This window comes from Neomonachus schauinslandi, chromosome 12 (genome assembly GCF_002201575.2).
Source record: "Neomonachus schauinslandi chromosome 12, ASM220157v2, whole genome shotgun sequence".
Taxonomy (NCBI): Eukaryota; Metazoa; Chordata; class Mammalia; order Carnivora; family Phocidae; genus Neomonachus; species Neomonachus schauinslandi.
Genome location: NC_058414.1, coordinates 17,180,903 through 17,252,991, shown reverse-complemented (window position 1 = coordinate 17,252,991; position 72,089 = coordinate 17,180,903). Strand labels below are relative to the sequence as shown.

At 43.2% G+C, this 72,089-nt stretch overlaps 1 protein-coding gene across 1 annotated transcript; it reads left to right on the top strand.

Moving 5' to 3' along the window:
- Positions 1-23,864: 23,864 nt before the first annotated feature.
- Positions 23,865-53,365, top strand: PIK3CG (phosphatidylinositol-4,5-bisphosphate 3-kinase catalytic subunit gamma). The gene is made up of 10 exons (XM_021682902.1): positions 23,865-25,859; positions 28,788-28,853; positions 28,960-29,185; positions 30,635-30,738; positions 34,351-34,497; positions 36,259-36,349; positions 37,569-37,699; positions 38,684-38,795; positions 40,001-40,158; positions 53,087-53,365. Exons 1-10 carry the CDS (start codon positions 23,865-23,867, stop codon positions 53,363-53,365), a joined length of 3,309 nt encoding a protein of 1,102 aa, XP_021538577.1.
- Positions 53,366-72,089: the final 18,724 nt, after the last annotated feature.

The following is a 72,089-nucleotide window of genomic DNA, read 5'->3' as shown; positions in this document are numbered from 1 at the left end:
GAATTTTCGTTCTCAGGGCCCCTGGGTGGCTCAGTCGGTTAAGCGCCTGCCTTTGACTCAGATCATGATCTCAGGGTCCAGGGATTGAGCCCCGCATTGGGTTCCCTGCTCAGCAGGGAGTCTGCTTCTCCCCCTCTCTCTCTCCCTCTCTCTCTCTCTCTGCCCCTCCCCCCACTCACACACACACTCTTTCAAATAAATAAAATCTTAAAAAAAAATAAAGAATTTTTGTTCTCTTGTCTTCTATATCCCTTCCCTGAAGCAATGGGCACAAAACAAAAAATCCATAATAATATGCTCTATGATGTCATAATTCATCCATAATATGACTGCCATGAACTCCAGTCCTCCACCTAGCCCCCATTTTCAAACAAGGATAGGTTAATTGTGGCAGCCTCCTAGGAGGGGCTGAGGAATGACATGGAAGTAAGAGCAAGGCTGAATGGGAAGATGGTAGGCAACCCCAGATCAGAGAGCAGGAGGGAAAGTTGACTTCCACCAACAAACCTGGAAATTTCTGCCATCACCATTGTATTCCCAGAAGTCCTAGCCAGGAACAGGACTCAGAATGGCCCCCACTGATAGGTCAGCTGTAGTGAACTGCTACCATCAGGATGTATAGGCAGGCCCATGGAATTCCTGATGAGCTAGCCATGCAGACTTACCCCAGGTATTTTACTAGTCATGAAATAACCCAACCCCACAGTCTGTTACTGATGTTTTTAGCTCCTGCTTTTCCTATTCTTTGTGGATATTCACTGTAGATATTACTGATCCTGCCTCACTGGGGAAAGGGAAAGGAAAGATACAGGAATAAAATAAATATATATATATATTTATCTCAAGTAATATCCTACTGCAAAGAATGTAGGGGGTCAAGTAGCATTAGGTCACTCAGCTACTACATGGATGTATACCGAGCATTACTTTGGAGTTAGACTCAGCAGAACCTGAGGTTGGTTGGATACAGTTTATGAGAAGCAGGAAGTGTCAAAAGAACCCCCAGGTTTCTGGCTTGTGCATCTGGGCAGATGGTGGTGTCATTTAGTGAAATAGGGAGCACAGGAAAAGAGGGGGTTTCAGCTGGGAGAGTGATATGTTCCACTTTGGACCATTGGTTTTGAGATACCTGTGGGCCATCTTAGCAGATTTCGAGGACACAGCGGCAAATCAGAAGAGGAAGCAGCCAGCTGTGTCCGGAGTGGCAAACGGGGCCATCCTGTGTTCTCTGCAACCAGGGGGAGGCCTCTTAAAGACAGGCCTGGCTGATTGGTAATTAAGTACATCAGAGTGAAGGCATACATCTCCATTAGAGTGGCTGCAGGCCATTAACACCCTCTGCAGCACTCTTAATGCTGCTCTCAAACAAATAGCACATCTGGCAAGTTAATGCCAATTCCATGGCCATTAGTGTCTGCAAATCAAAACTTGTCTCTCAGTAACATGCAGAGTGAAACAAAATGGCATTCAAAGGGACTAAGTGATTATTCCATGCTAAGTGATGCTATTCATGAACCTCATAAAGTGTCTGCTTGTCATTGTTCTTTAACCAACCCACCTTGCTCAATCCATAATCTGAAACCCTGGGTGAGGTTTGCTAGTGTCACATTCCAGGGGAAATCACAGAAACAAGTTAGCAGGATGCTGATTAATAAACTCTTGGCAACATATTGTCTATCACATCAACAGCAATTGCCCCCAGGTGACACAGGGCTTGACCAAAAAAATCTTCTTCCCGAAATTGAAACCCAGCGTAAGCTGAAAAATATTTTGATCCCCTTTATAAGACAGGGATACCAGTCTGTCTGTGTTGCAAACTAACCTAAGCTCATTTGATCATTCAACAGATTGTCAGATTAGAAGTAAGTAAGGCTGTCACTCTACAAACTCACTACCAGGTGGATGATACAACAGAAATCTCAAACCCAATGTTGCCACACATATGAATTTAGGAGCAAATCAGGAGCAAAACCTGGTTACCCTAAGAGATCCTGGGATCGAGCCCTGCATCGGCCTCCCTGCTCAGTGGGGAGTCTGCTTCTCCCTCTGTCCCTCCCCCTGCTTGTGCTCTCTCACTCTCTCTCTCAAATAAATAAATAAAATCTTTTTAAATTTTTTAAAAAATAAAACACTAGTGCTAACCTTCTTGGAATGTGGATTCCCAGTTAGAGGGCTCAAAGTGTTAATTAAGCAATCTTACCCAAAATGTGTATTCTTGATTAAAGCATCTCAAAATGTTAGTTTAAGGCCCTAGGATTTAGATTAATGTTAACTTACACCCATATATATATCATATACTGAAATTTTTTGAGAGAGAGAGAGTGCAAGCGAGGAGGGGCAGGGGGAGTGGGAGAGAGAGAGAGAACCCCAAGCAGGCTCCATGCCCAGCATGGAACCCAATGTAGGGCTCGATCCCATGACCCTGAGACCATGACCCAAGCAGAAATCAAGAGTCTGACACCCAACCGACTGAGCCACCCAGGCGCCCCTCACATACTGAAATATTTTAAAGTGAAAATCAAACATAGACAATATGACATTTGGGTTTTTATTTTTATCCTTGCTTTGATGTTAAAAATAAAATCAAAACTCATAGCATGGGCTATGTTCCAATTATCTTTTACTATGTAACAAACCATCTCAAAACTTAATAGAATCTACCATCGAGCATCGTGATTACAGTTAATAATACTGTATTACATACTTGAAAGTCACTAAGGGAGTAGATCTTAAATGTTTTCACCACAAAAAAAGTAATGGTAATCATGCAGTGTGATAAATGTGTTAGCTAACAGCTCCGGTCGTGACCATTTTGCAACACCTCAGTGTACCAAATCAACATGTTGTGCGCTATAACCTTACACAATATCATATATCAGTTATATCTCAGGGGGGAAAAACTTTAATAAAGTAAAACAACACTAATCGTCATCTATTTTGTTCACAAATCTACAATTTGGTCATGGCCAGTTGGAGGCAGTCCACAGGAACAACAGGAAGGGGAGTCAGGTCTAGAACCACAGGAAGGCTTCTTGACTCACCTATCTGGTACCTGGGCTGGGAAGACTCAAACATGGGCTCAGCTGGTGCCTTCAGCCTGAGGATCTATAAGTGGCCTCTCCACTTATCAATGTTTTGGGCTTCTGACAGAATGGTGGCGGGGTTTCCAGAGGGAGCATCCCCAGAGTGAGTGTTACAAGAGAACCAGAGAACACGGCCTTTTCAGACCTCTGCTCAGAAATCACACAGCCTCACTTCCACAATGTTCTGTGGTGACAAGCCACCCCAGACTCAAGGGAGCAGAATGAGACCTCACCTCTAGAAGGGCAGTGGTTGATCACACTGCAGAAGAGCATGGGGGTGGGAGATGGTGGTGCGGCCAACCATCCGAAAAAGCAATCTGCCACAGGCTAGGACTAAAAAATGAATAATATGTGGTCCCTGGGTCTTTATCCTGAAAGAACTCATAATTTAATTGTGGAAACAGAAATATAAACTAATAATTACAATACAAGATGGCGGTAGATCAGGGATCAGCAAACTGTAACTTGCCTCCTGTTTTGTAAATAAATTTTCTTGGAACATAGCCATGCTTATTCATTTACATATTGTCTATGGCTGCTTTCATGCTACAATGACAGAGCCGAGTAGTTATGACAGACACCATATGGCCCACAAAGCCTAAAATATTTACTTTCCAGTCCATTAGAGAAAAAGCTTGCTAACCCCTACAATAGAGTCTAGTAAAAAAAAAAAAAAAAAAAGGCTTTGGCAGTGTTGAAGAGAGGAAAATTAACTTTTTATAGGAATTTCAAAGATATGGAAAAGGTAAAATTTAGACTGAATTTTATTCAATGACTTATTCCTATTTGCCTTGTCTGAGAGAAGATTTAGGGTGGTTGACAAGGATGTGGAAAGGATAACTAGGCGTTCTCCCAGCAGTGGTGTTGGAGAAGGGACCTTCCAGGCGAAAGGAGCGACACACATACAACATGTCTAAGGAAATAAAAGGGTGGTCTGTTCAGAGAACTATAAAGAATCCAGTGCAGTGGACCATGTGGTGGACACTCCAGGGCCAGAAAGGAGTGAGAGGTCATGTGAGACCAAGAAATATGAAGTCTGGAGCCCGAAAACTCTCAGGAGACCATGATGAAGACTGGACCCAGACAGAGCCAGTAGGAACACAGAAGCAGGGTTATGTCCAGACACTCATGGGGATCATTCCCTCACTTACTCAGCTGTCTCTTCATTTGTGACCTCATCAGAGATGTCTTCTCTAATCAATGTATCTAAAATGGCAACTCCCTTCTATTAACCTGTGTTCCCTTACCTTACTTTATTTTTTTTCCTAGCAATTAATACCAGCTACCATTATGCACTTATTTGTCTGTTGCCTATTTTCCCCCAACCAATATAAGTTTCAAGAGCATAGTCTTTATCTGTTTTTTTTGTTGCCATTACCCCAGTGTCAGGCAGCAATAGACTAATTTGTTGAATGAGACTAATTTGTTGAATGAATGAATGAACAAATGAACGAACGACCAAACAACTAGGAAAATATCAAAGAGCAGAGTGACCACAATTCAGAAACAAACTGGATGTGGGAGGTGGGAAGTGGGAAGGGGAAAACATGAGGGTCACTCCAAGATTTCTAGTTCAGTTAGCTAGGTAGATGTTGATGCCATCAACTAAGGGAAGTAGGACAGGTGTCAGGGGGAATGAGGCATTGGGTGAGGAGACTGCAAGTTTGGTTTTAGACCATTGAGGTTAAAGTGCCTCATAAAACCATTCAGAGTAACTATTCAGTTGGCAGCTGGGAATATGGGTATTAAGTTTAGGAGAAAGGAACCGAGCGTGAAGATCTGAGATCACCTGAGTATAGGTGATAGGTGATACCATGGCAGGATATGAGATTTAAAAAAAAAAAAAAGGCAAAAAGAAGAAGAGAGCTGGTGACTGTATTTGGGAAGAGAAAACATCCTTTAAGAGGTTGTTGGAGAGGGGCGCCTGGGTGGCTCAGTCGGTTAAGCATCTGCCTTTGGCTCAGGTCATGATCCCAGGGTCCTAGGATCGAGCCCCATATTGGGCTCCCTGCTCCCTCCTTCTCTCTCTCCCTCTGCTGTTCCTCCTGCTTGTTCTCTCTCTCTCTCTCTCTGTCAAATAGATAAATAAAATCTTAAAAAAAAAAAAGAGTTTGGTGGAGAAAAAGGAACCAAGGAGACTTAGGGGACAGTCAAAGAAGAAGAGAACCAGAGGAGTTAGTACCAGGTGAGCCAAGAGAGCACGTTTTCAAGAAAGAGAATGGCCAACAAATTCAGATGCAACAGAAGGCTTGTGATAGAAGGACCAGTGAGGGGATCCCCAAGGAGATCCAAAATGTTCCCATGGTGACTCTTCCTGTTGGGCGTTTTTCTCATTTAGAGATTAAATTTCTCCTACTACCCTCAGAGAAATAAGATTCATCAATCTAGAGACCAAAATTCTACTTTTGGTCTGCAGTTGACAGCCCATGTTGTCTCTGTGACCAGGTACATAAATCCCTGGTAAAGGGAATGTTAATCCAAATCATGTTAATAATACCACAACTCCAACTACATGGGCTAATCATCAGGGTGTCCACTCACTGGCTAATGAACTCCTGTCTTGGGTAATTAAAAAAACAATATGGAGTCATCATTTTGAGTATGAATCACAGCCACGAATAGATTTGCTTCAGTCATTAAGTGAAGTAAACAAGGCATTGCAAGGGAGCCAGCAGTGAATTCTTGGCGAAAGGTGGTAATTTCCTCTCTGAATCTCAACCTATGTTTTTATTTACTTTCCTCTTGCTCTTTCAGATCCACTCTCACCTCAATATGACATCTATTCTCCCCACCCCCCAAAACTGTGTTCTCCACATCATGACCAAACACTTCCTGATGAAGTCCAATGATCTGTCCAGCACCTTCATCTGCTGCTTCTTACCTGGTTGGTCACCAGCCACTTTTACCCTCTCTTGGAAGGCTCTCATCCTTTGGTTTCTCTGCTATCAGGTTCTCCTGGTTCTTCTATTTCTCTATGTATTTCTTCTTATTTCTTTGAATGGCTGGATTTCCTCCTTCTGCCCCTAAACCGTAGTTGTCTCCTAAAATCCAGTCTTCATTCTTCCGGCCTTCTACTACACTCATCCCTGTCTCCTCCAATTCTCTGTCCTCCTTCTGCTTTCTAGCTGGTCATATAGTTTATATTTCCTGTGATTGTCATCAATACATGGAACATCAGCATATGTAGTTATATACAAAATATTACCTACAATGTATTGGTAAGAGTGCTGCCTGTTTAAGACAGTGGCCAGTTTAGGTCATCTTTTTTTTTTTTTTTAAGATTTTATTTATTTTTTTGAGAGAGAGTGAGAGAGAGCATGAGCTGGGGGAGAGGCAGATGGAGAGGGAGAAGCAGGCTCCCCACTAAGCAAGGAACCCTATGTGGGGCTTGATCCCAAGGACCCTGAGATCATGACCTGAGCTGAAGGCAGACACTTAACTGACTGAGCCACCCAGGCGCCCCTGAGGTCATCTTTTTATATTAAAGTCATAGATGATATTTTGACTTATGATATAAACAAAGCATTTTGAGACAGAATATCCTCTCATCTGAGGATGAGATTGGGCAGAGTTTAATTCAAACTGGGGACTAGACTAGTTCAATTAAGAAAACACTGACTCAGAGGGAAAATTATATTAAAATTAAATAACTTTATGTGCAGAATAACAAAAGATGTCATACAAGTTTGCTGTCATGAATTATTGTTTCCTGGACAGTGTGTTTCAAAGGCTCTCTATTGCCTGTCATATAAAAACCAAACTAAGAATCTGGGCTTCAGTTTCTTCAATTATGAAATGGCCATGCTGGTCTTGAAGAGTGGTTTTCAAAATTTTGAGCAGTCCAAAACATAAACCAGATTAAAGTAGAGCCATCAGATGAAAGCATTCACAAGAACCAGATCCTACCAACTCCCACCATGCCCCTTCCCCCTGCCCAGCAGCCTCCACAGATAAATCACTGACGTGGAAGATCTCCAAGTTTCTTCCTTGCTGCTTGGATTCTCTCCTGAACTTAGACTTCAATGTCCTCGATTAAATGGTCTTGCCTTCCTTTACCAAACTCAGTTTTCTCCATTCCCTCTCAGGGTTCAGGATACTGACCCAAATGCCCATGGACAAGGTGGAAATTGAGGCAATCCAGAAGTCCATCCCTCATCTAAAGGGCTTACCAGTCCAGAGTTGCCAGATCTTCCCATTTGTCTGAAGAATCTAGAAATCTGACTCTTCCTTTTAAAATCTAGAGATTTTTAAAATGTTGGTAGCTATGATGGTTAATATATGTGTCAACTTGCTAGGTTATGGTGCCCCATTGTTTAGTCAAACAGTAGTCTAGGTTTTGCCGTTAAGCTATTTTGTACATGTGGTTAACATCCACAATCAGTTGATTTGAAGCAAAGGAGATTACCTTCTATAATATGGGAGGGCCTCACTCAATCACTTGAAGGCCTTAACAGCAAAAAAACTGAGATTTTCTGGAGAAGAGTGAGGGATCCTATCTCAAAAATGTAAATAGAAATCCTATTTGAATTTCCAGTCAGCCAGCCAGCTCCAGAGATTTCAGACTTCACACACACACACACACACACACACACACACACACGCTTGGTTCTGTTTCTCTGAAGAACCTTGACAGATAAAGTAGCTAACTCAAACTTTGTGAATCTCTGTAGGCCAAACAAAAGACATGCACGAACCCAGACTGTACTGACAAACCACCAGTATGTGGCCTCAGTGCCATGCCATCCAGCCCATTTTCTTGGGAGCCCCTATTTTTATGCACACCTGGTCATGGTTACCACTGAGCCCTTTCCCCACCAGGAAAGCCTTCCCCATTTTACATTCCCAGTCAAATCCAATGCTACCCAAAGGCACTACGCTCAAGGCTCTTCTCTTTCAGGAAGATTCTATAATAATTTGATGCCATGATGATCTTTATGCATTACTTTTAATTCCATCTACATTTAATGTTCATAGATAGAATGTGCTATGTGATGCCATCTTTGCGACTTTTTAAATTGCTCTCAAAACATTATTCACCTTGTCTCTCAAGGACTAATAAAGGTCTCACCTTTAGTGATTGTTTCCCATCATTCAACAACTTGTACCAAAATCAAATTGCTCTAGAAATTAGAAAACATGATGAGCTCCAGTCTCAGCTCCATCACAAGTTAAGGGCATTATTTTGGAAAGGTCTCCAGGCATCTCTGTGAAGCAGGATAAAGCTAATTAATGGCTAAAATTTACCCACTGCTCACCATAATCCAGTACTATGAGCTTTAAGTGCTTTGATCCATTTAATCCTTAAAATTATATGAGGTAGGTACTATTGTATAGAATAAACTAAGACACAGAAATATAAAGCAATTTGCCCAAGGCTAGCTTGCAAGCAATGGAACCAGCATTTGGACACAAGCAGCCTGGTTCCTTAGCCCACATTCCTAACCCCTACACTAAGGAGACTCAAAATACATATTGCATAATTCCCAGCAGCTCTAAAATTCTATGATTTTACTTCTAAGATCATCTTCACTCAGTATGCTCTTTATTATAAGACACAATAAGGACTCACTAAATGTTTGTTAAAATGAGTCAACTACTTTTCAGTTAATTTCAGTTTTATTATCATGATGGCGGGTCAGGTTGTATGAGTGTGGGGGACTAGGTTCAACTGAGCTCATAAGTCACCAGTAATAGGTTCTGATCATAAGGACTGATTTGGCCATCAAATGCCCCATCTACACTTCATCCTATTCTTAAGACTTATAAGTCCCATGAGGTTAGATTATACTGAACATCATTTGTTTCCTGCAAAGCAAGATGAACAGATATCTCCAGAATTAGTTTGTAAGGCAAGCCCTTACCCAAAGAAAATGAAAACACTAATTCAAAAAGATGTATGCACTTCTATGTTCACTGCAGAATTATTTACAATAGTCAAGATATGGAAATAAGCCAAGTCTCCATAGATAGGTAAATGGATAAAGAAGATGTGGTGTACTGGAATATTACTCAGCCATAAAAAAAGGATGAGATCTTGCCATTTGCAACAACGTGGATGGATCTAGAGGGTATAATGCTAAGGGAAATAAGTCAGGCAAAGGCAAATACAATATGATATCACCCATGTATGGAATTTAAGAAACAAAGAAAAAGGAAGAAAACAAACCAGACTCTTAAATATGGAGAACAAACTGGTAGTTGCCAGAGGGGAGGTGGGTAAGGGGATGGGTGATAGATAAGGGAAATTAAGAGTACACTTACCATGCTGAGCACTGAGTAATGTACAGAATTATTGAATCATTATACTGTATACCTGAAACTAATATAACACTGCATGTTAATAATAGTTAATAATACTTCAATTTTTTAAAATAAGTAAATAAATTTTTTTTAAATCTTCAATCAGTGGCACACCTGGGTGGCTCAGTCAGTTGGGCATCTGATTCTCGATTTCAGCTCAGGTCATAATCTCAGGGTCATGAGGTCAAGTCCTGCATCTGGCTCTGTGCTCAGCCTGGAATCTGCTTGAGATTCTCTCTCTCTCTCCCTCTGCCCCCACCACTCACACTCTCTAAATAAAGAAACAAACAAACAAATAAAATCTTTAAAAAAATAAATAAATAGGAGTGCCTGGGTGGCTCAGTCGGTGAAGCATCTGCCTTCGGCTCAGGTCATGATCTCAGCGTCCTGGGATCGAGTCCTGCATCAGGCTCCCTGCTCCGCGGGGCATCTGCTTCTCCCTCTGCCCCTCCCCCCGCTCATGCTCTCTCGCTCTCTCACTCTCAAATAAATAAAAATCTGTTAAATAAATATATAAATAAAAATCTTCAATCAGCCAAAAAAAAAAAAAGTACATCACATGCTATGACTGATCATAGAGTTGAGGTCAAAATAGGCAGTTCCAGCTGGTGGCACAACCACAGAATAAGAGTTAACTATTTGCCAACAGGGCCAGAAACAATGACCTTAAACAATGGGAGTTAAGCTGGTTATAGCAGATGCTGTCAATAATCCACTCATGTTCCCTTGGCCCAACACCACCTGCCCCAACCAGGTCTTCAGGAAATGGTTCCCACAATGCCAACAGCTTCCAGCCTCAAGCACCTGTGTCTCTCTGCCGAAGGACATGCTCGGGCCAAGCCTAACAAGGACCAGAAGTGTGGAAGGATTTATGTGGCCAGGAGCAGCCCCCGACCAATGAAGGGTAAGTAATCAACTTTCTCACCCGTCAGTAGGATGTTCCTGGGGCTGCTACACAATTTTTTTTTTTTTTTGGAGCATCCCAAAGTGATTGAGCCCCTGTGCCCACAGTGGTTATCAAAATAGCCTTTGTTGATCTTCCCCCACTCTCTATCTCTCCATCTAATTCTATCACTATGCTTCCCGGGATCATTTCCCAAATAAACTCCTGGCACCCAAATCCTTGTCTGTTTGGAGGCTGTTGTTGTGGAGGAACATAAACTAAGACACCAAATCTTCCATTCCCAGTTTGTTCACTCCTACATCTCAGTTTCTAAAGCTGCGATCTTCAAATCAACATGGCAGCATACTTCCCAGAGCAGCCATGTAATGGTCAGTGCCTTGAGTTTGCCATTTGGGAAAAACCACAAAACTGTGCATGATGATGCTTTGTAAGACCGTGTAAGTATACATGTATACACATACACAGAGAGAAGCAGCAAAATAATGTGGGTCAGCATTTCCCAAAACATATTCCAGGGAACGGTATTTTAATAAATTTTGCTAGAAAAATCATCTTAATGTCAAATTAAATTTTTTAATGTCAAATTAAAGGATAGAGAGGTATATTGTACGTATCATGATTCTGTTGTGCAACACAAAAATGTGTCTATTTGCTATAACTGAATCCTCTTGTCCTTGAGCTTCTACTTTCACCAACAGGGAAAAATCAAACTTGCCAATTAAAAGTCTGTCAGTCTTGTCAATTCTAGAAAGTCACTTTTGGGGGCGCCTGGGTGGCACAGTAGGTTAAGCGGCCAACTCCTGGTTTTGGCTCAGGTCGTGATCTCAGGGTTGTGAGATCAAGCCCCATGTTGGGATCCCCGCTCAGCGCAGAGTCTGCTTGAGATTCTCTCTACTTCTGCGCCTCCCCTCCACGCTCTCTCTCTCTCTTTAAAGAAAACAAAACAAAAGAAAAAAGTCTCTTTGGGGTACATATTTAGTTAACTCAAAGTTCAAACTTTCTATCAGAAGTTTCTCTCCCTCCAAGGATCTCACCATCTCACATCCTAAGGTGATTTAGGGGCTCAGAGGCACGTGCACAAACCTCATGGCCAGGAAAGGATGGAGAAAACACACTGCCCTCTGGGGGGTCCCCTATGGCCTTGGCCGAGCTGGACCCAGCTGCCCACCAGAATTAACTGGAGAGATTATTAAAAATGCAGATTCCCAAGTCCTCTCTCTGGATGTTTTGATTCAGGGAGAATGGAGTGAAACCAAGAAGCTATGTTTTTGACAAGTTTCCCAGAGGGTTCTGACATAGCCAGAGCAAAGCCTGGCATTTGGGAAATGCTAGGGTAGCCTGTCCCATTGCCCACCGAGTTTTGAGCTTCCTGCCATACTATAAAATAGGAAAGACTTACAACCTGTTGTCTCACACTGATGTGTATGATTTAGCACTGTCATCATCTTTATTCATCATGAGGCATGTTGGGGCAGAGGATATAAGCTTTCCATGTGCATGTTGGCACTGGTGGTAAACATACTGATACTGTAATTTAAATATGGTAATCATAGCATTTTAAAAGCAGAACTGAGGAAATGAAAGGAGAAAAAGATCCTTTGGTATGAATTCCAGTTATTTCAATACCATTAAGAAGGAATAAGTTCTGGGTTGTCTAAGTGGCTCAGTCAGTTAAATGTCTTTGCTCTTGTGTTTGGTTCCGGTCACGATCTCAGGGACCAGATATAGAGCCCGGGCTCTGTGCTCAGCTGGGAGTCTGCTTGGCAATTTCTCTCTCCCTCTGCCCCTCTCCCCGCTGCTCACATGCAGGCTTACACGCATGTGCACACACTCACTCTCTCTCTCTCCCTAAGATCAATTTTTAAATCTTTTTTAAAAAAGTCATCAGTTCTAAGAAAAGCCACACAAAATCCCTGAGGGGAAAGAGAGACAGTTTTATGAACAAAGACCAAAAAAAACTATGTATAATTTACTTAATAAAATCTACATCTAAAACTGAAAATTACATCTCATTTAAAAACTGCTGGAAAAAGAAGTTAGATGTTATTTTTCTATAATTGTGTACTTTAAAAACATCAGATAAAGTGCTGTTTCTGTGGTATTCTTTATGATAAAGAAGTTTATAGCATTACTTTTGAAGTATTTTTAAGTTGGGTATTGTATCTTAATGAATACATAGGATTGGTTTATACCACCTAAAGTTGATATCAACAAAATCTTTCACCCAAAACAGCTTTGCATTTCAAATTCCCTAGAGTGAAATTTAACCTTCCAAAATCTGATCCAGAATATTATGTCAGCCGGCTTTTTCAAGGAGAATCTTTCCCTGACATAGCAGTCAAAACATGCTAGGTTGGATTTTGGTTATAAACAACTGCAAGATCTCAGTAGGTTCACCCACCAAAGTGCATTTCCTGCCCATATGAGCGCTCATCGTGAGTGAACTAGGTAGCTCTGCTGGTCCCAGCCTTTGAAGGGCCGTGTTGACAAGGCTGCATCTCAACACGTACTCATGTGCTTCCAAGTTTTCCACAGCAAAGGGGAGGAAACATGACATCCTGTGACACAATTCTGCTCACCTTTCATTGGTCAAAGCAAATCACTGATCATCTTAACTTCAAAGAGGGTGGGAGAATATTGTCTGACCACCCGCCTTCTAGGAGAACTGGAGAATTTGTCACTAGCCCTACTGACTATCACCACAGCTTTGCTTCTTACTCCTCTGGACATTGGCACCAGATAACAATCCACACTATCTATCCCTCTGTTTTGGACTCATATTATCAATCCAACGAACTTACATTATCAATCCAACGACAACAAAATATTTCATCCTTTTAGACCCATCATATTAAAAGCAAAATCTCCTTTTTTCTTAAAACCAGCATCCCTAGTATATCACAATTGGGTAGAGCCACAGTACGTAGGTACATTTTAAAAAAAGAGAAGTTGGTAGCCCCGCTGTGGCAGAGATGACTAGTTGTTCACCAAAGATGATGACCTTCCCCATCACTACCAGTGGGTGGTCACTGGTGAGTTGCAACAGAGGCTATATTTCTCAGACCCCTGCAATAGGCGTAGTTACATGACTCAGTTCTGGTCAATGAAATGTAGATGGAAGTGTCATTTCCCACTTTCAGGCCCAGCCCATAAAAATCTCCTGCGCCATATGCCTTTCTCAACTTCTGGCTGGATGCTGATGCCTGCGGCAATCTAGAAAGCCACATGTTGAAGATGGTAGAGCCTCCATCATCCTGGTCTCCAAAGGACCACGTGACCCAGACCTTCCATCAATCCCCTACCCTGCTGATGATACATATAAACATTTTACTATAAATAGTTTTATTTTTTAAGTTTATAAAAATAAACTTGGATTATGATAGATAAACTTTAAGATGGGGTAGTATAATAATTGACAAAATACTCTAAAAGTGTGATTTAAGAAATGGTTTGGTTGGCCTCGACAAGGACAAGATCAACTAATGTAATTCCTTAGCTATTTAGGAATCTCTCTCCATTCTCGGATGCATATTCTCTGGATAACTGCACCGCCTGATTAGAAGAGAACTTTCCAGCAAATGCAGGAAGAACTGCACTATTCTCCACGGTCCGGAGAAGGCTACAGAGGGAGCAGCCAGCTTTATAAAGGTTTTATAAAAGCCTTTACTTATCTCTGATCTCCACATGGAGAGGAGATATAATCACAACATCAGTGATGGTCTAACGCTGATGGGCCACATTCTAAGTGTCTCATGACAGAAATAATTCATAACACATGAACTTAGATACATGATACTACTTAAATTTTATCAGGCTCCTCAAAGCCCTATCAACGCTACTACATTGCTGCAAACAGAATGCTCCGTTTCTTTTCCCCTGGGGGGCACACAGAGAGGCTGTATTCCCCAGCCACCCTTGCGGGTTAGGTGGGTCACGTGACAGAATTCTGACCAATGAAGTGATGGCACAAGAGATGTGAGCTCTTCTCAGACCCCTTGGAGGCCTCAAGGCCTCCCAAGGGGAGAGCAGAACCTCTAGTTGGCAGGAGCTGGTTCCTGAATGAATGCTTAGAACAGCACGGTCCCCACCCAACCAGCTCGGGACTATGACGAGAGAAAGCAATAAACCACGGAGATCTCGTTATGCAGTTAGCACAGTTAGCAGACCCTCATGAATACATTAGGACTGTTGCCTTTGCCCCAGAGAACCACGTGCAAGGTTAAAACTAAAGGGGACGGTATGTAGAGTATACCTCAATAAAGCTGTTAATTTTAAAAAGAAAGTCCAGGGGTCCCTAGTGATGTATTCCAACCCCGCCTCTACTCCCACCCCCACCCCGTTGAGTTTGGCTCTTCCTACTTGTTTAACAACTCCTACAGAATGCTTCTTGCTGTGGCTGTCAGGAATACCCAGACTTGGCCACAGCCCACCCTCTCTTGGCCTCTTCTTGCATTCTAGGGTACTTAAGGAAATTTCAGTCTTCTGAACTTCGCCTGCCCATACTATGCCCTCTGCTAGAATGCTCTGCCCCCCTCACCCCTGCCTGCCCAACTCCACCTGTACTCCCTGCCACCCCTACTGAGGCCTTCCCTCTGGAAGGCTCAGATGGGAAAGACAGCTCTGAACTCCTACAGCCCTTTCTCTGGACGGCTCTGAGGGTTCACCTATGCCCCCTGCCCCCACCTCATCTATGTGTGATGACAATAGGTAGACATCTCTGCCCTGCTAAGGCGCAAGCTCCTTGCAGACAGGCACTCCATCTGTCAGCACACGGATGATATTCAATAATAAACGTTAAACGAATGCATGCTTCGTGAGAAGCAGACATGATGGTCCAGCACCCGCCCCCACCTGGAACACCCAGATTTACAAGGCAAGGCAGAGAAGGCAGAGAGAAAAAGAAGAAAAACCCTCTTAGTTAAGGACGTACGAAAAGTTGCTTAAATGGCAGACATTTTTAAAATAAAAATGCCTTTAGGTAAACACTATTTTTGATCTATATTGATGTATAACACACACACAGAAAAGTGACCATCGAGGGTACAGCTTGATGAATATTCAACAAAGTGGTCACCCCATGCAGCCTGCACGTCATCAAGAAACAGTGTTCTCAGCAGTCCAGAAGCCCCTCCCCCCTGTCAGTAAATACTATTTTTAAAGAAAAGGAAGGAAGGGGAAGGGGGCAGGCATCCACTTAAAAAGAAAATTAGAAACACTGCGACAGGCAGGGGGCGGGGGCAACTCACGCCCTCGCGGACACACGCCCATGGGGCTTTTCCGGGCCCCGCGGAAAATTCTCACGGGATTAAACAGACCCACCAAATGGGTAATCGCAGAGCCAGCGGGCCGAGCTTTGTAAGCGAAGAGGATTTCTCCTGGGCACCCAGACGGAGCGAGGCCGCGGGGTCCGCTCAGCCCGGGCGCCCAGCGGGGAACCGAGCGCGGAGGGGCCCCCGGGAGGCGGGCAGGTGGCGCCGAGCCCCAGGTCCCGTCCTCCACCCAGGAGGGCGGTGGGTGCAGGGCGGTGGCCTCGCTGTGTCCCCAGCCGGGGAGGACTTGGCGCAGGGTCAGCGCTCCGACCCCACTACACACACACACACACACACACACACACACACACCCACCCACCCACCCTGCACTCCTGCGCTCTTTTTCTGAACCTGGAGAGACAGGGCATCCTTTGGGCTTCCATCCAATGGGATGTGCCTCCGCCAGACTCCAGGCAGAGAACCCTGGGCTTTGGAAGGAACAAAGTCCCATATAAAGGCCTGAGAAGCAGCTTCTGTTATAACGTCACTCCAGGCCTGGACCAGTGCTCTGAGAACAGGCTCCATTCAAGCCTGTCTACCAAGTCTCTACTATGCGCTAGAACAGGGAAATCAGAAACCGTCTTTGGTTTGGTTGCAGTTTTGTCTCTGTCGGGATCTTGGTATGAGATAGAGACAGACATGTGATGAGAGAGTAGATAGGTGTGTAGGTAGTTAGATAAAAATTCTAGACTATCTGCAGGAAATTCTGAAGGCAAGGTCCCAGAGCTGGGGCTGGGCATCCATGATATGGGGGGATTTCTTGTTTATGGGTGGTACAGGTAGTTTGGGGTCTTATATTTCAGTTCCTTATATTAAGGGAACAACAAAGAGAACTAATAAATTGGATCAGGCAGAAGGGCTATAAAGGGGATATTTCTAAAGCATTATAGTTCCTTATAATCTTAAACTTAATTCTTCCCACCTTCCACAGTCTGCACACCATTTTCCTCCTGTATTTCCTGTTCTGAAGTTTCCAGAGGAGGCAAACTGCAGGGCTTTGGGTTACATGGTTAGATGGGAGGGAGGGGGTGCCTGAGTTTTGGTTGATCTGGGAGATTTCAGGAGGATCACCCAATATTCCTGTTGCTTCCTGTAAGCGCAAGGGAATCCACTGATTTTTTTTTTTTAAGATTTTATTTATTTACTCGTCAGAGAGAGAGAGAGAGCACAAGCAGGGGGAGCGGCAGGCAGAGGAGAAGCAGACTCCCCACTGAGCAAGAAGCCCCACACGAGACTCGATCCCAGGACCCTGGGATCATGACTGAGCTGGAGGCAGACGCTTAGCGACTGAGCCACCCAGGCGCCCCTCCACTGATTTTCAAAACAGATATTCTATACAAACTATCCATTCCACAAATATTTATCAAGGCCCTTGCTTTGCATGGGCCAAGCACTGTGTTAGGCCCTGGGGAATCCGGTGATGAGCAGAGCAGTCACTGTCCCCGAGAAGTCCCAGTCTGATGGAGGAGACAGCCCAGTAAAAGAGCTATCCTCCCCTGGACTGTACTTCCAGCTGTGGGATCCAGGGCAAGTCACCTAACTTCTCTGTGCATTGTTTTCATTATCTGCGAATGAGGATAATAGGAGTGCCCCTCCTTGGCAAGTTATGAGGATTAAATAAAGTAATGTATTTAAAGTGCTTGGAACAATATAAGTCACATAGAAAGTGCAATGGGAGAGTTTGTTCTCGTGGGTGGTGATAGTATTGTTATTCTTGGAATGGTTACTGATGGAGACAAAACTTCCCTCACCCCGTGCTTTCCCAAACCAGAAGGCCTTCCCCAAGGAGGTCAGGCAAATGGAGTACTGAAGAAGAGGAGTCGGTCAAATGGCTGAGGGGCCCAGGGAATGGGGGAAGGGGAAAGGAGAGAAGACTAAGGGGAGAAGATGGAGCAGAGAGAGGAGCCTAAGGAGGCACAGAGGTGCGGACAGCACGGAGAGTGTGAGAGCAGAAAGCGGTTTCATTCAAACTCACAGAGGTGATTTAGAAGATAAGGCATCAAGTTAAGGTTAGACCATAAGGGACAAATCACAAAGAGTCTGATGCATCATGCTAAGGAACTGGAATTTTACAAAACCAATTTACAGAAAAATCTGTTCTAGAAATGTGTGAAATGCTTACTCAGCTGTATCAGCAAAAGTGCCCTCCGTGACGGATTACTGATAATAAGAATGGAAAATGCACGGAAGGGCCCACAGGTACCTGGCTCTGCCTGTAGATCCTTGGGTTTGTGTTGACTGTGATGATTTCCTGTAGCTTCTTTTCTCTAACCCTGGAGTGGCTCCCCTCTACCCACACGGCATGGTGGTAATAGCCTACCACCCTAATGGCATTCGAGGCTCTGACAAACTCTTCTGCTGTCCTTCCCAGCACCCTTTTGTCCTTACTATCAGAGCCCTGACATTTTGTTCTGGTGTCCACACTTCTCTGCCATCCAGGAACTCAGCAGAGAAAATCCTGATTAGTTGAAACCACTCATGTACTTCTACCCCCTTTCCCAGTGATGGGCTGAGGGATAGGTGTGCACTTGCCACAATTCTGGCCAGAGACAAGAGGGAACCCAGGTAGCTTCTGGGAAAGTTCTCTCTCTGAAAAAGCAATGCAGAAGAAGGCATACCTCTTCTTCTTCTGTATGTGGTGTTGGCTGAGTGACATCTGGAATTGTATGTCCTCTAGAACATCCAACACAATGTCTTGCATAGTATAGTTCAATAAGTTTATGTTCCATTGAAACATGAAGATTTAGAACGACTTCCTATGAGATAATTAGGGTGGTTGTTATCCCTTTGGTAGACTGGGAAGCTGAGAGAGATGAATGAGCAAATATTAGGTCCAGAGAATAAGCAGAAATAAACCTAGGTCTCAGGATTGCTAGTGTTTCTACAATACCGGGATGCTTCTCTTTCATCTATGGGCCAAAAAATTTCACAAAGATTGGGATTTGTGCCCAGACAACAAAGCAAGGTATCAAAGTAAAGTAAATTGCTGGATTAAAATGACTTTTGCGTTTTTGTTCACATTGGATAAGCCATTGGAGGCTAAACTAAGACATACGAAAAGAGGGGTTCTAGTGCTTTTTCAAGTCAAAGATATACCCAGATGTCTCCATCAGATAGCTGCCCCAACCAGGAACAACAACCAATAACAGAGCTTGCCAATGAGTGTGCCCCGAAAGCACTGGGGCCCTTGGGGAGGCAGGCACTGTCTCATGGTTTGAGGATCCTCTTCACTTGACCTTGGTGGCACAATCAGTTTGAGCTTCTATCACCAAGTACTATAGGCTGGACGGCTTATAAACAACCAACATGTATTTCTCAATCTTGCGAAGGCAAGACATCCAAGATCAGGGTACCCGATGGTCAGGTTCTAGTTAGGGCCCTCTTCCAGGCTGCCATAGTCTCATGTGTCCTCATACAGCAGAAAGGGGGCCAGAGAGCTCCGTGGGGTTCCTTTTACAAAGGCACGAATCCCCAAAGGCCCCCACCTAATACTACTACATTGGGGGTTAAGATTTCCATATCTGAATCGGCTGGGGGACATAAAGAGTCAGTCCATGTACCCAGTGCGCCATACAAATGTTACTATTCACGGGTGCCAGGACATGAAATACATTTGGGAAGCACATGCCAGTCTTCCCATGTCTTTCCCCGAATCTCCGTATCTCCCACTGCTGTCTTTCATAAACCCTCCATTTCAGCAAAATGATCTGCTCACTGTCCCCCAAATACTTTGAGGCTTGGAAACCTTCCCCTCTGATTCCTCCTCCTACCTTAAATCCTAGGCCTCCCTCTGCATATTAAATTTTTTTTTAAATTCCACCCAAAGTGATCTCCTCCCTCAAACTGTTGTATTTTTGTAAAAAACATTATATAATGGAATCTGACCTATATGTACTATCATATTGTACATCTTAGCTTTGCTTCTGCACATCTCATCTCTCCAACTAGACCATAAATAATCTCTCTGAAGGCTATCACAATGAGCTTTCCTCATAGCAAATGATTCATTTTTAATCTGTTTATTGACCACTGACAGATCTTACTGGGTTATTTTCTCATCTGTCCTACCTTGTCATTCCTGCAATGGTTGGAAGTGATAGAGAAGGTCATGTATGTCTACTGATAATAAAACATGGTGCTAGATGCATGGAGATCCACAGAAGGGAGGGTGGAGAAGAAAAGAGAAACATATCAATAAAGCAGATAAATGATGAAGCCTAGAGGTCTTCTAACTGAGGATGAAAGAGGCCCTAACTAGTAAAGGCTTCTTCTGCATGGAAGAAGTATCCACAGAAAGGAAGGAGACATTGCCCATTACTTCTGCCTTGGAACGCTTATGACATATAGTCAAATTTTAGCGGCTATATTAGGATTTGGGGAAGGGCAGGGTAGTTCTAATCTCAAACCACCAATAAAGCCTGAACTGTTTGCAAGTTTAGTCATAGAAGAGACAATATTTGCATAATTGGACTTAGCTGAGTAGTTCCTTCAGCAGCAAGGAGACCCAAGAGCCAGCGTCTAGCACTTCAGAATAACTAATGCGTATGTATGGGCAGTGCAGGGTGGGGGGGTGATCAGGTTGGGATGTGGCCCCCTGAGTGTGTCTGAGCCAGGGCTAGGAAGGGATCTGTTGAATGGTTTGGGAACAGAGCTGGCCAAGCTCATGGCCCCTCTATGGTCAGCTCATCTGCCCCCATTAGCCTCCCTTCAACACGCTGGGGTAAGCACAGCTTGGCCAACTCCTCCAGATGGTTCCTTGGCCCCTCATTCAGAATCAACCAGGAGGGCCAGCTCTGAGGCTTCTAAATCTGCCAGCCTCCTAAGGGAGTATTCCTAAATAGGAATATACTTTGGGAAGCTGATGAGGCCCCTCTAAATATCTGGGAGGCAGTCTTCGAATCAAATGGTTCGCCTGCTGCTGTCAAGGATTATAGGTCCCATTTGACTGTTTGTCAAAACTATTTGCAGAAAGTTAAGACCCAAGGGCTCTATGGGAAAGGAGATCGATCAGATCAACAAAAATTTATCTTGTCAGAGTAATTCAGAGAACCTATCAAATATATACCTCTAAGAAAGCTGTCAGCACCATGCTAACCTGTTCTTCCTTGGGCTCAGCTGGGGTCCAGGAGAGCCCAGATTGGGGGTGAACTCTAGTACAGGAAACCCTGGGCTGGAGGGGAGGGGACACTGGTTGAGGATCTGAGTGGGCTTGGGGGTTCCAGAAGGAATTGAGGTCACCTGGAAAATACAGAACTACTCTAAAAATTATTTAGGATGGCTTTTCTATAGATTCTCTACTCCCATGGGACTCCAGCCATCTCTCAGTGACAGTCTATCTGATGGGAAGACAGTGCTCAGCTCCCCAATTCTCCCATGATACCAAGGAACCTTCTGTTTTTTCTGCAGCCAATCATTGCTCACATTAAGTCTCCCCCTACAATACACATGGACATACCAGTGATCTTTTGGACCCTCAATGCTCTGAAAATATAGAGAAATGTCTCAGCAAGGTAAAGAAGCAAGCTCCCAGACCTTGTCTTTGAAAATATTCAGCGTGGTAACTCAGGTCCCTGGATCACTAGGTTTCTCTCCCCCCATCCCTCAGTTACAGCGTATGAACAAGGGTTCATCTGAATTACCGTGGAAAAAGAAATTAATTCACTGAGCTTTGCAGGACTAATGGGTTTAATTTGGCTCTTAAAAATCTTCCTACCAGGCTGTTTGTCTAATATTGTGGCTGTTAGGCCTTTTCTTCTCAGAACTATCTAGAAAGAACTATCTATTTCTGTCTCATGTGTTTATGTCTCGTGAGTGTGTATTTTAATTTGTTTCAGCCTCTCCCCTTCTAAAAAATTCATTCAAAGAGGAGAATATATGTATGGTAAACATTGTTCACTCTCGTGCTTCACTCTGGGCTATAACAGGAAATGCATTTCTGACACTTTTAAAATGAGCAATCACACATATAATCAACTTGGTTAAAACTTCCTTCCTGGTAACTGCAACACTTCCTCTGCATCTGGATATGCAGGGAGACCCAGAAAAGCGGAAGAGTTTAGAGGCACACTGGGTAGATTCGAATTTGTTTTGTTTTCGAAAATTAAACAAATGATCCTTCAGCATCATCACCTCCGCTGCTTTATCAGGTATTACTTCCTTCTATTTTTTGCCCTTTTGTTGGGTCTGACTCGGACTAGTGACACTTCCGTCTCGGCTAGAATATTTTTATCTGGAACGGCTGTCGGTTCTTGAGATGATACCACCACTGAATGTCTCCTTGTCATTGTCTAGTCCAACCTAGACGTGTGGATATCCGCAAGGCTCTGGCAAAACCTTTTGCAGGTGCATCTGTCCTTTTTTGTTGTTTTGTTTTTGTTTGGGAGGAAGGGGGAGGGCAAGGGGCTTGTGCCAACCGGGCTTCACGCTCTTACAAGTGCATGCTTAGTGCCTACCATGCCTAACGGTGTTTCTGACGCCTTCTCTTAAGAGAAGAGAGCTTCGTAGCCTCAGCCATGAAGGAGAGCAGTGAGTATTTAGCCAGTCCGTTTTCTTCTGCGTTTTGTATCTTGTGAGATTGTTTGGTATCGCAGAGGCAGAAGTGATTGCTGTGTATTTGTCTTTTGCCTCAACTTGGACCTATTTTATTTCAACTTGGTGTCAATATAAATGTATCTTATGGTTCTCTTCTTTGGCAGTTAATCTATAATGTAGCCACAGAGCAAACAGTGAATTAAAAGCTGCAAGAGGTAGTCCTTTGGGACAGTTGATTTCATGTCTCTACTAAATATAACTTCATCATATTTGAAGAGAGGGAATGTTGACTTTAAAAGTAAATTGAGGTCAAGATTTGAATAGAAGTTTGGATCTAATGAAACCTGTCTTGCTTATGTTTTAATCAAACTCTCCTTTTTGGTATATATCAAACGGTCTGCTATTTCTTAAGGAAATAAGCAGTTATGAGTCTCACTAACATTAGTCATTTAAGAGAGTAAATGATATTTTCTGAAACATTAATTTTTGTTTTGATATTTGATTCTTATTTAGAATATAACTTACAATGCCATGATACTAAGTATGAAAATCAAAACCCTCCTTTGTATTTCAATTTTAATATTTTCAGTATTTATTTGAAGTGTTTCCTATTGCATTCTGTCACATTTATACTGAAATGTTTTGTGAAGGGTAGGTACTTATAAAGATTTAGGAAAAGAGTGAACTGATGAGAATAAATTTGTGAATTCTCATTATAGAGATGAAAATATGAGGGCAAAAAAGAAGTTAAATTATCTCTTGGGGTCCAAATAGCAGGTCACTGGAGTCCAGAAATCCTTCCTTCCATCCTGTGGCTTCTCCACTATGGAAGGCAGAGCAGATGGAATGAACTGGTGCAAAATTAAACATCTGAACATTCCTACCAGAAGAGCACAGCCTTGGGGGACTCTCCTAAGATACTGCTTTAATGGAGCAAACACATTTCACAATTCAAAAACTTAAATACCTGCAAATGTTCTTGCTTTGCAACTTCACCCATTCTGATGGTTTTGAATATTATCAATGAAATTACTACCTTTCCTAACTAGAAAGGAAAAAAATGAAAAGAAAAAGACAGACAGGAAGTTGGCTAGGGAGCAGATACCTGATCCAGACAGCTTGAAAGTGTAGAATGTGCAGCGTGGTTGGGTGAGGTGTCTGGATCCCAAGGAGAAGTGTCAGACTGAACAAAGGTGAAACAAGTCAAAGGCCTGTTTTCAAAGTGGGGGGTTTCAGCGTCTCACACTGCGCCTTGTAAATTAGAATTCAGCCCTTTAAGTGGATGATTTTACTCCTCTATCCATTTCAGTATGCTTAAGAACAACAATTACCACCTGGAGCCATTGTAACATGTCAGGGACCGTGCGAGATGAGTGCTTTACACTCTCTTTTTAATTAAATTTTCAGACGTAATGAAAGTACACAATAAATGAACTCCCATATACCTATCGCCCATACTGAACAAGGATATTACCTTATCTAATCCTCACCTCCACCCTCTGAGGTATTCCTAACCCCAACTGACAGGTGGGAAACAGACGCAGAGATCATTTAACTAGCTCAAGGCAGCCAGGTGCTAAGTGGCGGGATCAGGATTCATGGGCCCCGATTCCAAAACCCCCAGTATCTTCGTGCGCACATCATTGCCATTCCTCGCCCTTCTCCTTCTGCCACCTCGTGGAAAAATGTAAACAGAAAGTGCCTTCCCTGTGTCTGCGCTCCCAGGTCACGTCGGGCATGGAGCTGGAGCACTATGAACAGCCCGTGGTTCTGAGAGAGGACAACGGCCGCCGGCGCCGGAGGATGAAGCCGCGCAGCTCCGCGGCCAGCCTGTCCTCCATGGAGCTCATCCCCATCGAGTTCGTGCTGCCCACCAGCCAGCGCAACAGCAAGACCCCCGAGACGGCGCTGCTGCACGTGGCCGGCCACGGCAACGTGGAGCAGATGAAGGCCCAGGTGTGGCTGCGCGCGCTGGAGACGAGCGCAGCGGCGGACTTCTACCACCGGCTCGGCCCGGACCACTTCCTCCTGCTCTACCAGAAGAAGGGCCAGTGGTACGAGATCTACGACAAGCACCAGGTGGTGCAGACCCTGGACTGCCTGCGCTACTGGCAGGTGCTGCACCGCAGCCCGGGCCAGATCCACGTGGTGCAGCGGCACGCGCCCTCCGAGGAGACGCTGGCCTTCCAGCGGCAGCTCACTGCCCTGATCGGCTACGACGTCACCGACGTCAGCAACGTGCACGACAACGAGCTCGAGTTCACGCGCCGCCGCCTGGTCACCCCGCGCATGGTCGAGGTGGCCGGCCGCGACCCCAAGCTCTACGCCATGCACCCGTGGGTGACCTCCAAGCCCCTCCCGGAGTATTTGCTGAAGAAGATCACCAACAACTGCATCTTCATCATCATTCACCGCAGCACCACCAGCCAGACTATCAAGGTCTCGGCCGACGACACCCCAGGCACCATCCTCCAGAGCTTCTTCACCAAGATGGCCAAGAAGAAGTCTCTGATGGATATCCCCGAGAGCCAAAGCGAACAGGATTTTGTGCTGCGCGTCTGCGGCCGGGACGAGTACCTGGTAGGTGAAACGCCCATCAAAAACTTCCAGTGGGTGAGGCATTGCCTCAAGAACGGAGAGGAGATTCACCTGGTGCTGGACTCGCCTCCAGACCCAGCCCTGGACGAGGTGAGGAAAGAAGAATGGCCACTGGTGGACGACTGCACAGGAGTCACTGGCTACCACGAGCAGCTGACCATCCACGGGAAGGACCACGAGAGCGTGTTCACCGTGTCCTTGTGGGACTGCGACCGGAAGTTCAGGGTCAAAATCAGAGGCATTGATATCCCTGTCCTGCCCCGGAACGCCGACCTCACGGTTTTTGTGGAGGCAAACATCCAGCACGGGCAGCAGGTCCTTTGCCAGAGGAGAACCAGCCCCAAACCCTTCACGGAGGAGGTGCTCTGGAATGTGTGGCTTGAGTTCAGTATCAAAATCAAAGACTTACCCAGAGGGGCTCTACTGAACCTCCAGATCTACTGCAGCAAAGCTCCAGCACTGTCTGGCAAGGCCTCTGCAGAGACTCCCGGTTCCGAGTCCAAAGGCAAAGCTCAGCTTCTCTATTACGTGAACCTGCTGCTGATAGACCACCGGTTCCTGCTGCGCCACGGGGAGTATGTGCTCCACATGTGGCAGATCTCCGGAAAGGGGGAGGACCAAGGGAGCTTCAGTGCGGACAAGCTCACGTCCGCAACCAACCCAGACAAGGAGAACTCCATGTCCATCTCCATTCTTCTGGACAACTACTGTCACCCAATCGCCTTGCCTAAGCATCGGCCCACCCCTGACCCCGAAGGGGACCGGGTGCGAGCGGAAATGCCCAACCAGCTTCGGAAGCAACTGGAAGCGATCATAGCCACTGATCCACTTAACCCTCTCACCGCAGAGGACAAAGAATTGCTCTGGCATTTTAGATATGAAAGTCTTAAGCATCCAAAGGCCTATCCTAAGCTGTTTAGCTCCGTAAAATGGGGACAGCAAGAAATTGTAGCCAAAACATACCAACTGTTAGCCAGACGGGAGGTCTGGGACCAAAGTGCTTTGGATGTTGGGTTAACGATGCAACTCCTGGACTGCAACTTTTCCGATGAAAACGTAAGAGCCATCGCAGTTCAGAAACTGGAGAGCTTGGAGGATGACGATGTCCTGCATTACCTGCTACAGCTGGTCCAGGTAGGGATGCTGCTATGCTCCACAGAGCACTCTCCTCAAAGGGTTTATTTGGGTGTATGCGGGCACCCCATCCAGTTGTCATCAAATGCCCTTTGTCCCTAGCGTCACAGTAGATCTGATGAAGCCGTGTCAAAAAATAGTGAACTGTCCCATTTACTTTTTTACTCTCTTGGAGGGGTTGCCAATAAGCATTTTGAAGACCTAAGTAATTTTGCTTTTTAGGAAAACTGGCCCTACAGGAGTACTTTGTTCTCATTTACTGTATGAGTGACAGATCCAATTTATTGAATGCTCCCTTGTGCCCAGACTCTGAGGCTCCAAGTGATTTGCATGCTTTTCTTGTATTCTCACATTGAACTCTCCCAACAACTATGATGGAGGTCAAATTAACATTTGCATTTTATGTGTAAGGACACAGGGGCACGGAGAGACTAAGTAGTGTGCTTCAGGTCACATATTGGGAAAGAATCAGACCAGAAATCCAAACCAGGAGGTCTGACTCCAAGCCTTACTCTTTTCACTGCCTCCAATATCCTGCATCAATCCCGTGTCAGGATAGTGTGTCCTCGAGAAAAAAGGTCAGCCTCTCTGATCACGCTCATCACCATCCATAGAATAACATCTCCTCTCTGGGTGGCACCTCGAAAGCCCCTCTCATCAGACAGGTCTGGTCCAGGATTTCCACTCAGGGTTCTCACATCTTTCCCTGTAGTCCAGAGGGGCTCAGCGATTTGACTACGGTTTACCTAGGAAGTCGGAAAAAAGGAGGCATGGTTCGACACACCACGGCAGCTCCCAGGTGGTATTGTGCTGCTTAAGAAGGAAGAGGAAGTAAAGGAATTGGAAGAGAAATGTTTATTTTAGAGTGCAGCCATGTCCCTTTATTAATTCAACAACACGTACTGAGTGTTTCCCCCGTTCTGGATGCTAGATACAGAGTGGTGATCACGAGCGAGCCAGTCTCTGCCCGCCTGCCCCCTTATAGCTTGCGGTGCAGTGGAGGAGATTGACAGCAAATGCATACACATACAAACAGATATTTAATACCAAATTGTGCACATGCTTCGGGGGAAAACTGCAGAGTATTGTGAGAAAATAGGCAGGAGTCCTGGGGATACTTAATTTAGCTGGAGGAAACCAGGGACAGTTTTGAGTAAGTGACGTTTGACCCGAGAGCCCAGGCTAAGTGTTAGAGACTAAACGGCCAAATCATTGCTATCGTTAGAGGAAGGCCCCGGAGTTTTCTGAGGAGCATTTTGGGTATTCTCAACTTCAACTCTGAATCTTCACCTTCTCATTAGGCAGATACTTGAAACATGACACTCGACCTTTGCTTTCATCTATTAATTGTACCTAATATTTTTCTCTGCCGCTTAATTCAGATACTGACATAACACAAATGATAATTAATGCAATTTAATTCACTGATGAATTATTTTTCATTGTCATTTTCACAAGTCAATTTTGCAGAATTGGAAAATGAATAGCATTCTTCTTGGAACTGTTTTAAATGAAAGAGGTCAATAAGTAACACTAACATTGAATTTGTGGTCATAAATTTGAGAAAGAGTCATCATTTGTAAAACTATTTGAGACATTTTCAGATATGGCGGAATGACTCATTCTGATGAAAATGGTCTCCTGGTTGAGATCTGCATTGTGTTTACAGAAGTGAAACACGAATAAGGTTGAAAAGACTCACGTTCGGGGTAGAAACTTACAACTGATTCTGAAGTCAGTACCGTGGCTAAATAACCACATTTTCAGAATTCAGACCTTCACGGCAGCTACAGACACCTACTGGCCCACACCCATGAGAAGCCTCTTTGACGGCATGGGGATAAGAGAGAGATTATCTCTCAGTCTTGATCATTTCCAAACTGGAAAACCAGAGTAAAACTGGAAATTGTACCAAGAATCCCACAAGCCTGCAAACATAAAGTGGAATGGGAATTTCTTTGGTTCCTTGGGGAAAAAAAGATAGGCCACTTCTATTTGTAAAGGAATACTCTCTAAGAGTATTTCTAATTTCATGTTAAGCCTCTCGTTATGCATACACATGATACCCACCCTCTAACTTTTTGTACGCATCTTATTTGCCGGTCTTGCGGCTGTTAAAATGATGAGCTATTGCAGACTTACTGTAAATACAGAGAATGATATAACAAATATTCATACACCCACCATTCTTAATTATTTTTTCCACTTTATTGGTGCTTTTCCTCCAGTCATAGAGCTGTCTGCCACCCGAGTCAATATCTCTGTGATAGCCAAGGCATGTGAAAACTACGAAACCTGAAGGAGCATCTAAAATCAGAGACTTTTCAGACAAAAAGCTCTGTCTACACTGCAACATGGCAGTGTAGACAGAGGGGTTAGTGATCACTCTGTGTGGACAGTCCAGGCCTGCTATTTACTTGCAAGAAGGGCCCGTGAGGCAGCTTGATGACTTGACCGTGAGATGCCAAACAAACAGCTTGAGCAAAAGGGGAGCGATAAGATATTTAGGATCTTCACATCTAACAGATACTTTGCTCCTTCCATGTACTATTATCTCCGCTGTCCATTTCCTTCCCAACAACCTCTTTCACATTCCACTTCTGTGGATTTGTTATAGCCATCCCCGTGTGTCCTGTCTGCAAATCAAGTGAGCCCTTAATGGGAGCTAAAGCCTTACCGCTTCACCTTTGAAATTATCAAAACCACGTAACGGTGAGTCAAGGGTTCTGGCTTCTAATCCCAGGCCCTAAGCAAGTGATTCACTCCGGCCCCAAGTGTCCTCGAAAAGAAGGGGTTGACTGGAGTGACTGGCAAGATTCTCATCACCCTCGCCATCACCTGAAAGACCCAGGAAGGCAGACCACTTCCCCTCCGTTCCCTTTTAACCCAGAATGCAACCCTACAAGTGCCCATGTGTTCTTCCCTCAGGCTGTGAAATTTGAACCATATCATGACAGCGCCCTGGCCCGATTTCTGCTGAAGCGAGGCTTAAGAGTAAGTCCTTCCACCTTGACCATCGTGGGGCATTTCAAAAGTTAGCGAGAATTGACTGCCAGAGCATGCGTCGCAATAATTTCATCCTTCTCGTTCCCACCCTCAGAACAAAAGAATTGGTCATTTCTTGTTTTGGTTCTTGAGAAGCGAGATAGCCCAGTCCAGGCACCATCAGCAGAGGTTTGCTGTGATCCTGGAAGCCTATCTGAGGGGCTGCGGCACGGCCATGCTACACGACTTCACCCAACAAGTTCAAGTGATCGAGATGCTGCAGAAGGTCACCATTGATATTAAATCGCTCTCTGCTGAAAAGTATGATGTCAGTTCCCAAGGTACAGTGGCTGTGTTCTCGGGGTTCCCTTTCCAAAGGCCTTCATCTCCAAATGCCATCATCCCTGTGATTCTTCTCCTTCAGGAAGGCAAGTCGCACCTTCCGAAAGGGAGCCCCAAGGACACATTTTTTAATCCTCTGTCTCTGTGGAGTAAGCAAATTTAAAGCTCTCCTTTTACACATTCATATTTTTTTGAACTATACACATATACGTGCTGATGATGAATTTATGGTAATAGTCATTAAACTCTTTGAAAAATTAAAAAAACATTATGCCGATGTAAGATGTATTAAGAACAATTGCATGCATGTACACAAAGATTAGATCTTTGCAAATATTTACCTGTTTCCTCCCTTTCAATATATGTGTGTAATTTTCAAATTTTCAGTCTTTTAAAGAAATGAATTATTGAGAAGCTAATTAAAAATTGGTGTGTAGATATATTTATATATATGTGTATTTATATATGTCAGTGTACTTGTATACATACGTAGATACCTCCTCTCTGAAGTCATTTCCAATATGATCTTCTTGTCCCTAAGAAATCCTGCTCCTGCCCCTGCCCCTAGGAAAATTAATCACTCTTTCTCTGTATTCCCATAGGTTTGGGTTGATACTGTATTAAATTATAGTTATTAACATGTCTTTCTGGTCTGGTAAACTGCATGAGCCTTGAAACTAGGGGATATTTCTTATTCATTTTTGTATACCTAGACCCAGCACTATGGCCCCTAATGGACACACTCTAACATACTCAGCCAGTATTTTAAACGTTTAAATATTCTGAATTTCCACTTTTTCCCTTTCTTTTCCAATACACCCATAGTGCGCTCTCCTAAAAAATAATAATGGTAATAATCATCTTACTTTTATTTGCTTTGTATATAAGAAAGGGAAACACTTGTCCTGGCCTCCAGTATGGTATCCAGGAAGTCATTTTTAACCTACATATTTTGCCTTAGAATTTAGAATTCTGAAGAACTCTTGAATTTTGAGGCTATCATGTTGTCTTCACATAACCTAACTTCCTCTCTTGAAAAGAATTTACAGAACCCTAACCAAATGGCATTTAATACGGTCTTCAAATGTCTGTTCCCCAAACCACACTGGCAGTTGAGAGTTTCACATTGGAATGATAACTACAGTGTTCATTCCTTAGCCTTACCCTCAAAATTCCCTCCCCTACCTGACTGGCTTGGGATTCCATGGACACAACGCACCCCCACGCTTCTATCCTCTGCTGTCTCATGTGTCATGGTTGCATTGCTTACAGTAAGCCTGACTTATCATGCCACCTCTTACGTTAGTTCCTCAAAGACAGAACCCTACCCCCTGCTCCACACCAAATGGATGGAATGTTATGAAGAAATGTGACCTCAGGAAATGTTCTAGATAATGTCGGTGACTTCTCGAACTCACGTAACTTTTGTGTGCTTTCGACAATTACAGTTATTTCACAACTTAAGCAAAAGCTCGAAAACCTGCAGAATTCGAATCTCCCAAAAAGCTTTAGAGTGCCGTATGACCCTGGACTGAAGGCAGGAGCATTAGTGGTAGGTATCACCCCGAGGTCTCCAGGTGGTCTTTGTGTCTTGGAGCTGTCTGTGCGTGCTTTACAGGGCCCCGTGGGTCAAAGCTAACGTGTATAGAGAGACAGAGAAGCTGGAAAGTCCCCGAGAGGGCTCCTATCCAGGATTTCTCTTAAGCGCTAGCTGCTCAAAGCCTCCACACCAGGCAATCTCCCATCCACTTGGTTTTAAATCAGCTCTCTTAATGAATCATTCACGTACAATAAAATTTGTTCATTCTAAGTATACAGTGCAATGAGTTTTGACAAATCATATAACCACCACCACAACCAGGATAGAGGACATTTCCAAGGAGATGTCATAGGAAAGGCACATTTCTTTCATGTGCTTTGCAATTAGTCCTTCCCTCCTTCCATCCCCCGTCCTGGACAACAGATCTCCCTCTGTCACGTCATTGTGCTTCTCCTAGAATTTCATGAAATGGAGTCATACGGTATGTGGTTTTTGTATCTGGATTCTTTTCCTTAGCATAGTGCTTTTGAGATCCATCCACGTCGCTGTGTGTGTCAGCATGCTGTTCCTTTTTTTTAATGACTGAGTGGTATTCCCCTATGTGGATATACTACTATTTGTCTTCCATTCACCTTTTGAGTAAATAATTAACAGCGAGCTAGTGGAGTCATGGTACATGTATGTATAATTTTATAAGACACTGCCAAACTGTTTTTCCAAAGTGACTGTACCGTTTTATATTCCCACCAGCAGTGTACGTGAGTTCCAACTGTCCCACATCCTCATCAACACTATTACCAATCTTTAATTTTAGCCATTCCAGTGGTGAAGTGGTTTCTCACTGTTGCTTTTACTTGCGTATCTCTAATGATGTTGAGTATCTTCTCATGTGCTTTTTTTTTTTTTTTGAGAAGTTTCTGTTCTCATCTTTCATTTTTAATGTGGGTTGCCTTCTTATTTTTGAGTTATTTTTATATTCTGGATACAAATCCTTTATCCTTTCTCAGGTATACATTTTACAAATACCAGTCCATGGCTTGCCTTTTCATTTTCTTAGTAGTGTATTTCAAAGAGCAGAGGGCTTAATTTTGATTAAGCCCAACTTATCATTTTTTTATAGTTTGTTTTTTTTGTGTGTCCTACAATACACTTGCTTTATCCAGTGATTCTCACCCAGGGGTGACACCCCCCAATACACACACACACACGCACACACACACACACGTGGTAATGTCTGGAGCTATTTTTTATTGTCACAACTGGGACAATGCTACTGACATCTAGTGGGTAGAGACCAGGGATGCTGCTAAATATCCTACAATGCACAGAACAGCCCCCCAACAACAATAAATGATCTAGCCCAAAATGTCAACAGTGCCAAAGTTGAGAAATACTGCCTCATTCAATGCGACAAATACTTTTCCTAGAAGTTTTATGGTTTTCACTTTTATATGTAAGTCCTTGATCCATTTTGAGTTAATTTTTGTGTACAATGAGATCAGGTGTGGGTTTTTTAGAATTGAATATCCAACTTTTCTGGCACCATCTGTTGAAGACTAACCTTTTCCTGTTGAAATACCTTGGCACTTTTGTCAGGTATCAACTGACCATATATGTGAGTGAGTCTATATCAAGATTCTCTAGTGCACTTCATTGATCTAAATATCTAGCCTTGGGGCGTCCAGGTGCCTTAATTGGTTGAGCTTCCGACTCTTGATTTTGGCTCAGGTCATGATCTCTGGGTCGTGAGATCAAGACCCACATTGAGCTCTGCACTCAGTGGGGAGCCTGGGATTCTCTCTCTCCCTCTTCCTCTGTCCCTCCTCTCGTTCACTCTAAACTAAATAGATTAACCTTCTAAATAAAATAGATAGATATCCTTACATCAATACCACATGCTCTGGGTTACATTCAGATGATAAACCACTTCATGTTTGCATAAGAATCTTACAACAGTATACTTCCATTACCCTCCTCCCATCCTTTGTACGATTTTTATCATGCCTGTAACTCCCACATATGTTATAAACCCAATAATAATCATCATCATTATATTGCTTTAAACAGTTAAGAATAGATTTAGCAGATTTAAGAGATTAAATATTTTTTTTAAGATTTTATTTATTTAGGGCGCCTGGGTGGCTCAGTTGGTTAAGCGACTGCCTTCGGCTCAGGTCATGATCCTGGAGTCCCGGGATCGAGTCCCGCATCAGGCTTCCTGCTCGGCAGGGAGTCTGCTTCTCCCTCTGACCCTCCTCCCTCTCATGCTCTCTGTCTCTCATTCTCTCTCTCTCAAATAAATAAATAAAATCTTTTAAAAAAAAGATTTTATTTATTTATTTGACAGAGAGAGAGCGCGAGAGAAGGAACACAAGCAGGGGAAGTGGGAGAGGGAGAAGTAGACCTCCCGCGGAGCAGGGAGCCCCATGTGGGACTCGATCCCAGTACCCTGGGATCATGACCTGAGCCAAGGGCAGACGCTTAACGACTGAGCCACCCAGGTGCCCCAAACATTCTTTATATTTACCCACACACTTAACACATTTGGAACTCTTTATTTCTTTGTATCAGTTTGTGTGTCCATCTGGCATCCTTTTCCTTCAGCCTTAAATATTTCTTATAGTGCAAGTCTTCTGGCTAGAAATTCTTTCAGCTGTTGTTTGTCTGAGAAACCTTTTTATTCCACCTTCATTTTTGAAAGATGTTTCCCCTGGATATCGAATTCTAGGGTGATTTTTTTTCTCCCTTTCAGTAGCATTTTCTTCTGGTCTGCCTATTTTCTGACAATAAGTCTCCTGTCATTCTTATCTTGGATTTCTGTACATGTCTTTTTTCCCCGGGCTGCTTTTAGGATTTTCTTTTTAGCACTGTGGTTTCTAGCAAATTGATTATGATGGACCTTGGTATGGTTTTCTTTATGTTTTGTCTACTAGCATGTGTTGAGCTTGGATAAACGTCAGAGTTGCTCTGTATTAACAGGCATGTGGGAGTACCAGGGCCCTGTAGGAGGGGGGTGTGCCGAGGATGGGATCTGCCATTGCCTTTTTTTTTTTTTTATTATGTTAATCACCATACATTACATCGTTAGTTTTTGATGTAGTGTTCCATGATTCATTGTTTGCGTATAACACCCAGTGCTCCATGCAGAACGTGCCCTCCTTAATACCCATCACCAGGCTAACCCATCCCCCCACTCCCTCCCCTCTAGAACCCTCAGTTTGTTTCTCAGAGTCCATTGTCTCTCATGGTTTGTCTCCCCCTCCGATTTCCCCCCCTTCATTCTTCCCCTCCTGCTATCTTCTTCTTCTTCCTTTTTTTTTTTTTTTTTTAACATATAATGTATTATTTGTTTCAGAGGCACATTGCCTCTTGGCACCTCCACAGACTCTTAGGTTTCCCCAGAACACAGTTTGAGAACCTTTGCTTTTGGGTGTTGTGACTTGCTCTCATAGAGCATTTCCAGATTTGTCAGGAACACTTTGTGTATTTTCACCCAAATCATTAAACATCATTTTCCAGCTAGGACTTTGTACTGGTTGTTTGTAGTGATGCTTTGCAAGAGGATTTGTGTCTCCGCATTATGCATTCATTATATGTAGGAGCCATGTGACCATTTCCTTACAGATTGAAAAATGTAAAGTGATGGCCTCCAAGAAAAAGCCCCTGTGGCTTGAGTTTAAATGTGCTGATCCTACAGCCCTATCCAATGAAACGATTGGAATTATCTTTAAACATGGTGACGATCTGCGCCAAGACATGCTGATTTTACAGGTATGCTACCGTTAAGGAATTTTTTGTTCAATTACCTGAAAAAATAATTCCATGTTAGACCAAAAAAAAATGTCTCCTACGGATTCTGTTCCCATTCTCCTACTCCGTCCACACACGGTGATCAAAGATTCCGTAACAGAGAGTTTTCACGGGGGGGAACGTGGCTGTGGACTATGAGATGTGCAATTAGTGAGCATCCCAGTTCTGTCTGTCCATGAGAAGATGCACAGCCAGATAGGTCTCCCTCCCCTAACCCCTCTTGCACACACCCCATTCCTAGTAACATAAAATATAGACGTATTTGGCCCCCTGGCATCCACTTTATTTGGATTTATAGACATAGCTGTGCACCCACAGGTGCTCTCCTTAGATACATCACTTTGATATACATCCATATCCACAAACTCAAGTGAAGGATTTGACAGGAAGGAGAGAGAAGATGAACAGGCAGGTGATTTCAGAAATCGTGCAGGTAAGTAGAAAGAGTGAATAGATTACTAGAGCAGAAGGTGGATGGTAATCAGTGTTCGTCATCTTCCGTATTCTCTAACATTTCTGGATCAACTTTAGCTTTGCAAACTGGTGTAGTAAATCTCCATATTCCAGCTCACCACTGTAGAAGTAACATAATTTCTCATCTTTTGTGTGGTTTATTTAAAATAGGCAAGCCTTGGGGCGCCTGGGTGGCTCAGTCGTTAAGCATCTGCCTTCGGCTCAGATCATGATCCCAGGTCCTGGGATCGAGCCCCGCATCAGGCTCCCTGCTCCGCCTGCTTCTCCCTCTCCCACTCCCCCTGCTTGTGTTCCCTCTCTTGCTGTGTCTCTCTCTGTCAAATAAATAAAAATCTTAAAAAAAAATAAAATAGGCAAACCTCATTGATTTAAATGTGGCCTATTTAAAAACTGGTCGTGTTTTCCATTCTTTCCATTTCTGCTTGTACTTATTTCTAATATGGAAACAATAATACCTTTTGCTCTCTTTTCAAGAATCCTATGTGTATTGTCCCAGAAGTATTAAAAAGAAAGAAAGAAAAAGAAATCCTTCAAACCTTTTGAAGGTTTATGGCATTTCCCATAAATCTGTAGACTCCTTTGAATTATCCAAAGACAAGAGCTTCAGAAATGCAAAGCATCACTGTGCATCACTGTGTCCTTCCTCTCACTTTGCAGGGAGGTTTGCACTTGCCTTTTATGTACTTGTTTTGATGCTGAGGCACACTTCTTGGCAGGTGAGGGCAAGTTACAAAAGCTCATGAAGCCTTAGTCTCTCCACCTGCAGAATGGGAATGATAATCCTATTCACAGGATAGGGTAAATGCAAAGGATCGACATAAAACAGACTCAGTAAAGTAGCCAGCGTTCTCATCACTGTTAGTGTTGCCTTGGGTTAACCCAAGAGTGCCTTATGGGTGAAAACTCATAAGAACGTCAGAGTGGAACATTTTTTGTTGTGGTGATAAAATACACATAACTGGAGTGGAACCTCTGAATAGCTGAAACGTGATTACCACCTCTCCCCGCACTAAGTCCATTCATCTTCTTCCCCAGAGTACATCTCAGGGACCAAACTTAAGAGGCTCCCAAGGAATGGGAACTTCAGAGCACCCCACTGATAAATAAAGTACAGCTGTTACTTACAGAGTGTACGTTAACGTACATATTTCACGTTTCCAGTTAAGATTGTCGGGTTTTTTAAAGGAGAAGAAAAATACATTAAATATGTATTTCTAATGGAAACTTTTTTTTGTGTCCGATGTCTAGATTCTACGAATCATGGAATCCATTTGGGAGACTGAATCTTTGGATCTGTGCCTCCTGCCATATGGTTGCATTTCAACTGGGGACAAAATAGGTATGTGGTCACCTCGGGACATGAATGTACTGCTCAGCTCGCTTTAAAGGATCCTAAGCCCTTTAGTGCAAGCATTTAATACCTGGAAAATTACAAACATAATCCATATAAAAAGGAAGGCAGTGTTCCAAGGCTGGTGCATGTGTCTCTCGATTCAATGTGGATCTGTTGAAAATATACAAATGTGGGATTCCAATCCTGTGACTATACATGGCAATGATTTTAGTAAGAACTCATTCCCTCCTCTCTACTTCTCCACATCTAAACTGTAGCTTGTTTCACTGCACATTAAACTTCTCTCTCACAAATAACATTTAAAAATAGATGGTAAGATCTGTCACTTATTTCAATATCTTAGAATTCACATTATTGAAGCGATTATATACTCGACTCTTAGGTGCTTTTATAGACATTTAACATTTTTGTTTCCACCACAGATATTTTTATTTGAGCTTCTGATCTGAGAACTGTATAAAACCACTTCCATTTGACCCTTTGATTAAAAAAAGGAAAAGGCACAGTTTGCCAAGCACCTATGCTCAGCACATACATGCTTTTACTTACTACTTTTTCTTTAATATTTTTATTTATTTGACAGAGAGAGACACAGTGAGAGAGGGAACACAAGCGGGGGGCGGGGGGGGCAGAGAGAGAGAAGCAGGCTCCCCGTGGAGCAGGGAACCCGATGCGGGGCTCAATCCCAGGACCCTGTGATCATGACCTGAGCTGAAGGCAGACGCTTAATGACTGAGCCACCCAGGCGCCCCTACTTACTACCTTTTAAAACCAACCTTTCGGGGCGCCTGGGTGGCTCAGTTGGTTAAGCGACTGCCTTTGGCTCAGGTCATGATCCCGGAGTCCCAGGATCGAGTCCCACGTCAGGCTCCCTGCTAAGCAGGGAGTCTGCTTCTCCCTCTGACCCTCCCCTCCTCCCTCTCATGCTCTCTGTCTCTCATTCTCTCTCTCGCAAATAAATAAAATCTTAAAACAAAAAAAGAAAAAAACAAAAAAACCCAACCTTTCATCTTTTCATTCAGAGATACTGAAAGCATGTCCCACCAAACTTCCTCCATCCTCCTCTTCTTTCTCTCCCTCCTAAGAAAACCAACAGCACAAACCTGGACAACAGCCCCCTCCCATCAACAGTGACACGGCCATTCACCCTCTGGGTCAGGCACGAGGCCCCAATTTACATCAGATTCTGTGCCTCCTCCCATAGGCATGATCGAGATCGTGAAAGATGCCACGACAATTGCTAAAATACAGCAAAGCACAGTGGGCAACACGGGCGCATTCAAAGATGAGGTCCTGAATCACTGGCTCAAAGAAAAATGCCCTATTGAAGAAAAGGTGAGCTCCTGCTTTTCCCAGTGCCGAAGGCTCCTTACACGCTCGTCATTTATGTAGCAGTGACAGGTTCATGTTTTCAAAGGATCTACCCGTGTCATGCCTCCTGATGTTGGGTGAAACCTTTTCCTTGTGAGGCCGCGGGGGTTTTAAGTGCCTTCCCGGGGGACACGGCAGATCTGTGTAAAACGCAGGCGCTCCGTTCAGAATGCTGTGAGCATTTGTTTCTCCTTTGATTATCAGGCATGCTTTGCATAAAATTTGGCTCTATGAAATAATGTTGGTACTTTTTAGGACAGTCCATTTTTGTTGTTCAGTAGAAAAATGTAGTCACCGTGTACCTCCCTACCTGGGAAATGCCACCTATCCTATCAGCAAATTGCTAATTAACTGCCCCCCCCCCATCTAAACGGTGAATTATGGATGCGGCAAATGTCAGTTCCAGCATCCTTCTGAAGGACATATGCTGCATCCTTCAAGCTGCGTGCTTGGGCTGTTTGGCTGTCGTTTCAAGTTCTGCTGCACAGGATTAGCACTTCTCATTTGCATGGTTAGCAGCCTTTTGGGGAGGAAATATAATTAGCAGCATTTATTAGCCTGCTATACATGTGGATTTGTGAACCTGTGCATACTTGAAGTGGTCACAAGCAAAACATATGTTCACTGATGAAGGAGAAACAATTATGGGTTCTGTGGCGTTGTCGGCAAGCGATGCATGGAGCGGAAATGAACCCTTTGATCAACTGTTGCTCTTTGACTTTTGTTTCCTCCGCCTGCTCTTGTGAGTCACTGACTCTTCACCTAAAACATAAGGAGAACGATGAGAAAGTCGGCACCTAGTAGATAGAAGGTGAATGAAATCAGGCACAACCTACCTGCTCTCTGAAAATGGTTCCCAGACGGTGCCTTTTTGGAAGTCGTCTGTACTTGACTTGGGCTGCTCTTTGTAGTTAGAACACAACTGATATTCGGACACCTTCTAATTAGTTTCAGGCAGCCGTGGAGAGATTTGTTTATTCCTGCGCTGGCTACTGTGTGGCTACCTTTGTTCTTGGAATAGGCGACAGGCACAACGACAATATTATGATCACAGAGACAGGTGAGTTTATTTATTATTGTTTTTTACTGTGGTAAAATATATATGACAAAATGTACCACTTTGGTTTTAAGTGTAGTTAAATGGCTTTAAATGCTCACATTGCCATGCCGCCATCACCACCATCCCCCAGAACTTTCTCACCTTCCCCAACTCAAACACTGTCCCCACTGAACTAGTACTAACCCCCTTTCCCCTTCCCTCTGCACAGAGTGATATTTACACAGGGTTCAAGGTGGGAGCACACATCTAGAAGTCATTACTGGGCAGGGACATAGACGCTGTGATCACCCGAGAGAGGACCCGGGAGAGAATAATGGAAGAAGATGCCAAAAATGAGACTTCACAAGGAAAAGCCAGAGAGCAGCTAGAAAGTTGGGTAGGGGCGTATGCCAGAAGCTGGGGAAGGCGGGTGTGGTCAGTGGCGTCCGACGCGGCAGAGAAGTGACGACAAGGACTCCCAGATGTCCTTACATCTGAAACGCTCTGCCTTCCTAACCTACCCCTCGTCACTAGTTCACTGACTGCCCCGACAGTGGTCAGTACTGGCTACCGTGCCAAGAAAGGTTTCTCTAAGAAATCTGGACCAACTGAAGAGTAGAGCCTGGAAAATCACCAGACTGGGATAAATTGCTTACTCTCTGTGAGAAGCAAAAGACGCCATGCATTTATGGACCATACGTGTGATATGGGCTATCTAAACAGGAGATGATGGTAATCATGGTGGAAATGGAGTCAAAGGGGATTCAAAAGGTTTATTTCTATGGCGCTACTCAAAAGTAAAATGTGAGTGCCCTTCCCCCAAGCAGCGCCAACCATCCGTGTATCCTGAGTCACATAAAGGGCGTAAGAGAGTCCCGGGCATAATGATGACAGATTAGCCAGAGCATCTGGACTTAACATTTCTAAGAATAATTCTGAGACGAGTCGAGAATTTTTTTTTAATGGCATTTGGCTGTCATTTAAAGAACACCAGAAGGATATCAAAAACACACTTGGTTCAAAGAGTGCTTTGTGGTTACACTACACACACCTGCTAAGCTGAAAAATATTACAAGCTGATAAAACAGGGTAAAAATAGCTCTCTCACCCAAGATAGCTCATTTTCAGGCATCTTAGAAAAAAATATTTCAGGAAATAAACAAACCAAAGTGTTGTTACAAGCGATTGGGCCACTATAATGATGTCAGACATTTTCTTCTCCGAAGGAAACCTATTTCATATTGACTTTGGACACATTCTTGGGAATTACAAAAGTTTCCTGGGCATTAATAAAGAGAGAGTGCCGTTTGTGCTAACCCCAGACTTCCTGTTTGTGATGGGAACTTCTGGAAAGAAGACAAGCCTGTACTTCCAGAAATTTCAGGTAATTGGCCTCCTGCTTCCTGGCCTCCGGGAACACCAACCAGAGGGTGCCTACCGGGCACAGGAGCCCCCCACCTCCGGCTCCACCGAGGCTTTTCTGCCCACCCTCTCTGGCAGACACCCTCAGGCCTCCCTGTTTCCTCCGTTCCATCCCCAGGTGCAAAATGCCACTCCTCTGTCACCTCCCACCTCAAACCAAATGGCAAGCGAAATGAAAGCATTCCGTAATCAGTGGGACAGGCAGATACAGGACACTGGGATGCTCCCTGTCCTGAAGAGGGGCTTGACCGAGGAGTGCCTCCAAATAGTTCTTTCTCTAGTCAAGCCAGGGCCTGGAACAACCAAATTTTACCTGTTCCTTCCAGGACGCTCAAACAGGTGGGAGCTTCTCTTGATGTTTGCTACAGGTGTGTCTTTATCAAATTACCGACAGAGGGCATGGTGGCAGCACCACTGGACTCTTGTCTCCTGTGTGTGAAGGACAGTCCCTTCTCTCATTTGAAATCCTGTCAACATGTCTGCAGGTGGTAAAACCAGCTCTGACACGACCTGCTTACCAGCCCACAAGCTCTGACATGGGCAACCCATCTCCCCGGGGGGCTCACGTCCTCCTCTCTTTTTCATTCCTTCCTGGTCTCCATCCACTTTTGACTACCAAATATTTCAAACACCCGAGGAGTAAAATTTTCACACTTGCAAATTTAATAACTGTGAATGAATAGAACTGAAAATTACTATCTAATTGCCAATACAATACCGACATGGTACCCCTACAAACACGAAACAGATCAGTGGAGGCGAAGAGTGAGCACTTGATCTGCACCTGCGCCTTGGGTCCCCATTAAGGACCCCCCCCCACCCTGTCCCCCAGCCTTAGGGCCTCTTCAGCACACTTTGGTTTGCAATTAGCGTTTCAGAAACAAATCTTTTTTCCGGAGTCTCTTCTTGAGTCGCCCGTGATCCTTGGGAGGTGGCCCGGGCCCTGCAATTCAGTGCAACAGGAACTGGGAGATGGGTATTGTTTTGAAAGCTGTCTGTTCTTGTTCGTTCTCCTGGCTGATTTCGATTTGATTACAGGACTTAATCCTCCCACGGTTCCGGGAGTGTTATCAGAGAAACTGAGATCTCTGGGGCCAGATGGTCTTAGGATTTTTGGGGGGGGGTGTGTGTGTGTTTCTGTGTAAACTCAACTGGGTTTCAGACTACTTCCAGGGATTTGACACATTTCAGTCCTGTTTTTCTTTAAAGTTAAAAATCACATATTTTGACAACTTCCTGGAAGAGAAAAATGGTTCAAAAAAAAAAACCTGAAGAACTTTACCATTTAAAGAAGAGGGGGACCCTCAGTTCTCTCCCAGAGGAGGGGGTTCATCCGCATAGCCTCATGCACAGCAGCAGTCATGCCATTGGGAGTCGGGCATGCAGGAGTCCGTCCTCACCGACAGGCTTTCCTGCTGTCTGTGTGTGTGTTCTCTTTCTCTTGCTCAGTGGTTTTCCCCAGAATGACTGCCCATCTCTCCTGTTCCTGTAGACCCCCACAGGGCCCATGCCACCCCTAAAATCCCAGCAGTATTTCCCCCTTTACTCTTCTTCATTGTTAAGCTTCAGAATATTCTTTAATGAAGATTTGGACGTGGGAGGCCAAGGAAAGGCCGTTCCCTGTCCCAGGTAGCTTCGACCCAAAGCAACGACCCTCTGCAGGGAGCCTTTGCACTATTCTCTCCGTCTGGGACCATTGCTCTGTCCTTTGTGACCAAAGCTTCTTTCCCAAACCGCTGAGACCTCCCTCGCCAAAGTGACCTCTAGGCAGTGTGCACTGCTAAAAACACACCTTCGTGAATTTTACTGTACTTACGTGTCTGTGTTCTAGAGTACAGGCCTGCAGTTTAAGTATCTGTGAATACATGGACTTTGAGCCTTAAGCCCAGATCCAGAACAGCACTGTGGCTGAAAGATGGGCTTTGGAGCAGGCAAACAGCTTGATCCTGGCTCGCTACTCAGTATCTCTGCATGTGATACAAAGTACTCATCTGTTCAGAGCCTTGGATTCCTCTTCTGTAAAGAATGGCAACAGGAAGACCTCCTTCATGTGGTATTTTTCAGGATTATCTGAACAGAATAGGTAGGATGCTCATCCCAGTGCCTAGAGCACAGCCGAAATCCAATACCCAACGGCCTCCGTTGTCACGTATATTGCAATGGGTCTTCGAACTTTGAAAACTTTTAAGTTGAGAAGCCCTCTTAGAAATGAGAGCACAACAGGGCGCCTGGGTGGCTCAGTCGTTAAGCGTCTGCCTTCGGCTCTGGTCATGATCCCAGGGTCCTGGGATGGAGCCCCACATCGGGCTCCCTGCTCCGCGGGAAGCCTGCTTCTCCCTCTCCCACTCCCCCTGCTTGTGTTCCCTCTCTCGCTGTGTCTCTCTCTGTCAAATAAATAAATAATATCTTAAAAAAAAAAAATGAGAGCACAACAGCAATATACAAGCAATATACAAAACACAAAAAAGTAGAGGTGTTCTGGTGAAAGAGCAAGGGGAGGGGGTCCAAGCTCTGCTTGCCCCGCCATCCTGCCCCCTTGTCTGCCCCCCCGCCCCGATACTATCCCCACACTCCTCACTCACAACAGGAAAAAAGCTGACCACATACCCATGTGTGTATACAATTATACATATACAGGCTTCCTAAAGTTTCAGCCTGACAAAGATGAGTAGCAGGTTTTTCATCATTTGACTCAGACCTTGTGACAATTTTTTTTAACATACTACCAAGCCTTCCAGAAGTTATCCTGTTTCTTAGTTTTATGTTCCTTTTTTGAGATGAAAAGTCCTTCAAGCTCTGGGAGTATGTTTCTAAACTCTCTAAATAGCGCCACAGGATCTTGTATAATAAAGCTGCCATTTTTAAGTAGGCTGGGAAATGTTGTATATATTTACATTTTGAATCAAAGGTGTCCTCATTTCCAGCAGACCGCTAATTTGGAATGATAAGGTTAACTAATGCACGCAGCACATTTGAATAACCTGTTAGGGAAGGTGAAGAAAAGCTGACCCACTTTTCATTAAGGGTGAGGTGAGCCTTCTCCACAAAGACATGAAAACATACCTAACTCCTGGCCAAAGGCTCGAAGGCCGGAAACTGAAAGAGGAAGGCACTGCTTTATCTCCCCTCTTCCTTTTTTCCAAAATACTTGCTAAGCCCAGGACCATCTTAATAAATTATTTCCAAATGGGGTCGACTTTAGGAGCAAGCTGTAATCAGACAAAAAGGCACAAAACCAAGGCATGCTTACTATTTGAAACCAAGAACATCCGTTAGCCTTCAGAGCAGCATCCTGGACACCAGGTGCTAAACAGAAACATGTCAATGATGATGATTTTGATAAATAAAGTCTCTTTTGAAAAATCTCTCCCTTACCAAAAGAGTGAAAAGACAAAACCATATTTTACCCACTGACAATTGATTTTAGAACCACTGTACTTTAAATTTCACTAAATGGTTTTAGAACCTCTATGACATACAAACACATATCATTAGCAAAGGAAATTTGGCTCCCCCTTTTTTTAATCTAAGAACGTGGGGCTTCTTCCCAATTTTAAAAGCAGTAAATGTGTTTTAAGTCAGTAAAATATTAAAAATATCAGGAAGATACTAAAAACCCACCTTCCAAAAATAATACTGTTAACATTTGAGTGTTTTTCCTTCATTCTATTATTTGGCCTTTGAGAAGGTTGTAAATTAATCAGGATTTGGTTAAAAACTGAACTGAAGCAATAGATACAGTGTTACCCCCTATAAACTGTTCAGTGGCTTCTCACCTCACTTTGAAGCAAACCTGAGTATCTAAGCTTGCCCTACAAGGCTCCACTCAGGGGGCCCCTGCCCTCTCCAGCCGGACCCCATGGCACTCTCCCCACACTCTCTCACTCGGTCAAGGCCACGGTGGCCTTCTTCCTGGAACACCCTTCAGGTCTCCGCTTCCATGTCATTCCTCCGAGCAGTCTCCTACGTGGGGGCCCTGGCGTTATCCTTTGCCCCTCCCTGCACCTGGGACAGCATATCACTGTCCGTACAAGTCTGTGGCAGCTGCGCCACGTCTGACCTGAATCCCTCCTGTGGGGCCTGAGGCATAGTGAGCGCTCAGTAGGTCGTGGAGGAGAGAGGGCAGAGAGGAGGGGAGAGGGTGGAGGGGCAGTTCCTGCCTGTCCTTGGCACACAGTAGGCACTGAGCAAATGTATGTTACATAAAGCGAAAGAAACCAGGGAAGCCAAATAACACCTTCCCGGGCACATCTATGCAAAACAGGTGGCTCGATGAGCACACTTAAAAGGCATTTGCCCCAGATGTCACTCTTTTTTTTTTTTTAAGATTTTATTTATGTATTTGACAGAGAGAGAGAGACAGCGAGAGAGGGAACACAAACAGGGGGAGAGGGAGAAGCAGGCTTCCCGGGGAGCAGGGAGCCCAATGTGGGACTCGATCCCAGGACCCCGGGATCACGACCTGAGCCAAAGGCAGACGCTTAATGACTGAGCCACCCAGGCGCCCCTAGATGTCACTCTTAAGAAGCGTTTTATAGGAGAGAGTTCTGGCACCTATTCGTTGTGTTACTTTAATCTCGGGGGCCAGCCTTATCAGGCCCCGGACGCCCCTGGTGTCCACCACTGGCAGTGCGGGCCCCATGCCCGGGAGGCTCAGCCCCGCGCCCGCTCTCCGTGCGGAGTCCTAACTTGGGTTGTTAAGAACCATCTCCGCTGTCATCATGCTCTCATCTTGGATCCCAGGTTCTTTCAACTATTTCTGCCTCAGTTTCTCCAGCAGGGCCCTGCTTGTTAACCTGCCTCTAGGACTGGGGCCCTGCTTCCTCCTGCCATTTGCCTTGCTGGAACCTCAAGTACTATCCTAACGCCCGCCACAGGGACCCTAGCATCTGACACTTCTGAGGACTGCGGCCCCCTCCCCGGTATTCCCCACTCCTGCCCTCTGACCGCCCTTCCTCGTGCTGGTAACCCTGCGTTCGTCTACACTGAGAACTCGCTGTACTTACCACCTGCCCAGCTGCACTCTCTCAGCCTCCTGCTCCATCCTCTGGTAGTCACCAGGCCCTGTTTTTCCGTATCCAAGAGAGCACACTAGTTCAACACACACGTACTATCTGCTACATGTCAGGCACTGTGCCAGGCCCGCAGAAGGCTCAGGACTGTGCTCGCAAGGCAAGATGCCTTTACGGTTGAGTACCCTTCCGGGATGACGTTCCCTAATCCACCCTCCTCTTAAAGCAATGACTCTTGCCAAAATGGCCTGCTGCGCATTCAGCATTGATTCATCCTGGGTTTGCAGACTAGCTACAGTGTGCCAGACTCTGTGCTGGGCCCGGGTGACAAGGAGCAGAGAGGCACAGCCCCAGCACATGGCGGGAGGCGAGCGCGTGCATGCGGGCGTGCACGAACGAACACACACACACACACACACACACACACAGCTTTGTTCCAAGGATTTCAAAAGTGGTTTGCAGACCGAGCCATGATTCCTGCCCTGAGGGTTAGTTAGAAAGGGACTGTGAATGAAGGGTTCTTTTCGGGCATTGATGGTAAGATCAGTTCCATTTTGCGAGGCAGATACAGGGAGGGAAGGAACATCCAGGCAAAAAGAGTAACATTAGCCGGGGCATGAAGTCAGTATTTAGTATCAGTATTTAGGAACAAAAAGTACAGTTACCCAGTATGAATGGAACACAGGTATAGCTGGGAATGTGTGGTGAAATTTGGGTCAAGGAAGGAAAATTGCATCCAGTTTGAGGCAATGCAAGGGCTGGATGGGGGGGAGGGACGGGTAGAGAGCAAGCAAAGGAGTCATTTGGAGCTCAATTGATGAAACACAAATGACTGTAATAGAGGCCTATTATAGGTCAACAGGGAGATGACAAGTTTATGTGTCGAACTGCCCATAAAACACTGAGTTGAGAAAGGATTCCCTCTTGGGATCTGCACCCTGGACCACTAACACGGTCAAGCTCAGCCGCCTCTCTCCAGGCCCGAATCAGATGCTCAGGACTGTACTATCCACTGTGAGATAGCCTCAGAGAAGGGTCCAGCATCTGTCATCTGTAGGCGCTGGAATCCACTGGTGTGGAATCTGCCCCAGACACAGCCTCGGAAGATGGCCTTGAATTGGACTGATGTGTTAATCCGCCAGCACGCAGGGTCACTCAGTGCCTAAGATATTGGACCCCTGTGACTTTTAAACATCAAGAATAACTTCCCAACTGGCATCTTCTCTCAATGTTTAGTTTCTTGTAGAGAATTGTTTTGTCTCCCCAAAGAGTATCACTAAGGGTGTTATTCCCTATGTTTCAAAAAGTGTACTCTTTATGGAGATCCTCTTGCGAAATCACTATTAGGTCATAGTCTCTAGAAAGTCTGTGTTTCTCCTAAACAAATAGTTTCTTAAAATCCTCTGAACACTGGATGAAGTAAGGGGTTTGATTTTCCTTTTGGTTACAGATATATTTAAGATCGTCCATAGCAAGTATATAGTGTTTGTGATGTATAAGCGTTGAACTGGTCTTTGTCCCAAACCCACTGTGATCATTTCCTTTGTCCTTCCTTTCCTTTTTCTACCCACTTCAGATTAATGTTATTTTGACTTCTGGGTACCCATATAATTCACCTTCAGTCCTTTCTGGAACAGGCTAGAATACACACACATACCCCTACAGACAGTCCATTTAGAATACCTGACTAATGAAGGACAGTGTAATTGTAACCTGTAGGTTTCTAAGAAGTTTCTAAGTACTTGAGAACATGGCAACACAGCCCTTCCCCTGGTAGACAGAGCTGGTCTGAGAATCATTTTTAAGAGGTCCTTAGAGAGAAGGTTCCTAATTCAAACACAACAAATCACAGCCAAGTGTCAGACACACTCTTCCTTCAGATTTACCAGAAAATGCTTCCTCCTGCATTATTAGGTCTGCTAACTGGTGTCTCTCGGTTTTGCCAAAATAACTTCTAAAGGCATCGCCTAAACCAATTCATTGATTTTTTTTTTAATACAAAATAAAACCCTCTCTGACAGAAATATTATTTCTCTCCACTGCCTCCTTCCTCTAGCAGACGGAGGCAGCCTTACTACTTAGAAAAAGTCAGTGGGTGCGGACGCTGCTTTTCATTGATGAATCTTTGGGAGTTTTTCTCCTCTTTCTCCCTCTCGGCCCTGGGGTTCCTGTTTTGTAGTCCTGGGGTTACTTCCTCATTTTTGTCGATATGTGTGTGCAGTAATATTTCACTTCCACTTGTTTCTAGATGAGAATGGAGGAGTTTGGTTTAAGAAAAAGTAGGCCTATTCCCTATGACCTTGGACAGTCTGAAGTAGCCAGAGCTCATTGGTGGTTAAGAAATTAGTAGACTGGGGCACCTGGGTGGCTGAGTTGGTTAAGGCCTTTGGCTCAGGTCATGATCTCGGGGTCCTGGGATGGAGTCCCATTCGCTTCTCCCTCTGCCTCTGCCCTTCCCCCCTGCTCGTGCTTGCTCTCACTCCCGCTCTCTCTCCTGTCTCTCAAATAAATAAAATCTTTAAAAAAAAAAAAAGGGAAGAAATTAGTAGACTGTGTATAGAAAGCTTTCTGTTAAATGAACTACTTTCGGCCCAGTTAACGAAACAAGTTTTGACCCTGAAATGGTAATGAATTCCTTGGTTCCCAAGACTTACAGGAGTGGTAGCTTTGTGAAGACAAGCCTTTCCTTTGGTACTAGATGCTATAATTAAGGCATTTGAATCAACTATGCAATTAAGAGCTGATGTGCTATGTAGGCTCAATCTATTTATTAACTACTCCTGGATAGCATTCCGGCTAACAGTAACAATATTTCAGCGTTCCCCACATTCACGCTCATTAACAAGTACATTACACTGAGTTCCTGAAATCGGATTCTTCCTTTACCCCTTCTTCTCCACTCCATATCATACAGCCTTCCCCAGGCAGCTGAGAAGGAGAGGAAGAGGATGTTTGAGGTCAGTGCCAGGCAGTCCTGGCAGAAGGGAAAATTCTGCTGCTCCAGCCAGTCACTTCTGTGTTCTGTGATTCCCCCTGAGCTCCCCAAGCCACATCCTCAGTCCCTCAAACCACAGGCCTCCAGCCCAACGCAGCATAGCCAGGGTGCTCTCACACACACCCCGTGGCTGAGTACAAAGGGCAGAAATGAAACTTCTGGGGCTTGAGGGGGCGGAGAACCACCTGCAGATGCAGCCAGGCCACTATCCGCTTCCAACTTGCTCCCCACCTCCGCGTCGAGAAGTGTGTGTTCAATAATGCAACTTCGCATTCTATTAATAATTGCCAACCACTCACACGGCACTTAAATCTCACCACCACCCTATGAAACGGGTCTTATTCTTCTTATTATTCTACAGATGAGGAAACTGAGCTCCAGAGAGGTTAAGTGATTTCTCCGATGACAAGCAGCTTGTCCGTAATAAAGCCAAGAGCTGAATGCAGGCAGCGAAGTGTGACTGCACTTCTCACCCCGACTCCATACTGTCGCTGAGCCAAAGAGAATTACATCTCTAATGAAGGCTCCAAGTCTGCGCTGCCAGTCGGAATTTACACATCGTGCCTGACTGGTATGGGGTGTGCAATTTGAGGATGAAATTTCTTCCTCACAGACATGACCCTTCACGCACAGTAAAAATCAGAACTGAATAACTTCAAGCCTTAGGTAGATGAGATGTCCTGAGAGAGGGAGAGAGACAGAGACGCAGGACAGTTCTTTTTCTTTAATACATTTCCGTGTGCTACAGTGACAAGTGAATCCATGGGTTCCACTTAAAAATATACACTGAGCACCTACGGATTGGTATTAAAATACCTTGGCCCCAGACTCATTTTCCTTCTCAAAAATTTTCTATTAAAGAGTTTGACCACACAGTGAGCTCAGACAGCAAGTGGTGTGCCTGGAGCCCCCAGTGCACAGAAGGCTAGAAAATAATCAGAAATCAGAATGTACTCTAATTCAAAATCAAAAGGCATCTCCATCTATGCCCTTGTGAGAATCGTGTGAGCTGACCAATTAATGAGCCAGTTGCCCCACGGTGAGGTCTGCCCTTGTGTAATTACCAAGAAATGAGAGGGACTTTGGTGGGTCCTCCGGATGAGCAAAAGGTAGTGATTTCCGGCCATAAGTGGAGTCATTAAGGATGTAAGATCCCGAATGCACTGGGGCCACGGCAGGAACAGCCCAGGCTTTTGGGTCTGGAAGTCTCCAGCTCCAGGGCAAGTAGGCAGAGAGGAGATACAGAGCGATCTCCCCTCCAGGCAGGGAAAGGAGATACGATCTCTTATTGAACGCTCACCATGTGCTGGCCCCAGGGCCAGGCATTTTATATATATTGTCTCGCTTAATGTCAGAATAGTCCATGGGCTTTTCTACTTGCACAGGGTGATGCGTCCATGGTCCAGCCTTGCCGTACAGAATAACACAGGCATGACCACCATTACTGCGACTCTCAGCCGGCCACGTGCAACTGATACAGACAAGATCATCCAAAAGCAAAAAGGAAACTCACTACCTCAACATTTGGCCTGTTAACCTTAGTCTTTTTTCTCTATAAATATTTTGTGTTCGTTTACCAACATGGGCTTACACTACATGTGTTGTTTGATGCCCACTTTTTAACTCAGACACTGTTACACAGTCATTCCATATTCCTGTCCAATCTCACTCCAGCAGTTAGAAAGCACGCAGCTGGAGGGACTCTCATTAATCCTTTTTATCAACCCCGACTTGTAGGATATCCAGGTTACCTTCAAGGTCCTGCATTTTTAAACAACGTTCTGCTGAATATTCTTGTAGACCAAGTACTGCAAAAATGATCCAATTTTTTTTAAAGGTGAATTTCTAGCATGGAAATTGCCGGGTAAAAGGATATAGACATTTTTAAAATCCAGTTTATTGAGGCATAATTCACCTACAGCAGAACTGGGCCTTTTTGCGTGTACATTTCCTTGAGTTTTGATGAAAGGCATTGGTCACGCAATGAAGTTCTAGAACACTTATTAGTAACTTAAAGCTTTTGATGCATGTTATCAAATTGTCCATTAGTAAAATTATACCTATTCCCACCTTCTGTCAGCCCATGAAAAGTGAGCATTGGATATTATTCTTTTAAAAAAAAAATTAAGATTTTCCAGTTTGGTAGGTGAATGTTTCCATCTCGTTTTGTTACATTTATTTGTTTACTAATGAGGTAATGTATTTTTTCATGTTTATTCTCTGTTTTTATGTCTTATAGTGTGAATTCGCATTTATATCCTTGGCTTATAGGTCTAGCCAACTATTTATCCACTCTTTCTTACTGATTTGTGAGAGCTATTGGGGGCCGGTAATGGAAGAGTGATTTGTCGTGTTGCAAATGTTTTCTCTTGCTGTTTATCTCTTCTATTGTTGTTTATAGCTATTTCTTCCCCCTCAGTAATGTTTCCATAATCTCTCCACCTTTGCCTTATAGCTTGCACCTTGGAAAGTGATCTTCATAAAGGCCTTTCCCACTCTGATTATTTAAATGTTTGCCAATTTCCTAGGAAAGAAATTGACGTAAAGGTAGAGTAAGAAAAAAGATGAAAGGTAGCGTATTTAATCTTTAAAGCATTGGGAATTTATTTTCACGTATTACACAGGGTAAGCTTTATTTGTCCCCCAAATGATGAGCTGATTGTACCAACCCCATTTATCCAATAACAGATCTTCTCCTAATTGGAGAAGTCACCGTTGTTATACACTACATGTGGCATGTAGTCAGATCCGTATGCTGAACTTTCCATTCTCATCTACAAAATGTGTTATCTTTGGGGGGGGGTAAGAGTAGGTACTGTTTCCCACAGTTTCAAATACTGTAGTTTTATAATATGTTTTAGTATCTCACATGCCAAGCACTGTTTTTCATTACTGTCCTTGTTCAAAATGTTCTCTCGGGCCCTAATGATTCCAGACAAACTTAAAACCATATCTGGGTTTAAATATCCAATAGGAATTTTTGTTGAAATTTCATCATAGATGAACTTGAGAAGAATTTGCATCTTTATAATAGTCTTCTCTCCAAGGATCATGCTACATCACTCCACATGTTCAAGTTTTCACATATTTCTCAGTAAGTTTTTACATGTTTAAAAAACGGGCTCTGCAGGGTTTGTGTATGTATTTATCCCAGGAATCATGGGGTGTTTTGTTGCCATTATTCACAGCATCTGTCTTTTCACTATACGTTCTAACTGGTGGCTCTGATTTATAGCATCCTATGTATTAATTTTATAAAAAGCTAGTTTAATGAAAACTAGTTACTATCGTATTTTTGTTTTTTCCCCTCGGTGTTCCAGGAGACAGTGAAGTTATTTGTAAATACTAACAATCAGGGTGCCTGGGTGGCTCAGTCAGTTAAGCATCTGCCTTCGGCTCAGGTCATGATCCCAGGGTCCTGGGATTGAGCCCTGCATCGGGCTCCCTGCTCAGCAGGGAGCCTGCTTCTCCCTCACCCTCTGCTTGCTGCTTTGCCTACTTTTGCTCTCCCCCTCTCTCTGTCAAATAAAGAAATAAAATCTTTAAAATAAATAAATACTAACAATTTTACCTTTTACATTACATTTTAGTTACATATTAAATAACATGTTATTTTAAGAAATCAGAAGCGGAGGCACCTGGCTGGCTCAAGTCAGTAGAGCATACAATTCTCGATCTTGGGGCTATGAGTTTGAGCCCCATGCTGGGTATAAAGATTACTTAAAAATAAAATCTTAAAAAAAAAATCAGAAGTGGGTTTTCATACAGTACCTTATGATGATCTGTCCTTGCAATTTTGGAATAAACTCTCTTTGGTGATAGTGTATTATTCTCTTAGTATTTTACTCCGTATTTGAAATATTTATATCTGTAATCATTTTTTTAAAGATTTTATTTATTTATTTGACAGAGAGAGAAAGAGAGCATAAGCAGAGGGAGCAGTAGGAGAGGGAGAAGCAGGCTCCCCACCAAGCAGGGAGCCCGATGCGGGACTCGGTCCCAGGACCCTGGGATCATGACCTGAGCCGAAGGACAGACCCTTAACCATCTGAGCCACCCAGGCACCCCTATATCTGTAATCATTAACTTCAGTTTTCTTTAACACGCAATCTTTGCCAAGTTACGATATTAGGGTTGGGTTGTTCTCATGCTGTAAAATTGTGAACCTTGAAATTTCTTCTATGCTTTGGGACCATTTAATTAGCATAAGCATGCCTTGCTTCCTAAGTGGACTTACTCACCTGTATCATCTGCTCAAAGGCTTTTGGAAGAGGCACCAGCCAAAGCATTTGCTTAAAGCTCTCTTTCTCACTCAGTATTCAGAATTTATATTAAAATTCCCAAGTTTATTCAACAGTTTTGTGTGTCAGCAAAACGCTAATACATCTGTTTTCTTAGAATAGGACAAATTGTAAAATAAAGATGAAAACAAAATCTCCAACACCACATTTCCATCGTTTCTCTGGATTCCATTAGCCCTTGGCAAACATTTACACTTATATAAAGTTTATTGCTTCCAGTATGGTGTTCAAAAACTGACTCATCCCTTTTTAGAGACTACAGAAATTTCCACCCTCAATTTCCTAGGAAAGAAATGGACGTAAAAGGTAGAGTAAGAAAAAAGATGAAACATAGAGTATCAATTAGTTCTCCTTGAACACAGCCTGGACGTAGGTGACGACAGTAATGTGCTCCAGAGAGTATAAACACAGTCTTACGTTCTCATCAAGGCTTCCATCTGAGGCCAGCGACCTGCCCTGTTGGTGACAGCTTCCACCCATGAGGACAAGATAACGCCATGTAAATTTCAGGACAGCCCCATGGTCTTCAGCCCACTTAGTTAATGCAACAACGGTAACAGCACTTTGTTTTCCTTTATGCAGGACGTCTGCGTCAAGGCTTACCTAGCCCTTCGTCACCACACAAACCTGCTGATCATCCTGTTCTCCATGATGCTGATGACGGGAATGCCCCAGTTAACAAGCAAAGAAGATATCGAATATATTCGGGATGCCCTAACAGTGGGGAAGAATGAGGAGGAAGCTAAGAAGTATTTCCTTGATCAGATCGAAGTTTGCAGGGACAAAGGATGGACGGTGCAGTTTAACTGGTTCCTGCATCTTGTTCTGGGCATCAAACAAGGAGAGAAACATTCAGCCTAATTCTCCGGGCTAGAATGCAAAACTAGTTCGTGTCCTAAAGCTCTAAGTCAGCATGTCTGTCATCGAACTCGGATCTAAAATGTAACAGGACATCATGAAGGCTGGCACCTCAGAAAGACAGCCCTGTTCCTGGCTGAACTCTTCACTGGAAGAAAACACTGGCATGTCAGATTAAGCCACATTCGGTTTTAGGCTTATGCGCAGGTTTCTTTTTTTCTCATTCGCCTCGGTGATGTTGGAGAACATTCTTAGTTTGAACACATTACTTCCTCATTGTGCCTGCTGATTTGACTATCTTATTATTGAGTGCTTCTTGAGAATAATTGGTGACATCTCTTTTCATCTGGGTTTACTCTCAATTTTGGTTATTCTTGGGTTCCTCAAGCCCTTGAGAGAAAAAGATGTCATCACCATAACCTTTCTCTCATTCCCGGAAAGACACTTCCAAACATCCCCCTCCATGTCTGGAGAGGTTAGCGATTTGCTAAAAGCAAAGGAAGGAGACTTAGCCTTTCCATTGTCTTTTGTAATTAGGGTCTTTTACAGTATACAACCAAGACGTACAAACACACACTGGAAAACCTGAACCTTTGTGCCCTGACCCTTCCCTGCTGGTCTGGCTGCAGGGTTACAAAGAGGAATAGCAGAGATGAGACCATTAGTCTCAACTCTGCCCAAGAGTAAATTGTCAAGTATAGTTACCCCAGCCTTTGCTACCGTGGAAACAGGAGGAAACTAAAGGGACTCTTTTTTTCTTTTACCTTTTTATCTTCCTCCCTGCCTCCCTTCTTCCTTAATGGCTAACCCTCCCACAACTTTTTACCCAAGTTGTGAAATCCTCAAGAACACATCGACCCTAGAATTCAAACAGCAGTTGAAAAACAATTTCTCCTCTAGGGTTACTGGAATTTTAGGTACTTATTTGTAAAAATGTTTGGTGGAGTTTTTTTTTTAAACTGTATTATTAAAGAGGACATTCTAGGAAGTATGGATTTGTTTCCAAATGCCTTAATTTTAAATTTTAGCCTAAGCAGTTTTTTCTTTCTTTTTCAATGGAAGAAGGTCTTTGAGATCTAAACAGTACTTCAAGTTAGGAAGAACACTACGTGCCCTGGCCATCTCTCAGTTTAAAGGACTTTGAAACTCTGACATATTCTTCAGATTTCCTAGAAATTGAAATGTCTTCTTTAAAAACTATTTTCATCTCCTAAATATTCTGCTATTTATTGGAAGCGTTGTTTAACCGTAGAGAAAGATCGTTACATTATTTATAAAGTATTTTAAAATTACGTATAGTTACTACTTTACCTAGAAATAACTCTGTTAACAGTGTCTACGTTTAAACACAATCAGATATAAATAGATATTTAATTTAAAATTTTTCTAAATAGATACCTGTTTGACTTCGGTGTAGCCCAAACCCTTCATTTTGTATATGCAAAAGCCCTTTGAAGGTATAGGTAACTCTGCTTCCTTGCCTGCTGAGCCTTTCCTCCGGCTCGTAAGGGGTCTAGAAAGAACTCTTCCTTGACAACTTGTCCTTTTAAAATCATACTCTATCCTCCTGTAGAGAGGACCATGCCCTGTAATGAAATGTTTAATCCTCTGTCCTAATGGAAGGTAGATGTTTTATGGCATTTTTACAACAACTATTCCCCACCATTCTTTTGAAGAAGAATAGGAAGAATGATGCTTTCTAATTCAGAAGAGGATGTATTCATTATTCTTATAAAGAGCAGTGGAGCGTGGCCTTGCACAGATTTGAATTGCTGAAATCATCATCTTTGATAGAAGAATTACAGAGGAATGTATTTATATTTAGCTTATTGGCACATGGGCATACCTATTTTCTCTTCAAACGAACAGGTTCTTAGGCTGGTACACATCACACTGGGCTTCATTCCTCCATATTTCACTGAAGGTAGAACATTAACTCTTCAGCTTTGCCGATAAAAATCACCTTTGTGTGTTTCCTTCCTTCATTACTCCCAGGGAATCACATGACCCACACTTTTAGATCTTTGAAAACATTCTAGAACCAGGGTCATCTCCTCCTGGGAGGAGATTTCGGGGAACTACCCACAACTCAATCTTCACTGCCAGATGAAAACAGAGATTACAAGTCAGATGATTCAGGTCAAAGCAGATTTTGTATGTGTCCAGGACCAGCTCATAATTTGCAGAGTCCAATGCAAAATGGAAATGTGGGGGCTTGCCATTCAAAAATTATTAAGAAACTCAAGATGGCAACAGCAGAACATGAAACCAAGCACAGGACTACACAGGTCACAAACCCATGAAGCTGGAAATGTATGTATCTGAATAATGGCTTTGGTGCTCAGTTTTACATTTGGACTATGCATGAGTTCAGATAAAGTGCCCAGATCAAAATGTTATTTCTGTTCTAATTAAAATACCTCATCTCTGTGGCCGTACATTAGGACTTAAAACACTGGCCCATTGTTTTTGGACTAGAACCATGGCCGCTCAAAGTAGAGCAAAGCAGGTGTTCAAGGCCTAGCCCCAAATGACTGTATTTGACTAGCTTTGGTGAAAGTGTGAGGGATTGGAGACATTATAGATAAAATATAGAAATCCCTAGAGAAAATGCTTAACTTTTAAAAAAGTAACAAGTATATATTTTATAGGAGATGAATTTTTTTTAAAGAAAGATTAGATATAGGAATTCTGCAGGATAACTTGGAGGCTGTGAGTCCTCTGTAAATGGAAATTATTTTTGGAAATGAGCCAAAAAATAATTTAGAAAGTAAGTTTCTGGAGCAAATTCTGGCATTTGGTAAACTAGGCTCTATTTGCCATGGTTATGAAATAAATTGTCAATTGTGTTTTATGATACAAAGAAAAAAATGGAGGGATTTTTAAGTGTTCTGCTGTCTTATTTCTGTTTAACCCAACCTAATAATTCTGGTCAATAAATGTGGTTCTAGTCTATGTACTTGTCTGCATATGTGCAAAGACTCATTTTTAAGACAGGTGCTAGGCGAACCTAAAGCACACTCCTTGGCAAACATACTCCTTCGGTGGCTAAAATTAACAAGTCAGGAAACGACAGATGTTGGCAGGGATGCAGAGAAAGGGGAACCTTCCTACACTGTTGGTGGGAATGCAAGCTGGTGCAGCCATTCTGGAAAATAGTATGGAGGTTCTTCAAAAAGTTGAAAATAGAGCTACCATACAACCCAGCAATTGCACTACTGGGTATTTACCCCAAAGATACAAATGTAGGGATCCGAAGGGGTACGTGCACCCCGATGTTTATAGTAGCAATGCCCACAATAGCCAAACTGTGGAAAGAGCCAAGATGTCCATTGACATGTGAATGGATAAATAAGATGTGGTGTATATATATATACATATATATATATATATATATATATATATATATATATATATATACACACACACACACACACACACACAATGGAATATTATGCAGCCATCAAAAGGAATGAGATCTTGCCATTTGCAACGACGTGGATAGAACTGTAGGGTATTATGCTGAGCGAAATAAGTCAATCAGAGAAAGACATGTATCATATGACCTCACTGATATGAGGAATTCTTAATCTCAGGAAACAAACTGAGGGTTGCTGGAGTGGGGGGTGGGGTGGGAGGGATGGGATGGCTGGGTGATAGACATTGGGAGGGTATGTACTATGGTGAGTGCTGTGAATTGTGCAAGACTGTTGAATCACAGATCTGTACCTCTGAAACAAATAATATATGTTAAAAAAAAAAAAAGAAGAAGATAGCAGGAAGGGGAAGAATGAAGGGGGGTAAATCAGAGGGGGAGATGAATCATGAGAGACGATGGACTCTGAAAAACAAACTGAGGGTTCTAGAGGGGAGGGGGGCAGGATGGGTTAGCCTGGTGATGGGTATTAAGGAGGGCACGTTCTGCATGGAGCACTGGGTGTTATGCACAAACAATGAATCATGGAACACTACATCAAAAACTAATGATGTAATGTATAGTGATTAACATAACATAATAATAAAAAAAAAAAGAAAACATAATCATTCAGAAAGTTGAGACATTCCTTCTTCTGGATAGTCCAGGTCTCCCACTTGTATTTGCATCTTAATTGTTAAATGTAAATTCAAATGAAAGAATTGACGTCTTGCGTTCTCTGTACACATCTTTTAATTTCTGAAAGGCCATCTTGTGTTCTCTGTACACATCTTTTAATTCCTGAAAGGCCATCTTGTGTTCTCTGTACACATCTTTTAATTTCTGAAAGGCCAGAGATTCCTGAAAGTCAAATTCTTTAAGAAACCTGTGGAGTTCCCACAACCTGCTGGACTCTGTACTGAGGACCAGGGATTAGAATATAGAACAAAACTGACCCAGCCTCAGTCCTTACAGAGTCTATAGCTTGCTGGCAATAGCAGACACTTCATAATGGGTGTCTCTTGTGGGTTGAAATGTGTCCCCCAAAAAGATATGAAGTCCTAATCCTGGTATCTGTGAATGCAAGTTTTTTTGGAAATAGGTTCTACCGGTGTAATAAAGTTAAGATGAGGGCATGACGGTGGGCCCTGACCCAACAGGACTGGTACAGTTGAGAGAGAAGGTCACAGAGGTAGAGATTATAGTGTCTAATGTCAGGAACACATGGGCTACCAGAAGCTGGAAGAGGCAAGGAAGGCAAGGAAGGGCCCTCCCCTAGAAGCTTCCGAGGGAGCACGGCCCTGCCAACACCTGGACGTCAGATTTCTAGCCTCTAGAACCGCGAGAGAATAAACTTCTGTTTGGAGTCATCCAGTTGGTGATATTTTGTTATGACATCCCCAGGACACTAATAGAGTGTCAACAATCATCAGTTTTGTGGGGGTTTCTTTTTTCGGGGGGGGACAGAGTTTATGTAAGTAAACTGTTGGATATTTTCTGCTGTTACCAGAAAGATTTCATTGCATGCAAAATATGTGACAAAGTGCTAGTATACTTAATATATAAAAAGCTCTAATAATTCAATAAGTAAAAAATAAATACCTTATCAGAAAAATATCGAATTCACCAAAAAAAATGCATGTGGCTGATAAGCATTTGACAGTGGACCCAAAATCACTGCTGATTAAACAAATGCAAATTAAGATAAGTTTCTTTTCACCATCAGATTAGCCAAGATCTGCAAAGCCCAGAGTTGGTGATAATTTGGGAGAAAGAACGCTCTATCACACTGTTGAAAGCAGAACAAGCTGATAAATTTATGCATGGCATTTTGTCAAATTTTATCAAAATTAAGAAGATACCTGTTCTCCAATCCATCAAGTCCACATCCAAGAATTTATCCCTTAGAGATTATTGGACAAGTGTGCAAAGACTTCTAGGCAGAACCAGTTACCAGAGTTCTCTGTAGTACAACCCCAAATTGGAAACAGCCTAAAAGTCCCTCAACAGGGGATTGGTTAATATAGTCATATTCATACAATGGACTACAGTGAAGCCCCTGAAAAGATAAGATGAAAATGTATCGACCCATGTAGATCTAGGACCTATTGAGGAGTGAAAAAAGGTGGTTATAGGCCAGTATTACGGTACAGTCCTAGTCAAAAAAATGTAGGTTTGTAGCAACATTAAAAGGCTGGGAGAACATATTCACACCAAACTGTCAATCGTGATTTTTTTTGACCTCACATTTTTTTTGTTTTTTTTCTCTTGAGCCTTGGGAAATAGGACTTTATATTATTTGAGTTTTTTAAAAAACAGAAAAAAAATAGTCTTTTAATTTTGAAAAAACAATGCAATCTGCATGATAATCCTATCCTTTCGCTTATATCAAACCTCACTAAAAGCTCAGAAAATTTTCTCAAAGGGGAAAAAAAAAAAATCATGTGAAGTCAATAATTATCATGTGACATCCGAGCTGTTGCCAGAACCTTCTGGCATATAAACGACTACAGTAAGGTTTCCTGCCTTACCCAACCCCACCTGATTGTGATCTTTTGTACACTAAGGCGGGCCTGATCTGTCTCCCAAAATGACAATGCTCTTAGAGAAGGGAGGCCTCTCGGGATGCTGTCTATTTAGTCGGTAAGGGATGCCTTGCTGGGTCCAGCTCTTCTCGGCTTTACAAATCTTCCACAGCCCATGTGCCCACACTGAACTCTCTAGCTCACACGTGACATCCCCCTTGGAGGTGCAAACCGCCTCATTTTCACTTCTCAGGAGTGTCAGGTTTTTTCCTATCCATGCACTCATTAGTATAAATCAAATCTCCCTGTCTGCTGCTTCAGCAGGACTTTTTCCTTCTGGGAACCGGCCTCTGGGTCTGGCTGGGTTCATAATGCACTGGTCACCTGATTGGGAGGATATAATGGGGACAGGGGCACAGCAAGGAATACAGAGCCAATGTGGGCTTGATCCCAGGACCCTGGGACCACGACCTGAAGGCTACTAACTCCTACTTACCTTTTCCCCCCCATCAACTTTATGGAAAGTTAATTTATATAAAATAAAATTCAGCCATTTAAATGTACATTGTGATGAGTTTAACAAATGTATACACACCCATGTATCTACCACCACAGTCAAGATGCAGTCTGGTCCCATCTCCAGAAAGCTCCCTCAGGCCTCCGTGTAGTAAGTTTCTGTCTTGTCTCCACTGAAATGCTTTGGGTCACTATAGTCTTGGCTTTTCTAGAACTGCATAGAAACGGAACCATGCCATATGTGGTCTTTCGTGCCAGCCTACTCTCACATAGCATAATGCTTTGCAGATTCATCTAGGTTGCCTAAATAATTTAGGAAGGCTCACTTGCTGGACCAATTTGCTCTAGTTCACTCCAGAGCCAAATGTCAACTTTCACGTTTGTCTGCCATCTGTCACAATGCAGGCCAGGGGTTCCTGTTCTACCTAAGACTACGGAGAGAGACCCTTTGTTCCTCTTCCCTTGTTGGTTACACAAGACAGTAGGTGACAAGAAGCCTTCATTTCAGGGGCTTCATTTCCTCTAGTTTTCAAATTCATGCAGCGATACATGGTCATATTCCCCACTACTGCTGAAGGGCAAGCAACGAGCAGTGCCAGCAGACAGAGGAGCGTGGGAACACCTGCGGTCATCAGACAACCTAGAAAAGGGACCTTCTGGAGCAGCATTTCTCCGACTTCATTGTGCACGCAGATCACCAGGCATGCAGATGCTCATTCCATAGGTCTGGGACAAGGCTTGAGGTTCTGCATTTCCAACAAGCTCCCAGGCAAAGCCAATGCTGCTGGTCCCCGAACCACACTTCGCATAGCAATGTTCTAGAAGACACAGGGGCAGATTCTATGGGTTGGTAGGGAAAGTCAAACCTCTAAGGAGGCTGAAAACATGTGCCAACCTACGCTTGAGAAATACAGCTCAGAGACATGAATTTTCATCAATACATATACATACATCATCAATCATCTGTTTTTCTAATGGCATCTCAATTTTCTCATCTGTAAAATGGGCTTTAAACTATCTCTGTCATAGGTAGACCTCCAATATGGTCCCCAGTGATCTCTGACTCCTGGTGTCACACCCTTGTGTGATTCCCTCCCCTTGAGTACGAACTGGGCCTAGCAACTTGCCTCTAACAAATAAAATACAGCAAAGATGATGCGACATCACTTTCAAGATGAGGTTGCAAAAGCCTGTGAGTTTCACCTTACTAGCATTCTCTAGCTCGCTCTTTCCCACCTGTTCAGCTCAATGAAGCCACCTGCCATGTCGTGAACCTCTCTCTAGAGAGGTCTGTGTGGCAAGGAACCCAGGGAGGCCTCTGGCCCACAGGGAGAGATGAAGTGAATTCTGCCAGCAACCACATAAATGAGCTGGGCAAGAGGTCTTTTCAAGTCAAGCCTGTGAGAGACCCAGAGCCAGAGGACCCAGCTAAACTGTGCCTGGATTCCTGATCCACGGATACCGTAAGATAATAATGTTATGGTTTTAAGCCACCAAGTTTGAGTCATTTCTCATGTGGCAATAGATAGCTAACACATTTCAGAGTTGTTCCAAAGATTAAAAAAGACAAATGAATTCATGTAAGAGAAAGAACTTAGCACAGTGCAGGGCACAGAGTGTCCCCTTGGCAATGTTAGTTGAATCTAAAAATAGCAGAGTCCTAAACATTGCCAGGATCTGTAAACAGCAGTGGCGGCCACTAATCTAAGAATAATCCATGTATATAAAGTCTGCTACTTTCAGCCTTGTCAGGGAACCTGCAGACCAAAAAGTTGGACGCGTCCCTATAAATACAAAGGCATGACTCATGTCGCACGTGTTTTACATATTGATGCAGATATCCCACTTCTTTTTTTTTTTTTTTTAAAGATTTTATTTATTTATTTTGAGAGAGAGAGAATGAGAGACAGAGAGCATGAGAGGGAGGAGGGTCAGAGGGAGAAGCAGACTCCCTGCCGAGCAGGGAGCCCGATGCGGGACTCGATCCCGGGACTCCAGGATCATGACCTGAGCCGAAGGCAGTCGCTTAACCAACTAAGCCACCCAGGCGCCCAGATATCCCACTTCTTAAACGTAAGCTTGCTGTTTCGTGGATCTTAGGGCTGTGCTCACGTAGCCCAGCAGGGAGGAAGAGGAGAGAAGGGGGCACAGGAACACCTGAAGTCATCAGAGGATCTAGAAAGAGACCTTCTAGAGCAGCATTTTGCTCTAGAAGAGGAAGAGGAGGAGGAGAGAAGCGGAGCGCCCACGGAACCCTGGTTCGTCAAGTGGCATTCCCACTTTTTCTTCTCATTCTCTCCCTCCTACCGTCTAGTTGATTCAAAGAGGCAAGTTCAGCGGCAATCATCAAGCCAAATGGAAACTCTAAGAACCACGTCCGGGAAGTCTGTCCACTCCAACAGCCGTTACAGCCCTTCACCAAAAGTGGAAGCCCAAATCTATATTATGAAAATCACTGTGAAGAGTGTGAGAGCGTTTCAAAGGGAGACCAAGTCCCCGGTTTAACAGACCTTTATTCAGTGTCCACTGTGTGCCAGGCATTCAGCCCTCCTCGGTGATCCGGGGAAACAAAAATAAGTAAAGCGCCATCTGGCGGAGGGGACAGGCACATTCACACCGGACTGTCCGGGAGACCCCTGGTGGAGCGTCTTCATCTACTGCGCCTGCTCTGTTGCAGGCTTGGGAGTAGGGGCGAGGACGTAAAGCTGACCTCTCAACTAGAGAGCGAAGACAGGTTGGGACGTGTTGTAATAGAGGTATAAATACAGAGTCAAGAAAATACAAAGATGCCACAAGTTAATTCTGACTCAGGGCCCAGGAAAGGCTTCCTAATGAAGGTAACATGTGAGTGTGGTTTTGAGGAATACATAGGATCTCACCATGCGGGTGAAAGCATTCCACATGGGTGAGGGCAGGAGAGGTACAAAGGCAGTGAGGTGTAAAAGTGCGAGGTACATGAGGAAATGCCAACGAGAGCACCACCACAGGAGTGTCAGCTGTATGACAGAAGAGTGGGAAGCGAAGGCTAAAATGGGGAAGATCATAAAAAGCCTTGAAGCCAAAAAGAGGCTGGATTTATTCTGCATGTAACAAAAAAGCATGAGTACCTTTTAAGGACAATAGCGATTTGGCCATGCATTAGCCAGTACGCTTGAGGTTGCTAGTGACTGAAACCCAATTCAAACTGGCTTAAGCGAAAAAGAATGTATTGGTGCACTCGACTGGAAAGTAAAGAGGTGCATCTGGCTTCAGGCTCAGCTGGTGCCAAAGAATAAATGATACCATCTCTCAGTACTACCTTCCCCTTCTTGACTTCTTTCTCATGGGGATTCTCTCCACACTGTAGCAAAGATGGCCATCAACAGCTTAAGACTTACATCAGGGGCTTAGGCTCCCCTGTGCAAACAGAATGCTTCTTCCCCAATAGTTCCATCAAAGGTCTGGTAGCTACAGCTTTCTCCATAATCAGCATCACCCATTACCAACGTAAATGCTATGACCAGTGGAATACAGTGTCCATCTTTGGGGGGGGGGTCGGCCCTACCCAAACTCCACTCACTGAATGGGGCTGGGTCCTCAAAGGAAAATCCAAGGGCTGCTTTCAAAAGAAAGAGAAATGGGTGCAAAGCTGACAAAAAAAACCACACACACCCAAAAACCAATACCCTGTCCATTGCAAACTAAAAGAGAAATTCTAGAGACCATCTTTTGGAGCAAATGCAATACAGGGGTCCCCCCAGAGGCTAGAAAGCCTCTGCAACAGACCAGGCAAGACAATGGTGTGAACCAGGACACAGCACGGACATGACAGGAACAAAACAGTGGCTCATAATCTCACACAGAGTACTGAAGGGTCAAGAGAGAAACATTTTAGGAAGTAAATATGGAAATCATGTGTGTAATCAATGTGATTTAAAGGGTCCTGTGGTACAAAGACAAAACTTAGATTTTATCATGGTTCTACCCATGTGAAAAAAGTTCAGGTTATCATGGCTTATTTGCCGTCAGAACAAACACAGGCTAAGATAACTTAGGTTGAAGTTAGACAAACACCATGCATAGAAGTCTACTGAAAAAAAAAATTACTCATTCACTTTACCTGTGGATTCATATTTTTCTTCAATTTGCTTTAAAAATTAAAATAAATATCTAATTTTGTTACAAGCACCATAAAAATCCCTAGCCATATATGTGGTATAAGTACTTTATTAGATATATTCCAAAAAACAGTGCAGAAGGCAAGATCTCAGGTGAAGGAGTTCAGAACGTGCCACCTCAAAATATGCCGCTTTGGCATATTGACTATTTTTAACTGAAAGCACTTAAGAAACAGCAGATGCAAGAATGGTCCGGGCTCCCCTTTTCTATAAAAGCTTCCATGAGAGAGGTGCCCGCCCTCCCTGTATCAGGAAGAAAAGCACATCCTTATCACCAGAGACTTGGATTCACCACCGAAATGGATCTGTACAAATACACTAAAATAACTCTCCTCCTCTTCCACTAACTTCCCTCACCAATATATATCTTAGTAACCTCCCCACAATTTACTGCCCCTAACCCAAACCCCTTTGCCTTGCCATTTCTCCCCAAATGTACCATTTCCTTATCTAGAAGATCCAAAGCTTTCTGTTCTGGTCACTTATTTGGGACCTCATTCTCTTGTGAAACCCTCCACGTACACATAAAAATTTAATAAAACTTGGATGCTTTTCACCTGTTAATCTGTCTTATGCCATTGTAATTCCTAGGCCCAGCTGGAAACACGCAGAGGGCAGAGGATTTTTTTTCCTTCCCTACACAGGAATCTAAATATTCTTTTCATGAAAAAAGTGCTAGAGGCAGAATGGGGTTGGGGAAAGAACACGCTGCTGCAGGTGGGGAGTCCTGGTTCCACCCCCTGGCAAACCAATCAGCCCCTCAGGGGGTCAGGATTCTCATCTGGAGAAAGAAGAGGTAGAGCTGGACTCTGCCTAAGGTTCCTTCTCCATCTACTATTCTGTGTTTTTTGAAACAAAAAGTCCCCCTAAACCCAGAAGTCTCCCTCGCAGGGACAATTCTGAATCTCCTCAATTCTAGCCCTTTTCTGGTCAGCCTGCTGGGTGGCAGTTCTATTAAAAGCCTCATTGACACTTCCACCAGAACCCATCACATGAGTGTGAAGCAGCATTTCTGTGCAGATCACCCAACCACACCCCGTGTGAAGCGCATGACTAAAGCCACACACCCACCTCAAATGGCCGGTGAAGGAGGTCAGTGTCCTTGCAATACCAGGAAAAGTACACCTACCAGAGCACCCAGGCAGTCAGAAATGACAAAACCCAAAACCCGGACCAGGGAAAGACATGTGCTAAAAGCTGATTCTAGCAAAGCTGGGTGTTTTACGAGAGGCCTTTTAATTGGAAGTAACAGAAAACCACTCTAACTTAAGAACAAAGTGGGATTTATTTTAAGGATCTAAATCTGTCTCATAAAACCTTAGATCAAGAAGTACATCCAAGCTTCCCAAAGAAATGGGAACTAAAAACATCAAAAAGTCTTTCCAATCTTTCTCCCTCCCCACCTCTGCCTTACCTTTCTCCTCTGTGCGCTTGTATCTCTGTGTGCGGACCCCCTCTCCTCTCCTTGGTTGAGCAGGTCGCTAAGCACGGCCACGTCTCAGCCCTCCTCTGGTTGGAACACCTAATTTAAACCTCCAGCATCTTCAAGGTCCAATTAAACCACACTGAAGGTTGTGATTGGCTCAGCTTGTCCACCTCTAGGCCAATCAGTTACGATCAGGGAGGCGGGGCCACGTGCTGGAAACCTGGCTGCCAGGACCTACCCCTACTACCCTGGAAACCTGGGCAGGGTAGTACACCAAGTTCCTGAAGGTCTTCGGCCATGAAAGGGGCTATGTAGGTGTGGAAACACTTCGGGCAAGTTTTCTGTGATTTTTTTCTTGCTTAAATATTTCTTTACATATTAAACGATATACAGAAAGACATTCTATTGTCTACATAGTCTAATGTACAGAGGATCTAACTCGTAAGACACAGCTGCTCAATCTGAACGTGACTATCATTTCTTAGTACCCATCATACTAACAGGGAAGAAAAGCAATTCAAGCAACTGGAGTTAATCTTCCCTATCTTTCACCCCAGAGATAAACCCAGGTCACTTAATTCTCCCCAGCTGAGTATGAAGCTGACATTTTAGTGAAGGAAGCATGAAAATGATTTCTGGCTATGTAGGTGTGTTTCATGCAAACACTCTTCTTCAGCAGCTCCTGACTTCAAATGAGAACTCCAAGCCCTGGCAGGCACGTTTGGTGCTTAATACATTTAAGAAAAAAGAATAGAAGTTATATGGTTTCCCTGGAAACCATTTTCTAAAGAAACTCGCACAAGCACCTTCTCCAGAAGCAGGTGCTGCTGCCTGAGGATTCTTCTCTCCCCCCCCCCCCCCCCCGGGGCCATTCATTAAAGGGTCAAGGCCAAGGCTCTGCTGGCTGTAGCTCCAGGAGCAATGGTTGAGCTTGTTTTACTTAAGAGTTATTTAGTATCAAGTCTCTCTTTACTACCTGGTTCTAGGAGAAAAATAAGCCCAGGTGGCTTTTGGCATCTTGAAAACCATTGGCAAGTACTGGCTTATCCAAGGGAAGTGGAAGAAGTCCCATGGTGTCTATCAGAATGGGTGATGGGGATTTCTCAGGGAACAAGAGGCGACAGCTCAGTAATTATTATAAGTGATTTGAATCTGAATTCTCAATGCAGTCATGTTCAGATTAGAATAAAAATGACCTGGGAAAGAGCAGTGGAGATCAGTACCAGGTCCAGGGCCTTTCTCAATACCTGTGGTCTTTTAGAGTTTTGGGGTAAGGTTACCAAAAAAAAAGTATCAGGTTTGTTTGCAGAATTTTCTGGAAATTATTGATACCTTGATTCCCAAAGTGCCATGGGAGCCAGGTTGAGAATGCTTCCTACCTAGCTTAAAGGGATATATTATCAGCCACCAGCTTATATAAGTAACCCCTTCTTCCACTGCACATTTCACAATCCTCCTGTTTCCTCCCCCTCCCATCTCCATAACAACCAGAATTGGTATCAGAAAGAAATCAGCCTGCCTCTTTGACTTTTGTCTCTAATTTAAGGACGCTTAACTTGGGAGGTCTACTTTATTTCTTCCTTGGGAACTCTTCACATTTTAAGGCATCAGTTCAATATCTTGGTTTCAAGATCCTCCCCCATGCCCAACATCAATAGAGAAGATGAAAATCCAGCAAATCACATTGGGAAAGGGGATATCATTCTAAGATACGGAAGAGACTGTATGATTCCTTTTAATAGATCAGGACAGGCAGTACAATTATAATACTGACTAGTCTGGTATAGGCAAGAGAAAGAAATGTAAGTCAGAAGAGCACTCACTCCAGACTCCTTTACTAAGCAAGGCCTCCAAAACTGTGTCCCATTTCCACATGAAGTCATCCTCAACACTAAAGATCCCATGAGGTCAAGACTGAAAGTACCCAATCTACTTTAAGATAATGTCCTTTCTTTTTCAATATGATTATCAAACATTTATATGCCAGATACCATGTGAAATCTTTGGAATTCAGAATTAATAACACAATTCCTTCAGAGACAGAGTCATTAAGTCTCTTACCTGTATTTTTTCTGGTTCATGTTTAGGGAAAAATCATGTTTCCTAATTAATCTGGGTAAAATATTAGATAGGAAAAACTTTTTTGAATCAACTGGTTTTCTAAATTTTCTAAAACATAAGAGCTCAAGTTCTTTAAATGTTTATCACATCAGTTTATCGCTGATGAATGATTCTTATCCTTGCCCCTCTTAAAAGGAAAATGGAGCCAGAAATCCAAATTAACATGGATTTGTATAAACAAGAACTACCATCAGCCCACCTGCAAAGCTCAATAAAGGCTCATCATTCTGTTTGTGGCCCTACCCTCTAAATTCAGCCCTCTGTTTCTGCAATTAACATGAAATATGCTGTTGATTGATAACTAAAACTGCACTTCCTTTTCCTCAAATTTCCTGGAACTCTCTTAAAATGTTATATTTATCTTAGTTAAATATGTAAGGCATATTTTGAATTCTTGTAGTATTTTGTCTTCACCAAGCACGTCAATTGACTTGAGAATATTTTGAAGTTACACAAATCTGGATGGATATAGAAACTGCAGAATAGAGTGAAAGATTTCAGGACGTCTAACTAGACTAAATAATCAAATGAATATATTGTGACAACTAGAATTGCTAGAATCTAAATGTACTCAGATTAAAAGAAAATCCTCTCATGGACTTGCCCCAGAGAGCCACAAAATATATCATGGACACTTGCAAATCTAACATCCAAGAGTTCAACTATTGAAGGGCAACTCCAAAAGTCCATGGTGTATACAACTGATCATTTTGTGTAGGAAGCCGACTTTGAACCCAAGCTTTGAGGCTCATGTGAGGAGTTGGGGCACTTAGCTAATGAGTGAGTCTTTCTGACCCATCTTATTCATCTCTCTACAATTCTTTGGGGTGTACATAAAAGCATTCAGAAGTGCAATGTCAATGCCATTTGTTTATTGCTTTGCATGGTTGGTAGTTATCAATGCTATGCTTTTGTAGTTGGAAAATCCATTTATTCCCTAGTGCACCAAAAATTAGTGTTAATCATTAGAAATTCTGTAGTGAGCAAATACACGAAAAATCCCTGTTCTCATGGACTTACACTATGTAGTACAGACAGACAGTAAACAAATGAGATAATTACAGATTGTAATAGGTGTGATTAAGGCAATAAATTTGGTGATGTGTTACCAAGTAAATGCAGGAGGACAACCATACACAGATGGGTCAGGAAAGACCTTCTGAGGAATTGACATCTGAGTCAAAATTAGAAGGAAGAGAATTAGGGTGCCAGTACTTAATTATTAGCTGTTGCTGGAGAAAATTAAGTACAAATAGAAATAGACAATGCTATTTACCTGTTCCGGGAGATACTTAAGTATCAAAAGCCCTCTATGGGATGGATATGATACATTTAAATGCCTTTGCATTATGCATCTGCTTTTTGATGAGATATTTCATTCCTCAGGATGAAACAGAACCCCTGCTTGGCTATAATGTGTTATTTCATTAGGATAATCTATTCTAAACTGTATTTCTTGTAGGTGTTTTCTGTTACCAGCGTGTTACCTTAGAGCAAAAGTGAATCAAATGTACAAAATTCAATTGTATTTCTATACCCTTGCAAGGAACAATCTGAAAATGAAATAAAGAAAAAAATTTCCATTTATAGTCACACACGAAAGAATAAAATACCTAGGAATAGATTTAATAATGAAGTGCAAAACTTATACTCTAAAAACTATGAAATGTTGTTGAAAGAAATTAAAGGAGATGTAAATAAACGTAAAAGTATCCATATTTATGGATCAGAAGACGATATTGTTAGGAAGGCAATACTCCCCAAATTGATCACAGAATCAACACAGTCTTCGTCAAAATCCGTTGGCTTTGTTGTAAAAATTGACAAGCTGATCCTAATATGGAAATGCAAGGAACCCAGAATAAATAAAACAATTTCAAAAAGAAAGAAGAAGGTTGAAGGACCCACATTTCCCAATTTCTAACCTGACTACAAATATACAGTAATGAAGACCATATGGTACTGGCAGAAGGATAGACATATTGATCAATGAACTAGAACTGAGAACCCAATCTGAAAATGGACAAAGGATCTGAATAGACATTTCTCCAAAGAAAATATTAAATAGTCAATAAGCACACAAAAAGATGCTCAATATCATTAGCCTAAATCAAACTCACAGTGAAATACCACTTCCTACCCACTAGGATGGCCATAATCAAAAAGAGAATAACAAGACTGGTGAGGAGGTGGAGAAATTGGAACCCTCATACACTGCTGGTGGGAATGGAAAATGGCACAGCTGCTTTGGAAAACAGTCTGGCACGTCCTCAAAAGACTGAACATTGAGTTACCATATGACCCAGCAATTCAACCCTTAGGTTAGAGAAATGAAAACCTATATCCACAGAAAAACTAGTACAAAATGTTCATAGCAGCATTATTCATAATAGGCAAAAATTAGAAACAACCCAAGATTCAGCAGTTGATGACTGAATTAAAATGTACAATGGAATATTATTCAGCAACAAAAAAGAATGAAGTATTAATACATGCTATATTAGGGATGAACACGGCAAACAGTACGCTAAGTTTATGTGAAAGAAGCCAGTCACAAAAGACCACATACTGTATGATTTCAGTTATATTAAATGTTCAGATTTGGCAAATCTATAAAGACAGAGATTAGTGGTTAGCAAGGGTTGGGGGGTGTGACGGGGCATGGGATTTCTTTTTGAGGTGATGAAAATGTACTAAAATTGATTGTGATAATGGTTACACAACTCTGTGAATATACTACAACTGTACACTTTAAATGGGTGAATTGTATGGTATGTGAATTATATCTCAATAAAACTTTTATATTAAAAAAAGTAAAGAAAAAAAAGCCAGAGACAATACCAGGAAACATCAATGGTCCAGAAGATCAGAAGAGTCAACAAGAATTAATTAATTATGTATTTCTTTAATTAATTAATTTTTTTTTAGAGAGAGGGCATGAGCGGGAGACGCAGAGAGAGAAGGAGAGGGAGAATCTCAAGCCGACTTCCCACCCAGCAAGGAGCCCATCCCACGACCCTGAGATCATGACCTGAGCTGAAATCAAGAGTCAGACCCTTAACCAAGTGAGCAACCCAGGTGCCCCAACCAGAATTTCTTAAGTCAACTTATCTACCTTGCTTTTAGGTACAACCTCTGTGTAATAACACTAGATGAAAATCTGTTGTTTTTAGGCCCTAAAGTAAAGGAGCTTTTATAAAGTAAAATATCTAAATATCTAAAGTAAAGTATCAGGCACTTCAATAAACCATTCCAGTTGTGACAACAACTCCAGGAATCAACAAACAAGAGTGTTTTCTAAGACCAACCGCATGTTAGATTTTAGGCTAAGATTAATCTCCCTTGAGGAGAAAAGATTAATATAGTAATTACTGTGTTTCCTATTTTTCTGGGTGTTTCTATTCTAGAAACAAGACCCTGGTACTAATCTACTATGCCTCTGCTCTACTGGTCTCATCTCAGGCTTGATTCCTTACTGCAAAGACTGAGTGGAAGTCTCCCATAGTAATTTAGGATAAGAAAGATATTGTACAAATGCATTACTTTCTCCCAGCTTTCATGTCTCCCTGTTCCTATTGCTAAAATGAGGTTATCTGAGTCCATCAATTTCATGGGCTACTGTGTGATAACTGAGCTTATATACAAAAGGAAAAGTATGACCCAATAACAATAGCATCGTTTTTAAAAATGGTAAGATATTGGTTACTATTTTACAGTTTTCCTAAACCAAAAGGTCGTTTTAAAAAATGGTAAGATATTGGTTACTATTTTACAGTTTTCCCTAAACCAAAAGGTCCTTTTTCTTTTCCCAAGCGTGCTTTTAAGGGCCTTAAGTTAAGGTTCTTACCTTCTCTTTGCCTGATGCCTTAAGTACGTTAGTATCAGCAGTTTTTAAATATACCACAACCTTATGAAAATCTGAAACCAGTGGCTGGAGAGTGTGCAGAAGAGAGCTACAAAGACAACAACGAAGAGCTCTCCAAGAAGACAGAAAGGAGGAAGTGAAGGGCGAAGGTAAAAAATAAGGAGGATTTTAATTTGGGGTTCTGCCAGTTTTTCTCTCTTCGACCCAACATATTTAGACAGTAGCCTGTGCTCAGGTTATACTCTCTACAGATGTCTCCAAAGCTGCCCTAGGGAGTTCTGGCTGAGCTATCCTTCATCTCTAAAGTTCAATAACGGGGGTTGGCCGGTTAACTCAGCTGGTTGGAGTGTGGTGCTGATAAAGTTCAATAACGGAATAATTTTATATTATTTTAATATATATTATTTTAATGCAGTAAGAGCTTGTCACACTGAGAGAGCCTTTTGCCCCGATTACGTTGTGTTTACTATGTTCTTCTTTCAGAGTCCTCTGCTGATAGCATCCTAATTTTTCCAAGAGGGGAAATTTTTGTCTTTAAATAACAGTCTGTTTCAGCACAGTGATTACTAAATACTATATGAAGCACCATGGGGGCTCAGAATATAACTTAGACACAACTCTCAAGATCTTAGAGTCTAAGGAGTTGAAAAAGGGCACAAATAACTCGGATACAAAGCAGAGCAGGACAAGTGTCATCCATCG

Coding starts and splice junctions, on each gene's coding strand:
- PIK3CG (XM_021682902.1), top strand. CDS start 23,865: ATGGAGCTGGAGCACTATGAACAGCCCGTGGTTCTGAGAGAGGACAAC. Junction 28,854..28,959: donor TGCTGAAGCGAGGCTTAAGA/GTAAGTCCTTCC, acceptor TCCCACCCTCAG/AACAAAAGAATTGGTCATTT. Junction 38,796..40,000: donor TATTATGATCACAGAGACAG/GTGAGTTTATTT, acceptor TCTTCTCCGAAG/GAAACCTATTTCATATTGAC.